The sequence below is a fragment of the Habropoda laboriosa genome, unplaced genomic scaffold (genome assembly GCF_001263275.1).
Source record: "Habropoda laboriosa isolate 0110345459 unplaced genomic scaffold, ASM126327v1 scaffold187, whole genome shotgun sequence".
Classification (NCBI taxonomy): domain Eukaryota; kingdom Metazoa; phylum Arthropoda; class Insecta; order Hymenoptera; family Apidae; genus Habropoda; species Habropoda laboriosa.
In genome coordinates this window covers 244,478-309,953 of record NW_017100299.1, presented here as the reverse complement: position 1 = coordinate 309,953, position 65,476 = coordinate 244,478, and the positions used below count along the sequence as shown (strand labels likewise).

General features: G+C 40.0%; 2 protein-coding genes across 2 annotated transcripts; both read left to right on the top strand.

Moving 5' to 3' along the window:
- Nucleotides 1–23,729: 23,729 nt before the first annotated feature.
- On the top strand, nucleotides 23,730–30,815 carry LOC108573940. The gene is made up of 6 exons (XM_017936431.1): nucleotides 23,730–23,868; nucleotides 24,328–25,277; nucleotides 25,482–26,357; nucleotides 26,436–26,539; nucleotides 30,418–30,533; nucleotides 30,694–30,815. The coding sequence occupies exons 1-6, from the start codon at nucleotides 23,730–23,732 to the stop codon at nucleotides 30,813–30,815; spliced, it is 2,307 nt and encodes a 768-aa protein (XP_017791920.1).
- Nucleotides 30,816–37,111: 6,296 nt separating this feature from the next.
- Nucleotides 37,112–38,204, top strand: LOC108573939. The gene is made up of 2 exons (XM_017936430.1): nucleotides 37,112–37,647; nucleotides 38,030–38,204. Exons 1-2 carry the CDS (start codon nucleotides 37,112–37,114, stop codon nucleotides 38,202–38,204), a joined length of 711 nt encoding a protein of 236 aa, XP_017791919.1.
- The last annotated feature ends 27,272 nt before the right edge of the window (nucleotides 38,205–65,476 follow it).

The window sequence follows — 65,476 nt, the reverse complement described above, 5'->3', positions numbered from 1 at the left end:
ATTAAGATAAATTTTCAATTTATATTTTAATATAAAATAAGAAATGCTATATACAAATTTACGAAAATAAGTTACAAATTTTTAAACATAGAGATTACTCTACTTCATTCATATCCAGTACATTAACAATAGAAAATGATTTTATTAAGTTAACATTGATTGTAATTAAATAAGTAGGAGAAAATGTTCATTTAAAATTCAAAGGCGGTTTGATCCAGTGTATCGTATGCCGAGAGTGGGCGCATGTGGCTTGAGGAAGGAGACAATACATTTATTTACGACTTTTGCTTTTAAAATAAGTTTCTCAACTAATTTTTTAACTGACAGAGATGAAGATTTTGTAATTATTCTAAATTTTACATGATTTCAAATTGGGTATTCGATTTTACCTCATCGGGTATTTCGAAATTTTCAAAAAATCTTATTTCCCTTGATAGACAAAAATTTTTTTTAATAAAATATCTCATTTTCTGATTGTGCAAGCTCCACTTAAGACTGGTGATGGTGTGTAGAATCTTTGTTGCCCTGTGATTTGTTGTTGGTAGAAAAAATATATTAGATACCTAGTTTTGTCCCACTTTCCCCTACAGGGAGGGCGAAAAGTAGTGTATAGATATACACGTTTATTTTGAATTAATTGTAAAATTAGATTTTAGAATTTTAAAGAATAACATGAAAATGAATGTTAATACATAAACATTAACTTTTTTTTGTGGTAACTTTCTTGAAGCATATATTACTTATATAATTAGAAGAAAGTTTCATTTTTAAACGGTTAACTGCCTTACACTTCGTTCACTTACTTCTTCTTCTTCTTACGCTTAATTTATGCTTCTGTTACTTTAATTTTTCCTCAATTTTCATTAACCGTTGTTCCAGGCCATTGCGTTCTGTCAATAATAGCTGGCTTAAAATTTTACAGCAGTATCAGCAGCATTTTTACTTAAATGAATAATAATATTATCACTATTTTCCATTTTGGGAACGGCATTTTTGTATAATTGTCCGGATAGATAAAAGCAATTTTGTAAAGAATGCCAACTGCAAATGTATTTTTATTAATTCTGTATTAGACACTTTCACCCAATCGTTTAATCATAATTAATCAGCCACTGGTATACATCAATCATTATCATTTACATAACATACCGATTAACTAATCCACACAGGAGATATTCACGTTTCTTTGAGGGGGTACTCAACTTTTGCGCTGATATTGTATTTTAATTAATGTTTACGCAGTTAAGGATCGCGAAATTTAATTGTATATATGATGTGTAGAAATGAAATCTTACCGACTTTTGGGTACAATCAATGTTTTATTTAAAAAGAGTGGAAACAGATCAATCATCGAAATAATTTTTATTATTGTTGATGACCTTTTGCCATTTTTCTGGCAGCTTGCGAATATCATCGCAATAGAAACTCGGTGGCTTTGAATCAATTATGTGAATCCAGTCGGAAAGAATTCATTTCTACACCTAACATTTACGTTATTTTGTTTCAAACTATAATAATAATACTGTTACACTTCATTATACTGCATTTCAGAACCTTTGCGAATAAACCGTTTAATGTTGAGCTCGAGAAGAGTTCGAGAAGAAACTGTCCGTTTTCAGACATTTCAACCCTAAGATGGCTGTGCCTGGGTCTACTTTGATTTACGTTTGTACCCCATTTCTTAAGTTACACATATGTATACTGTTTGGAAACACTTAAGTAAAAGATGTTTTTAACCCCTGTGCATTGTTCGGGTGAATTTCACCCAGAATCGAAGTTTGGCATTAAATAACTTATTGACAAGATACCCGATTTACATGAAATTTAGTAACTTTTATCAGTACTACTTGAAGAATGTGTCAGGCAAGGGAAAAATGCATTTGGTGCTACACATTTTATACGAATGTATCTATTACATATTTGTTACTCTGGTACTCTGGTTACTTTGGTCAAATTCAATCAAACAAATGTTTCGCTTGCTTTTTGAAAAAATAGACACCTATCTTTAGTTAGGTATATTACTCATTTCATTTCTCAGAAAAAAGAAATCTCATTTCTGAAGCGTAAAAAGACCATATTCGAAAATAAGTAGAAACTATGGTGGTGTCGCATCCGTGACAGACGTCGCTTGGGTTGTTCGGCCGTACCGACGAGCCGAACAATACATCGGTATTCCCGATAGACCAGCACGTCCAAAAAAAGCGACGTCTTAGCCGGCACGAAAAATACTTTACGACACCCAAAAACTCGACCCCTCTCACACCTGAACACCACATGACCTAAGATCATAAAGACATCCAACAAGCAATATAACAAATGTAAGAACAAATTCCCCACTTTCACACCACCACCAGACACACCCCAAACACACCGAAAAAACCAATCACCACACACTTCCACCACCTACGATAGTTTCACACCACCAATCACAACACACGCGTAGTTTATAAAATAGCGAACACCACACGACACGACACACAATTCTCCGATCAAGTAAGTTTAGGCATTTCGCGCTCTGTTTACGTTCACTCACAAATACATAGTTTTAATAGCAAACTGTTGTGTGTTAATAGTCTATCTTCCGAACACTACCTAAGTCCCCTATCCCGAGTATATTCCTTAAATGGTCTGACTCAAAAAGAGGGACAATTATCGGTTTCGCAACAAGCACATCGCGATTCGTAACAGTGGTATCGTTGACCGATTAGCGGAACACAAAACACAACACAAATATTATATACGATTTCGAAATCGTAGTGAAAAGGTACTCGTATCATTCGTGTACTTCGCTTGTGAGTGGCTAAAGTCGCTTAGCCTAAAAGAGAGCAATCCATGAAAATAAACAGTGTGCGTGACGGTCGTAAACGATACACTACTTCGCAAAGTTAAAGGATCACTAAATTTTGACTGAAAAATTGTTGATATTTGAACTGCTGTAACTTTGTGAAAAAAAATTGTACAAATCTACCTGGGCTCATTTTAAAGGGTGAAGCCTCTATGTTCATATCTCTGAACTGAATTTTTTCAAACACCCTTTCATATTATAAAACGGAGTGGAAAACTAAAGTTGCTTTTTTCTTTTTTAAATTTTAAAAATTCTCAACTCTTTATAACGATGTTACGGGTTACGCTTGTTGTGTCCTCACACGGAGCATAATATTGGTTTGGGTTTGTGGATCGGTCAAAACGTTCACCGTATGAGGGTGATACGTGGTTGACAACAAATCCGACAGGATTGGAACCTTCGGCGTATGTGGTTAATACGCCGTTCTCCGAAGGATGGAAAGGTTTGGTGGTTGTGAGGACAGTACGTATCGTAATATCGGATATACCTCGAGCGGTAAAGATATATCCTTTGTGAGTTTAACTGTTTCGTTACTAATGTTACAAGGAGATGGTTAATTGAATATAGGCTGAAGAATTCTATAGTAACTATATTCTAATAATATTCAAGGAGTTTACAATAAGTTTACAATGGTTTAAATATAAATTATAATGGTTGATTCTTGGCTGAGCAAGAATCTTCCTTTTCGACTTTACACGGCGAGTAGGCGGGGACGTCGTAGACAAGTATGTCTAGTTGACACTTACGAGTTTAATATTATACTTGGTTGTTTGAAAGGGAATTGAGCCCGATCTTGCTCGTGTAAAACGGCGACTATACAGATACTGCTCTACTTTAAAGTTCACTGTAACTCTGAACTGTGACTGCCCGACTGCCCCATAGCCTCGGAAATCATGCCATTATATACCAAAAAATCTGTAATTTTTGGGTAGTGGGGGCCCTAATTTTCTCATGAGAACGAAACGCGTTCGTTTATTTTATCTCAAGGGGGTGAGCTCTAGGCGGATGTCTCGGCGCCGCCGTGTCGGCTAGTCTGCGTACGTAACAACGACTTCTAAAAAGTTTATGTATGATTTTTTGTCACCGTTCTATTGTACTTTAAATGAAAAGTCTGCCGCTGGTATTGGATAAACTCATTCATTGACAATAATTTCATAAATGTAATTGTCACCATGAAAAACCAAAAATAAGATGTAAACGACAGCGTTGTTTTACATGCCCTCCCGACGCTGACAAGACAAACCAGTGTACTATGTATGTAAAAATCATACATGTAAAAAATATTCTATTATTGTTTGTAAAAGATATATAAATAAATCTTGATTCAGGTTAAGTTAACTATAAACTAATAATACTCATAATTTCCAACATAAAAGCAAAGTAAGCAAAACCATAATATAAAAGAATTATTTGTCCTTTATAGAGGGTGGGGCAATAACTATGTCCACCTTGAATATTGCCGTTATTTGCAATAATATAAAAAAGTGTTATATATAAAACTTGTACGGTATAGAGGGGGACATATTGTGATACAAACATTTTTTGCGTGGGTGGAGGTATAGAGGAGATTTCAAGGTTATCTCTATTTTTTTAAATAGAATGCCATGTTTTTTTTTATTGCGATGTGATAGCTGGTGTTGAGACGACTTCTGCAAGCTAGCATTGAAGGTCGTGCAAGATCAAATGTGGTAGTAAAATAAACTTTCTTACATTACGGGAGATGTTCCAAGTGGTGACCTTTTGCGTCAATGCAAACTTGCAATCTTATTCTGGCTTGTAGAATCACCCCTTACATTTTGTACCAACAGTTATCGTACACCCTGTATACAATTAAGATTTTGTCGAAGTTACTGGTGATATGGTGGTTAAGTAGCTAATTTCTACTTCTTTCCTCACTTTTGAAATTATTTTTTGTGTCGTTAAATTATATATGTTTATAAAAGCAAAATTATAGAACAAATACTAGTGAAAATATTTTAATTATATTTTATGATTTCTTTATGCAGTTTTGAAAATCTTTTATACAATACTTCATCTATTTATAAAAGTAAATATCAGATGATACACATAATGATACATCTAGGTAGAATTATTTTCAAAGCATATGTAAGTACTAGTGCTATTGCTACCTACGAAAATGTTGTTACGTACGCAGCCTACCCAAAACGAGCGGTGCCTGGTGTTTAAACTATCGCGCATCCCTTCGAAACATTGAGGTTGGAGCATCATGTGGACGTACTGTCCGACAAACCTAAAGTGAAGCCTCTGACGTCACAGCATAGCAAAATGGAGGCAAAATAGGCGGTTCAAGTCATCCCCACTATTCTTGGGTCTTACACTGCAGGCGCTTGAGGGGAAGTTGCGTTGTAGGTAAATGGTTTAGACCAGAGCTGCTTAACTTCTTGCTCACGAGCAAATTTCCCCTCTCGAGGTTCCCCCGCTATGCGACTGAAATGGTCTCGCTCGAGTTGTGGCGCGGCGGGAAAACGCGAGGACGCGAGGAGTCCTCCCACCACAACGGCCCGTTCAGTAACATCTTTATTATTTTTATTTGTATACCTACTTAAAATATTAACTGTAATACTTAAATCGGGCCTTGTACATATCATTATGTACATTAAACAACCAATCAAATTTCTACACGGTGCGTCGCACTTATCATCAGAATTTAATGCTACATAATCCAATTTACTTGGTAATGGTGTACTAACGGGGTTGCACTCATACATATTAAATTTTTCTAAGACTGTATTAGTATAGGCAGTCTGATCTAATGTTATTTTATCATTCTTACGATCAACTTTTATTCCTAAGAAAAATTTAATATTGTAACAACTAGCAACGAAGACGCCGAAAAATTCCATTTCGCGAGAGGAAGTGAGAGGGACGACTCTCTATCCTCGTCGTCAGCCGAATAATCGCGAAGCGATAGAAGCTTCTAGAAGAAACTAGCTTGCGATACACGATAGACTCGCGGTTTTACGCGGGAGTCTCGCGGTTTCGCGCGGAAAAATACTTAGCGACGCGTCTTCTTGATTAGCCGCGCTTCATTAGCAACGGTCAAATATAAATACCACGGCCGCGGGACGCGGCCCGCATCCCTGCTGTACTCTGCTGGGAGAGAACGAGGTATTACCATCGGTCGCCCTTCAGAATGGGAGAGTACGAAGCCTAGCTTTCGGACGCCCTTACAGCACAGGAGAGTACGGGTACTGACACCTGGGTCACTCTCTGGAGGAGAGAACGGCTGGACTATCCGCCGGTCGCCTCTTAGAGAGGAGAGTACAGGGAGGTTACCCGGACGCCTGAGGAAGCTTGGAGAGGATTGCTTAGTACTTCTGTTGATATGGAGAGAACGGCTGGACTATCCGCCAGTCGCCTTCCAAAGAGTAGAGTACAGGAGGCTCATCGGACGCCTTCCCACAATAATTGTTATGAATCGTTTTATCCGTTTCGTTAATATTGTAACGGGAGAGTACGGCTGCTTAAAGACGGACGCCCGAAAGCAAAAGCAACAGCTCGAACACTACGTTGACTTGTTCAAAATTATTTTGTACCAAACATTTAACATGTATCGACGAAAAGTAAATAAACTTTTGTGTGTTTTTCCCAGATACCAAAGAATATCCTACCATTCCATATATCCTACTACAATATCATTTAAATCTGTTATTTTAAATCTATTCATTAAATATCTTTTAAAGTTAGTCATTGTTTCCATATTTGCTTTCCCTTATCTAAAATATAAATACAACGGTCGACTAATGAACTTTGGAAACCCCTTTCTACAAGACTTTTCTGAAATATTTCAAACCAACACTTCGCTGCCTGTTTTAACCCGTATATGGCTTTATTCAATTTACAGACTTCATTTCTTTTACTCATAACTCCTTGAGGGACTTTCATATAAATCTCCTCTTTTAAATCACCATTTAAGAATGCGATCTTGACATCCATATGATGTATCAATAAATTAAATTGATTTGCAAAAGCATTTATAAATCTAAAACTCGCAATTCTTACAACTGGTGCAAATATTTCATTGTAGTCAGTTAAATATTCCTGACTAAAACTACGAGCGATAAGACGTACCTTGTATTTTGATGGGTTTCCGTGTTCATTATTTTTAATGGTAAATATCTATTTGCAGTTGACAATATGCCTATTTCTAGGCCTCTCTACCAAGGTTCATTTAAGGTTCCCATTTAAGTTTATCTTCTCTAATTTGAATTTCATCACATGAATTTGGAATTTTATTAATAAATGATTGTGCACACATGAGAAGATCCTATTGTGTGTCACTTTCATTATATGAAATGGGAGGACGTTGCTTAACCCTATCACTCCTTCTAGGTTCAAATTTCTCTTGTGTATTTTCACTATCATTTTGAGATAAAGACTTATTTTGCATATCTGTTTCTATTACAGATTTATTAGGTTCGTCACCTAATTTCTCATTACTATATACTTTTACACTCGACTTCAATACATCTGATTTATAATTATCAGATTTTTGAGACTTTTCATTTATTTCTACTGATTTTTACCGTATGTCAGATGCATCAGTTTCATTATTCGTGTCTCTTTCAACACTTTCGAGTCTCATTACTGGTCGAGTTTTCAAGTAATATGTTTTGTTGAGGACTGTGATTCCTCATGGTGCCAGCGAGGCATCGACGATGTCTCGCTCGTCAATTGTTTTCTGGCGCGTCGCGTGGCACAAAGAAGGTACGCGGTCGGAGAATGCGTCTCGGCCCTTCATGTTCGCCATACGTGTATCTTGTGTATCTTGTGTATTATCAAATAAAGATCTTCTACGGAAAATCTCAACAATTACATCTCTAACTACAACTAGTTTTCCATTTTTCACATCCCACACTTTATAACCATTCGGTTCATAGCCAAGTAAAATTCCTTTCCATGACTTTTCATCGAATTTAGTTTTTCTAATTTTGTTGCGTACATAAACGGTCGAACCGAAAATCTTTAAATACTTTAATTTGGGCTTTTTACTGTGCCACAATTCAAATGGTGTGTAAGTACCTTTAAAGCTTTAGTCGGGGTTAAATTAATTAAATATGTAGCAGTAAGTACTGCTTCTCCCCAAAATACTTTATCTAAACTAGCACCACTTATCATTGTGCGTGCTTTTTCTGTTATTGTTCTGACCATGCGTTCTGAAACACCATTCAATTGAGGGGTTCGTGGAACTGTTAAATGGAAACTAATACCTCTTTGCACGCAATAGTCTTTCATCTCGTTAGATAAATATTCTCTACCATTGTCACAATATAAATTCACGATTTTTAAATTAAAGCGAGCCTCACTTTTTGCAACAAAATCTTGGGAGACAGAAGAAACATCTGACTTATAAGTGATTAAATATGTGACGCAATAGTGAGTGAACTCATCTACGAATAATACATAATAATTTCTATCATTAATGGTAGATGGAGTGATAGGACCACAAATATCCGAATGAACAATAAACAATGGTCGTTTTATATGATTTTTATCTTTGGCTTTTTCAAATGGTAATCTTGCTTGTTTGCCATTTATACAAACTTCGCATAAATTATTTGTAGGTATAACTTCCTCAATATATTCTACATATGTCATCGATCATTTGTTTATCTTTCAATTCGAAGAATTTAGCTTTGCCAATGTGGCCTAGGCGTTTATGCCACAGTTCATAATTATTAATTATTGCGTTATGAATCTGAGAATTTCTGCTTTCTATTCTTTTCACATTAACTTTAAAATCAATAGTTATTAAATTGTCCAAGGGCTTACCATACATCACCGTTTTACCGTTTTTGCATATCTCGATCCCTTCCTCGTTGAAGGTGACGCACAAACCTGCCTGCTGCATTCTTCGTACGGACAATAAGTTGTACGGCACATCTGGGCAGTACAGGACGTCTTCTAGTACACCCTCAATTCCCGAATTGCTGGTGACATTGATGTTTCCTTTCTTCGTCGCCGTGATGAAAGTCCCAATTTTGGCAACTGGCAACAGGCAACTTATGATGATAAAATACCAACCTTTTCTAGTGGCAAGAGAAAGTGATCGTATGGTGAAGTGATCTGTGCGGGGAAGTGAGTTCACCGATGAGCGTTAATACAGAAACAAGAAACATCGACATCGACATTAATATATGACGTCTTCTGTTTTTTTCCCCACTTTCCCCGCGGGCCGCGGGGCGTTTGGCGGGGGCCGATCATATGAGTTCACCGACACGGTCGTAACATCAGATGTTTCGGATTGCCTGGATACGTCAGGATCGACACACTGACCCAGTTCCGTCGAAGCAGATTAATTCGTGGACGAGTGGGTAAGTTTTTCATAAGAAATAGAACACTTCATTCCTTTCGGATAACGAATAAAAGTACCGAACACAGTTATTAAACGACTTACTTGTTATTCATGAAAAAGAAAAAAAATACGTTTTGGAAATCGATGTCAATTATAAAATTTCATCGAAATATGTTGATGGAGAAACAAGCAACAGGCATCGAAAGATGTAAGAATCTGCAGATTTATTACAGTTTTACGCTGAAAGTCGTGATAGTGCGATTTTTATCATCTTTAACCGTTTGTAGCTCATAGAAACATTAACCAATTTCGATGAAATTATCAGCACGTGTATCATTGACATAGATCTACAAAACGTATTTTTTAGATTTTCATTTCGAGCTCAGATAAAAAAGTTGTAAAAACGACCTTCGCTATTTTCTTCGCGATTCAGACTAATTGCAGTTTTTTCAAAAATTTATACAAACGTCGGAATGACGGCCAAAAACCATTTCTCTAAGCCTTATAAAAACAGCAGTGCAAAGTCAAATTTTTTTGACAGCGATCGATAATCGAGAAGTCACGCGTACGCGTCGTTCACGATAGCGCGCGGGTGAATCTCTGTTCGCTCGTCCCTGAGCGTGGGCTCTACGCGCGCTGAGATTGGCCAGCCTTTTTCGTTAATAATTCGAAAAGGAAGCTTGAAACTACATTTTGGAAAAGGAAAAAGTTGTTCAGAGTCACCCCAGCAACCCCACATTTCCGGATGTTCGAAGAGTTACGGGACACCCTCTATAATTATATTTGGAATAGAAGAAGAAGAAGAAAATTCTGGATACACCATTGTAGAATGTTTGTAGGTGCAAAGAAATTAGCAGGAGAAGATTCTAAATTTCAATCATTCTGTAGAATGCGAAAGAAAACATATACCAATTTTGTAGCGGGATCAAGGATACAAAAACAAAATACAAATATGTGACAATGTGTAAGTGGTGAAGAAAGTATTTTAATAACATTTAGGTAAGTAAAGAAAATTAAGTTATTTATAAGTTAAAAATACACATGCAGTGCATTAAGGGCAAACAAACAAGTAAGATATCCTGTTATTTTTTAATAACATTATTTATTTAATGTACGTTTACACATTACTGTTAACCCGGCGCGAATGTGGTAGGGTATGACATTCCCACGCGTTACGCAAACGGTCATATTTCTTTGAATTATCGCTCAATTGTTTTGTCGCTCCGTATAGCTGGAGCTAAGGAGGTGCGGAAGGGGATAGTTGCGTGATCGCAGTGTCGCGTTAGCCGGCGCTCGAGATATATGCATGTAAACTTCTCTCGAGCACGTAATACCCCACCATATAGCTGGTGTGTGTATATTTTGCTAAAATTTGAAATGGCAGTTTTTATTTTCTTTGCTTATTTTGTATTTTCTTTTTAGTTTTTGGTTAAAAATGAGTTTCGTAAGGGAAGAAAGGCGTTTTACGTCTACGATAGAAGAAGTTCTACAAGAATCTTCTGATGAGTCAAGCTCTGAACATGAATCTGACCATTGTAGTGAACATAATCTTGGATCTGAAACAGAACAGGAGGTCGGTGATCCAGAACAGAAGGTTAGTGTTTCCAATGACGATATTCCTCTCTCAGAGAGACTTTTGAGAGAGTGACGTTAAAATTTTGTTTTTTATTTATTTTGGAGGGCTATTATGAAAGTACCTATTTTTTGTTACAAAAATTCAGTAATTGTTTTTTTTCTAAATAATAAAATTAGTCTAAAAATATTACATGGTTGTCATTTAAATTTGATTATTGTTTACCTAATTACAATAAAAAATTATTTTTGAACGTAATTTACTAATATTATAATATTTATAGCCAATGCAACTCATGGGTATGTCATACCCCACCACATACTCAAAGTAACATTTTTCACCACATTCGCGCCAGGTTAACTGTATGCGGAGTAGGATGAAATTCTGTAGAAGTTGATGGAGGAGTGGATGATCTGTGTAAAACTGAAGGTATGGGTAAAAAGGAATATGTATGAGGCAATGTGTAGAGGTTGATGAAGGAGTGGGTGACATGTGCGAAACTGAAGGTGTGGGTGAAAAAGGATATGTATGTGTAGAAGTGATGAAAGAGCGGGTGACATGTTCGAAACTAAAAGTGTGGGTGAAAAGGGATGTGTATGTAGCTTGTTGACGTGAATGTTTTAGAATTTCATCTATTAACATTAATGTCTTCATTTTTAATTCCCGCATATCGCTGTTTGATAATTTATGTAGATCGGGAAGCAAACTTAACAAAAACATTTTTCGGTGGTCCTCACTCGATTTTTGTCTTTTACTTCAAATAGTTCATAAACATTTTGTCCATCTCATTTGAAGAAGATTTTAATTTTTTTCCACATCTTGTGTCTTCTTTTTGGGTTTCTTCAACTGTATCCTCCGTTGTCTCTGTTGTTGTATCATCCCGTTCAGAAGAACAAAAGTTCCTTGCGTTTCTTCATTTGGTGGGGATGGAAGATTTCCACAATTTTTAGTATGCATCTACTGGTTTCACAAACGGAAGAACAAATTGCATATCATTATGCAAATAATACTGCCTCTTTTGTTTTGCGGAAGAACCATTTGCCGCTAGTTTTAAACTTCTTACAAATCCATGTTTCTCAATTTCTCTGTACAATCGGCAACTACAAAAAATAAAAGACGTTAATAGTATTGACTAATAAATGACATTTCATTTTCAGATATTTAACAACAGGTTGTTCTTTTGCATCATTAGTATTCGCAAGAGAAGGGTGTACTTTTAGTGTAGCTCGAGTTGTAACGGAAACTACGTAAGCAATATGGACTGCACTATGTGAAACTTACATGCCCGTTCCTAGTATAGAAAAGTAGAAAGAAATAGCAGAGAGATATTTTGAACTTTGGAATCTTCCAAATTGTTTGGGAGTCATTGACGGAAAACATGCGTATTCAGAAATTTTAAAATTCTAGGTCTGTAAACTTTACTTATAAAGGATATTATTCCGTCATTTTATTAGGTTGCAGTGATGCAAACGGTTATTTCATATCTATCGAATGTAGTTTCGCGGATGGAAACAGCGGCGGTGGTGTATAAGAAACCTTCGATAATTGTACGAATATCGGGATCCAAAGTTGGCAATTATCGAGCGGTAGAAACTAAAAAAAGGAAGTTTCTAAAAAACGGAAGTCTGGTGTGTCGAACGTAGAAAAGGATAACGCGAGTGAAAGAGAAAGAGGGACTAAGAGTCAAACCATTCGGCAACATTGTAGGTTCGCGATAAGTTGAGACCTTTAACTCAAAGTCAAACTTTCTTATTTTTAATTTGTGATGAATGAAATTTTTACCAACATATTTGTCATATTTTTCTGATTAAAATTATACCAAACACGATATAATTTGGAGCATATTTGCTTATTTAATAAATGATAGTAAATAATAATTAAATAAGTAAATATAATTTAAATTTTATCGTGCTTGATCTCATTTTTGTAAGGGAATTCTAAGGTGCCGTCAAGTCGGGCATTCGGGCGGCTGGCCCGAATGTTTACCGTAAAACGAGTAGGCGATATCGGGTCCGAGGAGTGCGACGCCACGTGCATCATAAATCAACCCTCGAGGCCCTTGGCGAGGCGCATTTGGCAACAACGAGGAAAAAGGGCTTTCCTCTTCGGAAAGGAAGTCACACCGTGGACACCTAACCAAGCTACCCACGCATTACGGAATTAAACACATTTATATTAAAGCACGCCTCAGTCTTTTAACTGACCTTACAAGTCACAAGCGGGATTGACCACGTGCGAGTGTAGTTGTGCGTTACAAGTGCCAACTGTTGTAACATGCGCAATTTTAAACGTTTCTACGCGATTGTGCGAGTGCGACGGTGTTGCAACACTTGTGTGGGATAAAATACGTGCCGTAACACTTCTACGATCGTGCCGTAGCTACAGCTACAACAGTGAACCATGGGCCGATCCACGAAAGTGAAGGGACAACGGCGATTGCGCGATTGTTCACGGGGACGCTCGCGCAAACGTGAACAACTGCGAGGTAGTGCGCACGAAGAATCGTGCGAGGAAGTGCACAACCGTTCGCGAGAATACTCGCGAGACCGTGCGAGGGATTACTCTCGCGATGGATCACGACGCGATGCAAGAGATTACTCCCGCGATAGATCGCGACGCGACGCGATTCGAGGAACCGCTCGCAAAGCCGTTTGACGAGGAGCTCGCGATACGAGCGCGCACGAGACGAGGGCAGGAGCCGCTCCCGCGACCGAGCGTCGAACCGCTTGCGAAGCTACACGCCGGGGTATTCGCGTCGACACGTCGGGAGCGCTCTCTCGACACACAGTGGTCTAAACTCGTAAAAACCCGGACTTAATTCATAAATTTCTTAATTATACATTATTACTTATAAATATGACAGTTTTAACCTATTAACCGGGTATGATGAAATTTTTCGTCATACCAGGAAGACAACTCCAATGGGCATGACGACTTTTTTCGTCATGGAAATTTTTAAACGTAATATGTGAACGCATTACGTTTTACGTCGTTCTTATCCATTAAATCCTAGCGTGGTCATATGCTAACACATTGTTGTCGGGTCACGTACTTTTACGTTTTTTGCAATCTGTCACTTGAACGATGAATAGCGATTCACGAAAAAACGGCCGCTGCACGCATTCGTCCGCGGCGCAATATACCCGCATACATTGTGATAACACTTCGAATTTGCACAATTTGGTTTCAGTTTAATGTGCATTTCAGTATTTTACATATTAGTAATAACTTGCCTGTTGTATATTTGAGTAATTGTTATTTTCTTCAAAATATGGCTAAAAGTTATCTTGAGGAAGAAAATATTTTTGAATTGCTCGAGAGTGACGATGAAATAGTGCCCGGGGGGTCAGGTAAACGACGTTGAATTATAATGTGGCGGCCCATGCAGCGCGCACGGCGCCACATTCTATACAGAACGTAGACGGCGAGACGCACGTAACGGACGTGTCATTTGTCGGCGTCGATGTCGTGGCGGACCGATAACGATGGCTGTCCTCCGAAAGCGGAGAGGCATTTGAGATCCGTTCCGAGGGCAGCCAGGGTTCCAACCGACGACGCAAAGGTCAGTCGAGAGTCTACCACCGAAAACCGAGCTGGGAAGCATCGGCCCGCGCCACGATACTCACGGTCTCGCCTTCGTTGAATAAAGAATCCAACACGAACAGGTCTCGATTCATTTTTCGTTCCCACAATAAGTAGCAGTAGCAGTTCAGAAGAAAGCGATAACGACTTTTTTACGGATGGACCGGATGATGTGGAATCAGAAGAAGATGATGATATTATAGACGCAAGTGTTCAATCGGCATCAGGTGAATGGAAGTGAGGGAATAATACGATCGCCTTTTCCATTTTTGTCCCAATCTGGACTTACATTTGAAGGACCTGAACAAAAAGATTGCCTTTTTTATATTGAGAAATTTATAGATGACAATTTTGTAGGACTATATTTGATTTATATGTATATTTTCTAAATACTAAATATCATAAAATATTTTGTTGAAATAAATATAATCAATAAGTGAAAAACGATTTTCTTTTATTACTTTAGGTGTGATAATATTATTTCTCACTGCGAAGAAAAAGGTCCCCATTGTGAAACGAGTTGAACAAAAATTAATTCCCCGGTTAACAGGTTAAGGGTTTTTGAGGTCGTAGATTACGATTACAGTATTATGTTTTTGTTAGGATAAGAAACTACCCTTATAAGGGATGTTTCATGATATAGAAAAGCTTTTCCGAACGAAGGTGTAAGAAATGCGAGATTTCGGCGGCGAAGTGGTGGCCTGGACTTTGTCACCCAGGAAGAGAAAGCGCGCGGGTACCTGAGGGTATCATAAACTAAGCCCTTTCCCCGGAAAGTCGAACGAGGGGGCTCCAACAGTTTTTCGGAGCAACGCAGGATAGGACGCGGAGAGGATTCTTAATATAGCCGTCGAGCGAGACGGACACCCAAGTACCTTAACAGCCGCTTACATTTATAAAATAATACGTTTCGGTTAATAGTCTATCGCGTGTTACGTTTACTTAAGTTGTGCTAACAAAGGTATCCACTGAACGTTAAAATTTTTATTTTTAGAATAATTCTAAGGCAAACCGTCGGAGAGATAAGACGTGTCGAATCTGTTTACGCGAGTGATTTGTATAGAGGTGAGCGTGAGTGTATAACGGGTCTCTCGGATCCCAATACAAGGTGCAACAGTAATAGACGATCATATCCCGTACAGGAAACTATCCCACTTCTCAATCATATACACCAACGCGGTGTATAAATACGGAATCCACCCGTAAAAGATACAAAAATATGGAAATCGAAGACAATTTTCTAACCACATTGAATGGCAACGACCTAGAAAATTTCAAAAATTGGCAACTACACAGAAGAAGCAAGGACAGAAGATTACCAGCACCAACAAATATGCTTCATTGGACACAGAAAATCAAATAGATAATGAAACCACAAACATTAATTCCGGATCAAAAACCCCACCAATCTTTGTGCAAAATGTAACAAATTATACACTAATGACAAATAATATAAAAACAGTAATAAGTCCTACCGTATTCTGGTGTAAAACTGCAGCTAATAATTCAATAAAAATAAACACCCGTAGCGTTGAAGCCTATAGGAAACTTATTCAATTCTTCAAGCAAAATAATATCGAATATCATACATACCAATTAAAGCAAGAAAGAGCTTATAGGGTCGTAATTAAAAACTTACACCCAACTATCTCAACCACCGAAATCAAAGAAGAACTAACTAGTAAAGGATTTGAAATTCGAAACATAAGCAACATCCGAAGTTGGAAAACTAAAGAGCCACTACCAATGTTCTTCGTAGATCAAGAACCAAAAGAAAACAATAAAAAAATATACGAGCTCACTAATCTACTAGGAACTAAAATAATAGTGGAACCTCCACGAAAGAAAAAAATAATACCACAATGTCTTCGATGCCACAGCTATAGCCATACGAGAAAATACTGCACTAAGGCTTACTTATGTGTTAAATGTGCGGGAGACCACCCATCGCACGAATGTAACAAAAGCAAAGACAATCCAGCTAAGTGCGTACTGTGTAACGGACCTCATCCTGCAAATTATAAAGGATGCTCTGTGTACAAGGACTTTCAAAAGACAAGGACAAACGATACCAACACTCATCGACCAGAAACAGGCATAACAACAAGAACATATCAGCACGCAAGAAATAATCTAAGCTACTCTCAAGTCGCCAAAGGTGAGATTTATAATTCATATAATATCTTTTAGTTTATTACCATAAATTCTAATAGAATACGTTTCTCAGAACATGTTTTTCTTTATTATTAAATTAGTATCCTTGCGTGTGTGTTTATTTTAAGTGTTTATCCTTGTGTGTGTGTGTGTCAATTTTAAGTGATTAAATTATAAACTATAAACCAAGTCTATATTACGTGATTAAACTGTACACAAGTGTATCTATTAAGTGAACCATCACGTGAAATTAAGTGTAATTCGTTAAGTGATTAACTATTTAGAGAAACATTATTACAAAAATGGAAAGCTCGAAAACGAGAAGGAACATTAAACCATTCGATGGTGACAGGTATAGTCTATGGAAGCTAAGGATTCGTGCATTGTTAAGTGAACTTGGTGTTATCAACGTTATTGACGACCCAACTCCTGAAATGAAGACTGACGTATAGGTGAGAGCAGAAAGAGTCGCTAAAGACATAATAGTGGAGTATTTAGCCGACTCCTTTCTCGGATTTACGAATCTGGATAAAAGTGCGTCCCGTAAAAAGTTTAGATAGCATATATGAGAGAAAGGGCCTTGCCACCCAATTGGCAATCAGAAAACAACTATTAGGATTGAAATTGCAAGGTGATACACCTTTAATTAAACATTTTTCGACGTTCGAAGATTTAATAACGGAGCTATTGGCAGCTGGTGCAAAATTAGAAGAAATGGACAAAGTGTCGCATCTATTACTATCTCTACCTGGGTGCTACGATGGTGTAATCACTGCCATTGAAACATTATCCGAAGATAACGTAACGTTAGCCTTTGTTAAAACAAGGTTATTGGACCACGAGGTCAAATTAAAAACAGAGAATTGCACAAGTGCAAAGGTGCTGCACATCCAACAGTTGAAACAATCGCAAACGCGATTGAATAATTTTGATTCTTCCAAACAATATAAAAAAAAACATTTCTACAATAAAAACAAACCATACCAAAGGCCAAATAAGGGTGCATCCACTATCAAGTTCCACCACTGCGGAAGGAGCGGCCATAAAATAAAGGATTGTTTTTATTACAAGAGGAGCCTCCAACACACGGAAAGGAAGAGAACCGTGCACACAGTCCAAGTGACTAATAATGAACAAAATGTGGCAGAGACAAGCGCATCTGGCTTTGCCTTCATGGCTGGTCATCACGACCAAAAGGAAAGCGGAAAACTGCCTTTTCTTTTGGATTCCGGAGCATCGGACCATCTAGTAAATCAAGATGTGTTCTTCACTAGTTTCGAGGAATTGCAGCCGCCTATAAAAATTTCCGTAGCTAAAAACGGCACCTACATCACAGCAACGAAAAGGGGGACCATTCAGGTGGTCAGCAACATGGGAGTAGAAGGAACCTTGGAGAACGTACTCTATTGTCATGACGTGCCATACAACTTGTTATCCGTACGAAGGATGCAAGAGGCCGGCATGGAAATAATTTTTGACCAAAAGGGAGTAACAATTAATAAAAATGATAAGATTGTAATAAAAGGTAAGAGCTTAAACAATTTAACAGCGATTCATTTTATAGTAAATATAAAAAGGGTAGTTTCTAATCGTTTTCAGATTCATAGTGTTATAAGTAATAACTATGAACTGTGGCATCAACGATTAGGTCACATGGGTAAATTTAAGTTTTTAGAATTGAAGAATAAACAAATGGTCGACGATATAAACCATATTGAAAGGGTAGTACCTAATGATAATTTATGTGAAGCTTGTGTGAAAGGTAAACAAGCACGGTTATCCTTTGAAAAGAAAAAGGATAAACAATATATAAAACGGCCATTGTTTATTATTCATTCAGACGTTTGTGGTCCTATTACTCCTTCAACAATTAATAATAAAAATTACTTCGTATTGTTTGTTGATGAGTATACACATTATTGTGTAACATACTTAGTAACCTATAAATCTGGTTTTCAAGGTATTTCAAGATTTTGTTGCTAAGAGTGAGGCTCATTTCAATTTAAAGGTTGTTAACTTGTATTGCGATAATGGCAAAGAATATCTGTCAAATGAGATGAAGGATTATTGTGTTGAAAAAGGCATAAGTTATCATTTAACTGTACCACGTACTCCTCAATTAAATGGTGTTTCCGAGAGAATAGTTAGAACAATAACCGAAAAAGGACGCACAATGATCAGTGGTGCTAGTTTAAATAAAGTGTTTTGGGGAGAAGCAGTTCTCACTGCAACCTATCTAATTAATTTAACCCCAACAAAAGCATTAAAACAAAATAAAACACCATTTGAATTGTGGCATGGTAAAAGGCCTCGAGTAAAGTATTTAAAAATTTTCGGTTCCACGGTTTATATACATAATAAAGTCAGAAAAACAAAATTTGATGAAAAATCGTGGAAAGGTATATTAGTGGGATACGAACCCAATGGATATAGAGTGTGGGCGAAGAAGCGTATAAAAACGGGAAAAAGGGCAGCGGCCCACACATTATCGTACCTAACCATCGACCAGCGAACCAACGTCATTTTAATATCCGTCGTTTTAAGCCCTTGTAATTCTTTACTCTTATATGTTAGTAGATCATAAATCTGAAAATAGTGAATCAGATGTTGCCGGGCCGAGTGTAAAGAAATTAGTTGTGGAAACTAATAAACCTGCAACTGAAAGAGGTATTAATAATGAATCTTCATCTCAAAATGACAAAAACAAAATGCAAGAAATACCTGAGCCTAGAAGGAGTGATAGGATTAGACAATTACACCCTGTATCTTATGATGAAGGTAACACAGATTGTGATTACCTTATGTGTGCTCAACCTTTCGTACATAAAGCTCCCAGTTTATTTGAAGAAATTGAAACCAGGCATGATAGAGTTCAATGGGAACAGGCTATTAACGATGAGATTGATTCTCTGTTAAAGAATAAAACCTGGACTTTAGTACAAAAGCCTGAAAACAAAAATATAGTAGATTGTAAATGGGTATTTACAATTAAAAATAATGAATTTGGAAATCCAGAAAGATACAAAGCCCGTCTTGTTGCTCGTGGTTTTAGCCAAGAATATTTAGTTGATTACAATGAAACTTTTGCGCCAGTCGCAAGAATTACAAGTTTCAGATTTATAATTGCTTTTGCGAACCAATTTAATTTATTAATACACCATACGGATGTTAAGACTGCATTTTTAAATGGTGAACTAAAAGAAGAAATTTATATGAAAGTTCCTCAAGGAATTAAAAGCAAGGTTGGTCAAGTTTGTAAATTAAACAAAGCCTTGTATGGTTTAAAACAAGCAGCAAGATGTTGGTTTGAAGTATTTGAAAAGAGCCTTATAGAAAGAGGTTTTCGAAATTCATCTGTCGATCGATGTATTTATATTCTGGATAGAGGAAATATATCGAAAAATATATATGTAGTTTTATATGTGGATGATCTTGTGATTGCTACTGCTGATAGTGAAACAATGAAAAATTTTAAAAGTTATTTAATGAATAGATTTCATATGACAGATTTGAAAGATATAAAGTTCTTTCTTGGAATCAATGTCAGAAAGAATGATGATAAAATAACTTTAGATCAAAGTGCTTACATAAAAACAGTTTTAGAGAAATTCAATATGCATGATTCTAAACCCGTAAGTACGCCCCTTCCAAGCAAATTAGATTACGTAGCTTTAAATTCGGATGAAAAATGTGAAGCACCATGTCGGAATTTAATCGGAAGTTTGATGTATATAATGGTGTGTACGCGGCCTGATTTGTGTACTGCAGTTAATATTCTAAGTAGATATACGAATAAAAATAACAAAGAACTCTGGCAAAATTTAAAACGCGTACTAAGATATCTAAAGGGTTCAAAAGATATTAAATTGACCTATGTAAGGAACAATTATAGTAATTTATTGAGTGGCTATGCTGATTCTGATTGGGGAGGCAACGATATAAATGATAGAAAGAGTACAACGGGATATTTGTTTAAATTATTCGAACGATGCACAATATGTTGGAATACAAAAAGACAAGCATCGGTTACAGCTTCATCTACGGAAGCAGAGTACATGGCTCTTTTTGAAGCGGTTAAAGAAGCACTTTGGTTGAAGTCACTAGCAGTTAGTATAAATATCAGGATTGAGCATCCAATTATTATTTATGAGGATAATAAAGGTTGTATAAGTATAGCTAACAATCCAAGCAGTCACAAAAGATCAAAGCATATAGACATAAAATATCATTTTTCAAGAGAACAAGTTGAAAATAAAGTAATACAACTTGAATTTGTTTCAACAGAGAACCAGCTAGCGGACGTGTTAACGAAGCCGTTGCCAGCCATAAAATTTCTGGAATTTAGGGCACGAATGGGCGTGCAATAATTGAAGAATTATATACTTTAATATATATTTGAATATTTTTGAAATAATTGAAATAGTCTGATTAGGTTTTTCTGGGTTTCCCTAATCCTTGCAACAAATGTTGGGCTATGTGTAATTTTCCCAGGGATACAGAGTACGAGGAAGGAATGTCTTTATTATGTTATATTTGTTCTAAATATCAGTTGCTGAAATGTTGTAATTATTAAATCTGTTTAAGTAAAGTTGATTTATTTTTGAGGAGGCGTGTTGGATTATAAAGAGAAATGAGTATGTGTCTGTGTAATAGTAACGGCAAAAATAATCAACATACTGAGACAGATTAATATAAATATATATATATATAGAAATAACATAGTAACCATCTGTTTAGTATGGGTGACGCTGATATGTTTTTTTTTCTCTCAGTGTCTTGTCTATGTTTGTTTGATCGCATAGCGACGTGCCTTCCTCGCGTATCAGAATAAAGATTTATAATTAAAACAATATCTTTTATTTATTACCATAATTCTAACAGGTAATCACACAAATCCCGAGGATGAAAATAAAACGGACTTTGCTGTATTTATGGGTAAGTTCGAAAAGATGTTTGAACAAATGATGAATCAAAATAGTATTGAGGTGGGTGAGGAACGCCGTTGCGCTGTGTTCCGCAGCGTACCCACGGTTCAGCTTTCCTTTTTTCTATTCTTTTTTTTTCTTGCCGTTTATACGGCTCTTCGGGTGGCTAGCAATTTGTACAAGGGACCATATCCGAAATGCAAATTGCTGGCACGTTTATGATACGCAAGTCGGTACAGCCGTTTTTGAGAGTTGGTTCCTTTCTAATCCTCTAAATGGTATCTTTCAGAGTTTTTTCGTCCTCAACGGCTAATTGGAGGGATCGTAAACATGAATTTCCAAAGGGCCCCGAGACCGGACCCAGTGGCCATTGACCAGGTCATGTCTCGGGACCCAAGCCTGGCGGAAATTCCACCACGTTGCCAAATTGTCAATTATAACGCCTTCCACCCCCACTGACACTGTCTAGTCCGCACGGACTGCGTTTCGAGCGCACGGAATAGGTAGATGTCAATGGATTCATCATTCGATTGGCTTAGCCAATTACCAATCAGGTGACTAGACTGATCCCCGATTTTCCCTGGTCCGGAAAATTAGCGACGACGGAAGTCTACGAAAATTAGAAAAGCAGTTAAGACCAGAACTTTCACTAAGACACACTCAACTAAACAGAACACTACTCACTACCAAATAGAATAAATATATTGTTTGTTAAAACGCATTCCTACAATTTAATCATCCTTCTCACGCGAAATCGTGGTAAGGAATTTCGAGTCAACGCGGTGTTGAATAATCGAGTCAAGGATTTACGACCCTTGTAGGCACGAACTGCTACGGTCCGTGCCTCATCGCGGTGTCTCGCAAATATTTCTGGTCCTTCGAGCCGGATATCAGTGATAGTGATTAGTGAAAACAACACTAAGTGCAACAGACATTGAGTGTGACAAACATTTAAAGACATTAACAACCACACGCAATCTTCTGCGTGAATCCAACGCAACAAGCAACGGATCATCATTCTGACACGACAGTGTCCATCATCAGAGGGTCAATCAAGGGTCAATCGACAGAACTGCCAAACGTAGCAACCAGGCTGTGCAGCAAAGGTAGGCTCAATTTTGTATCGCCAATTCCTCTTACCCTTCCCTAGCATCATTCACGATGCCAAACAAAACGCTAGATCAATCTTCGGTTCAATCTCAGTCCGCCTCGCACGGAATAAGTCTCAGCTCCCTACAGCGCAAACACGGCAACATTATCGGGCAAATCACAACCTTCATAAAATTCCTCGAGTCGCAGGAACAATCAGAACTACGAAACATACCGCTTTTGCAAACGCACCTGAACGGTTTGAACGATGCTTGGAAGCGTTTCGACGATATCCAATTCCAGATTGAAGAATTAAACGAATCAGAAGCTCCACGTCGTTACGAAATTCAAGAGCAATATTACGACGTCATAACTCGCGCCGCGATCAAGAGCAATAATCACGCGACGGACCACAGTCGAATCATCCGCGCCTACCGTCACGGCCCCTATGGCTATAAAACTGCCGGAAATGCGTCTGCCCACATTCGACGGCACAATCGAAAAATGGACGTCATATTTCGATATATTTTGCTCGATGATCGATCGCAATGACGATCTCACCCCTGTACAAAAATTACAATACTTACGATCAACAGTAGTGGGAAAGGCCGCTACATGCATACAATCCCTCAGCATCACAGACGCCAACTACGCAGACGCATTAGAATTGTTAAAAGAAAAATACGACTGCACGCGAAGGATTTTATTAAGTCACTGCGACGCAATTCGAGATATTCCCGTGAATCAGCATCTTCGGGCGTTAAAAAATCTCGGCGAAAACATCGCGTCATGGAACAGCATCCCCGTTTCAATAATTTTGTCCAAAGTAAGCTCGGACACAGCGTGGCACTGGGAACTAACAATAAAAGACAAGAAGATGCCAGCGTATACTAGCCTTCTTGAGTTTCTAGAGAAGCGAGCAAACTGCGCTCCAGCCGCGGTCTCAAAACCCCTGCCCGCACCATCAGGAAGACAACACGAAAATTATCGGAACACCAGATTCGCAGCGCCGCGAGGTCACGCCTTTGTTTCAGTGCAGACATCTCAATGCATGATTTGCAATAACAATCATGAAACGCGATATTGCGCAACTTTGAGAGCGCAACCGGTCCAAGAACGCATAAAAACCATCGAACTTGCCGATCTGTGTCCGAACTGCTTAGGAAAAAAACATCCCATTAGATTATGCCCATCAGGATCATGTCGTGTTTGCAATAAAAAGCACCATACGCTATTGCATAAAACATGGCCCACGCAACAGTCCGAAAACAATACGTCGCCGTCGCCGCGGTCAAACCCTCGAACAATAGAGAACCCACCGGCCAGCTATCAACCATCGACGTCGGATTGACTAGGACAGTCAGAGACCCCAACGGAATCGAAGGTTCAAAACACCTTTATCATTAATTCCGTAACGGTTACGGCAAAAATCAATATCTTGGACCATAAACAGCAGCCGATACAATGTCGAACGTTGATCGACACGTGTGCGACCACAAACTTTATCACAGAAGAGTTGGCAAATAAACTTCTGTAAATAAAATCAACCGATTGATCGCCGCGCAATTAACATCCCCAGAAACATCAAGCTAGCCGATCCAGAATTCCATCAACCAGCGCCAATCGATTTATTATTAGGTGCAGGGACAGCGCTTTCATTGCTGTGTGTGGGGCAAATTAATCTAACACCATCCGAGAGTTCAGCCTTGTATTTGCAAAAAAACAAGATTCGGATGGGTAATCGGGGGGAGCGTTCCAAACTCACCTCCAACTCAACCTACTGCCTACCACGCCAACGTCGCTGATCTCCAAAATGATCTCACCCGATTCTGGGAAATCGAAGAGGGTCCACAAGTTCAGCATCTGTCCGAATCGGAGAGGATCTGCGAAGAACATTTCAAAGCCAACGTCGCACGCAACGAAGAAGGAAGATACAGCGTCGCATTACCCTTCAGTGACAAGATCGATAAACTGGGAGAATCGAAACGGCAAGCAATGAAACGACTTGTTTCATTAGAACGAAAGTTACAACAGAATCAATCAATCAAACAACAATATCACGCGGTCATTCAGGAATATTTGGATCTTGGACACATGTCCGAAGTCATGGTTGATAATACCGATCACCACGGATATTATTTACCGCATCACGGAGTTATAAAAACCACAAGCCAGACAATAAAGCTGAGGGTCGTATTCGACGGCTCCGCTCAAAGTAGCACAGGTGTATCATTAAACAACGCCTTACATACAGGACCGAAAATTCAGGAGGATTTACTATATATTTTATTAAGATTTCGCATTCACCGATACGTTCTTACGGGTGATATTGAAAAAATGTATAGGCAATTTCTTGTCCGCCCAAAAGACAGGAAATATCAAAGGGTTCTGTGGCGCGATGCCAATGGACAGGTAAAAACATTCGAACTGAATACCATCACATTCGGATTATCATCGGCCCCATACCTAGCCATACGTTGCCTCAATAAACTGGCCGAAGATGAAGGACACCGTTATCCCAGCGCAGCAAAAATCATTCAGCGTGATTTTTACGTGAGCGACGCGTTGACAGGAGCCTCAACAAAGGAAGAAGCATTAAGGCTAAGAGAGGAATTAACCCTTCTCCTAAAAGGCGCCGGTCTAAATATTAGACAATGGGCCTCGAATGACAGAGATTTATTACACGGTCTGGCAGAAAAAGAACTCAATCGCAATCTTGAAATTGGAGAATCTTCAACCCTCAAAACACTCGGAATATTCTGGAATTCTACAAACGACTCCATTCACTACGCGGTAAGAACGACCACACCCATAGGACGCATCACAAAGCGGACAATAAGTTTGGAAATCGCAAAAATCTATGACCCACTGGGTCTTCTCGGTCCGGTCATCATTACTGCCAAGATACTACTTCAAAAACTCTAGACCATCAAAGTAGATTGGGACGAATCTCTACCATCAAACATACATAACGAATGGGAAAGATATTATTTACAGTTACCACTATTGAATAACGTCACTTTCCAATGGAAAGCCATCGTCGATTCAGCTGTAAAACTAGAGCTACATGGCTTTTGCGATGCGAGCGAAAAGGCTTACGGAGCCTGCGTGTATCTCCGCTCCATCGACGAACACGGCCGCATCCGAATTGAACTTTTGGTCGCAAAATCAAGGGTAGCTCCTCTAAAATCACACACAATTCCTCGATTGGAATTGTGCGGAGCATTGCTCCTCGTTTCGTTAGCTAAGACAGTCGAAAATGCTCTACATATCCCGATCAATCACAGCTTCTACTGGACCGATTCCACAATCGTCCTCCATTGGCTTAACACACCTCCGAACACCTTGAAAACTTTCGTCGCCAATAGAGTGGCAGAAATTCAGGGGAAAACTAGCATTTCCAATTGGCGCCACGTCAGAACAAAAGACAATCCTGCTGACATCATCTCGCGAGGACAAACAGCAGAAGAGTTTCTTCAGCTATCCATCTGGCACCATGGTCCACCTTGGCTTGCCAAAAATCAAACACATTGGCCAACGTGGGAAGCTCCGGTAGTAAATGACATACCCGAACAGAAGATGACCATCTGTTTGGCTACAAACGTCATCGACGCCAGCATCCTCGAAAGGTATTCATCGTGGGAGAAACTCGTGCGCGTTGTCGCCCGTTGTTTGCGGTGGAGACCGAAACAATCTGCAAAAGGAGTTCTCACCACATCAGAATTACAACACGCGCGAAATAGTTTAATCCAATTATTACAGCAACTTCATTTTTCCGACGAGCTTCAATGCCTCAATAAAGGAAGGCTTTCAGGTATAAAGGGGAAACTTCAGAAATTGAACCCGTTCATCGATAAGGAGGGGATCCTGCGGGTAGGAGGACGCTTAATACATTCAATGATGCCATTACTCAAAAACATCCAATAATACTACCAAAATCATCCGTCACAGCATTCATCATTGAAGGCGAGCATAGAATACAATTACATGCAGGAACACAAGCAACACTCTACGCTGTCAGGAAGCGCTACTGGCCCATCGATGGGCGGAGCCAGGTTTGGAACGTCATAAAGGATTGCGTACGCTGCTGCCGAGTTCGACCACCGCCGGTCGAATACATAATGGGTAATTTACCCGAAGCTTGAGTAACAGAATCTCGCCCGTTTACGAACGTCGGAGTGGATTATTGCGGGCCATTCTATATTAAAGAAAAACATCATCGAAACCGCAATCGAATTAAAGCATACTGTTAGGGATTGGGTTTATGGCACGGCCGTTCTTTCATACGATTTTGAATGCACACCTTTCCTTTTTTTTGCCTTCAGCCAACTAAATCTTTTAAACTGTCAGCGAGGCCCAGGAAGCATTTATGGCGGTAGCAGCATAAAGTTTCTGCGCGCCACATGTCTTCCTGGTGCCCACTCGTGACCATCCGATAACCAGTGCCGTACCATAAAACCTTCCCCGTCGCCCCGACCGCTCAAGTCCCATTACGAGCGAGCTACCCTTGGACCTCATGCCCCCGCCAACGCGACGTACCACCACCCTGCCAACTGGGACTTCCAGGATGGGCGGTATGCTAGCGGGTCCTGGAGGACTGTCCGAAGGGTAGTCACGCTCTAATTGGCGCACACCATCACCTCCCACACATCCACTTTTCATATAAATAGCGACACAACACCCTCAAACGGGATGATTATTAAGATTTGTATAAAGATCGACATTCACACGCACACTACACTAAGACATTGATTATATCACCAAGTAATTTATTCTGAAATATAATATTGAAATACGTGTGACACTATTTATCTTCACCAACATCACACCATCCATCAAACCAACATCATCAAACCAGCGACAGCATAGCGCCACCACTCTCGAACATATTGCTTGTTCGAAGTACAAGACGCAACACATACGTCGCCGTCTTCGTATGTTTCGCGGTGAAGGCAGTTCACCTAGAGCTAGTGAGCGATCTCACAAGCGAAGCTTTTATTGCAGCATTAAGACGATTTATAGCTCGACGAGGATTCTGTGCAAATCTCTACTCGGACAACGGTACCAATTTCGTCGGCGCTAACAATGAGCTACGAGATCTCCGCGTACTCTTGCAATCAGATAATCACAAACAAAAGGTGCAATCGTTTCTTGCTAACCGATCCATAGAATGGCATTTTATGCCACCCCACACACCTCACTTCAGAGGACTCTGGGAGGCCGTGGTCAAGGCCTTCAAATATCATCTAAAACGCGTCGTCGGGGCTGAGCTTTTTACATTTGAAGATTTTAACACTCTCATTATAGAAATAGAATCAATCCTTAACTCTCGTCCACTCACACCTGTCTCATCCGATCCTAACGATCTCCTTGTTCTTTCACCTGGCCATTTCCTCATTGGCGACGCATTAATGAGCTTACGGGAGCGGGATTACAGAGATATTCCTCCGAATCGCTTATCGCGTTGGAAACATATCCAACGAGTAAAACAACATTTCTGGACCCGTTGGCGCCGGGAATATCTCAATGAGATGACCAGCCGCAATAAATGGGTAAAAGGCGATCACCCAATCAAGGAAGGTACAATCGTACTTCTCAAAGAGGACAACGTACCCCCAAATCAGTGGCCCCTAGGCAGAGTAATTAAAATCCACCCTGGCTCCGACGGTATGGTTCGTGCAGTTACTATTAAAACGAGCACGAACGAATTTGATCGGAATGTCAAAAAACTAGTCCCTCTGCCTAACCAATCTCAGGATGACAAGCCACAGCATCCAGCCTCCAAGGGGGACGACACCATTCCAAGGGAGCAGACCACCACGAAAGAATGAGAATAATATCACTCATTAACATATTGTACATACACATATAATCACATTTGATACATCAGCACACTTGTACACACACAATTCAATTTTGATCGGTAGCCTCTCAACGGGGGGAGGATGTTCCGCAGCGTACCCACGGTTCAGCTTTCCTTTTTTCTTTTCTTTTTTTTTCTTGCCGTTTATACGGCTCTTCGGGTGGCTAGCAATTTGTACAAGGGATCATATCCGAAATGCAAATTGCTGGCACGTTTATGATACGCAAGTCGGTACAGCCGTTTTTGAGAGTTGGTTCCTTTCTAATCCTCTAAATGGTATCTTTCAGAGTTTTTTCGTCCTCAACGGCTAATTGCAGGTATCGTAAACATGAATTTCCAAAGGGCCCCGAGACCGGACCCAGTGGCCATTGACCAGGTCATGTCTCGGGACCCAAGCCTGGCGGAAATTCCACCACGTTGCCAAATTGTCAATTATAACGCCTTCCACCCCCACTGACACTGTCTAGTCCGCACGGACTGCGTTTCGAGCGCACGGAATAGGTAGATGTCAATGGATTCATCATTCGATTGGCTTAGCCAATTACCAATCAGGTGACTAGACTGACCCCCGATTTTCCCCGGTCCGGAAAATTAGCGACGACGGAAGTCTACGAGAATTAGAAAAGCAGTTAAGATCAGAACTTTCACCAAGACACACTCAACTAAACAGAACACTACTCACTACCAAATAGAATAAATATATTGTTTGTTAAAACGCATTCCTACAATTTAATCATCCTTCTCACGCCAAAACGTGGTAAGGAATTTCGAGTCAACGCGGTGTTGAATAATCGAGTCAAGGATTTACGACCCTTGTAGGCGCGAACTGCTACGGTCCGTGCCTCATCGCGGTGTCTCGCAAACACGCTGGTTTCACCTCAATTTATTAAGATTTAAGTGCGATGGTCGGCGTACAGTTCGCCCTGAAAATATAATTGTTTTGTTCGCTAATTGTCCCGGCGGCAGCGGTTCGGTGGGTACGTTGCGATGGCTAGTAAAGGAAAAACTGACCGGAGGTGTAGGCGTATTGGGTTTTTATATTGTTAGGACAGGGAGACAGGAGTAGAGATAGATAAAGATAGAAGTGGCGAAAGTGGTGGAAACGGAAAATTCGTAGAAAGCGGGGCCGTTCGTCCTCGTGCGAACCTGGATGCCACATGTGCGCTTCTTAGGCTACTCAAGGACGAAGGCAAGTCTTAACCCGGGGAGAGACAAAAGAACGGAAACCAAAATCTGAAGGAGTTGGAAAAGAGAAAGTTCGCGTGGAAGAATAGAACCAGGTTCGGTAAGGGCTTGTTGGCAGCGACGTACCCGCCACAGTATGATCACTAACCTGCTAATAACAGTCATTAAAAACACACAAATAGTAAAATGGATAGTTCACTAAAAATTGCTGTTTGGAACGCCAATGGTCTAGCCCAACGAAAACTAGAAATAGAAATGTTCCTTAACGTGCAAAAAATCGATATACAGTAAAGATTCTATAAGAGTTCGTTGGGATCTACACGATAACTGTTCATAGTCTATCCCCACCACAAGGGGGGACCACCCTTGAACCAGGCAAGCGAATAATGTGATACGGTCACGGCATCTCCTTATCTCATTCGGTGGCGGCATGTCCGTGAGACAATACTAACAAAACTACAAAACTTTGTTATTTTCAATTTTTCGTTAATACAAATTTTATCAAAATATTGGTGAGGTTTTCCTGATTAAAATGATATCAAACACGATATTGTTACAAAACTTGGTTGTGTCGATTGGGCTTGTGAATCTTCCTTTGCCCACTACGTTTTTCTACGTTCATTTCACTGTTTGCATCTACAGAATGTAACACCATTTTTGTAAGGGTCTCACAGCTGTGCCAAAAAGGAACCGTTATCCAGAACTAGAACTGAACCTATCTGGTTATTCTCAAATGGGCCACTCTTCTACAGAATAACGGTTCGTAAGCGGCATTGCCTTTGATCAGTTATGGAATAGGAAAAAACGAATTTTGACCTCTGACGAGTTTAAAGGACACATAAGAATACACATAGGAGTTGTTATACTAACGTTTACACTACTCAGGACTCTTCACAAGCAGTTCGCAAACAGCTTGCTCTGGGGATCAAGAATAATAAACCCTAAAGGTAGAGAATTACAAAAAGCATTAACGACAAACGGATATCGAGTTCTCAGTACAGGTAAGCCGACTTACTGGCCCACAGACAACAATAAACTACCTGATTTACTAGATATTTTCATAACAAAACGAATTGCTCCTCATCACACTGTCACACTGACATTAACATCCACAACACTAATCAAAGATAAAAAAACCATCCTTATACAACTCTCGCACAGACTGGGATAATTTTAAATTATATCTAGACGATCATATAAATTTAGCCATACCAATAAAAACAGAAACTGACACTGAACGTGCTGTACAAAAATTAACCGAAACTATTCAACATACAGCATAAATCAATACACCAAGCGAAGAATGGAAATCCATGGAATTAGCAAATTACCCGAAATATATTCTATAAAAGAAAAAATCTTGATAAAAGGGCTGCTAAGCGAAAATGGCAACTCAGTAGGCACCCGTATGACAAAAACATACCAAACAAACTAAGCAGACAGTTAAAAAAACTACTGTACAAATACAAAAATGACAACATTAAGTATTATATTCAAAAACTTTCACCATACTCAGACACAGATTGTTCGCTCTGGAAAGCGACAAAAAAAACTCAAAAGGCCCATACAGCATAATGCCCCAATTCGAGAAGAAGATGGATCATGGGCAAGAGAAGATAAGGACAAGGCAGAAAGTTTCGCAGAGTATCTAGCAGGCATATTTACACCACACGATATATCGTCAACTATAAAAGATCTGACAGATATAACAGTCTACCTGAACTTACCTCTGCAGCCCTGCCATCCGATTAAACATTTCTCGCCGACGGAAATTAAAGCAGAAATAAAATTATTAAACAACAAGAAGGCACCCGGATACGATCTGATAACAGCAAAAGTATTAAAAGAACTACCTAAAAAAGCCGTGGTAGCTATAACTCAAATCTTCGACGCAATTATTCGAATACAGCATTTTCCTATACAATGGAAATTCGCAGAAATAATACTAATTTTAAAACCAGGCGAACCACCCCATGACACTACATCATATACTACCCCTGGCAATAAGTTTGGAACCAAACGCAAAGATACGAAACTAACGAAAAATACTAACATTTTTTATATATAAAATGCAACGGTACACGTATGAAATGCACAGTAGTGTTAAATTGGTCTATTTTATAGTAAAAACACAAAAAATTATTAAGTATTTCGTTTATTATGCAATAAAAAATATAAATGAAACAAAATGTTGCATGGAAATAAGTATGGAACGAACCCAAGTTCTGGAAAAAAGTATGGAACATTATGAATTTGCAAAGAAATTAACAATAATTTATTTAATGTTTATGTCACCTAGTATTTTGTGACATTCCCACGTGCATGTATCATAGCTTGTACATGTTTTGGCATCGATGTTATTAAATTTTCACACTGTGATGGCGAAAATGGGGAAAATTTGTTTCCATGAAAATTTAATAGCTTCTAAAAGTTTATTCTTATTTTTTGGCTTTTTGTCGCGTATAAATTGTTTCCAGAGTGCCCATAAATTTTCAATTGGACTTAGGTCTGGGCTATTTGCTGGCCATTGTATAGTTCGAATGCGTTTTTGTTGTAAGTAATCTTGAACTTTTTTGCTGCGATGACAACTTGCATTGTCATGCTGGAAATAAAAATCGTCCGAATCTTCGTACCACTGTTCTACAAAAGTTGTCTAATATATACATATATATTTCGGAGTCCACATTTTTGTACAAAATGCACATTTGTCCAATTCCTTGAGCTGTCATACAGCTCTACACCATATATGACTGCGGATATTTCTTTTTAAAATTCAAATAATCTTCGTTAAATTTTTCAGCAGTTGTTCTCCACACGAAGTGTCCTGCATCATCTCCTCCTCCGATGCACACACACGATTCATCGTTAAAGATTACTTTACTCCAATCCTCTGTAGTCCAATGTGCATATTTCTTACACCATTCCAAATGTTTTTTTCTATGTTCTTTACGTAAAGAATACCCCATTTCATGTAATCTATTTCGTGCAGTTCGATCGGATACGTGTTGTGCCCACTTCTCATTAATTTCTTTAGATGTGGGTCTTCTCATTTCCTTTACGATGTGTCTTAATTTTCTGTCAGCTCTTGTTCACGTTGACCGCGGACGTCCGCATCTTTTACGAGTTTTTTTTTTAGAATAGTGGGATGAAAATCATGAAGTAACTAACTAATATTCTACGTCTACACTGGATTGGATATTTATGAGCAATGTGAAAAAAATGTATAGTATATGCATAAAAAACCTAAAAAATGATAAAGATGTGCTTCTTCAAGCTATGGAAAATTAACATGGGAAAACATTTCTACCACACAATCTGAAAATATTACAATATCGATGCCAAACCCTATGAAATTTGTGATACATGCATTTAAAAATGTCACAAAATAGTAGGTAATATAAATATTGAATAAATTAGTGTTAATTTCTTTGTAAATTTATAATGTTACATACTTTTTTCCAGAACTTCGGTCTGTTCCATACTTATTTCCAAGTAACATTTTGTTTCGTCTATATTTTTTATTATATAATAAACGAAACTCTTAATTATTTGTTTAGTACTTATTTTAAAATAGACCAATTTAACGTTACCATACATGTCATATACATATCGTTGCATTTTATATATAAAAAAATTTGGTATTCCTCTTTCGTTTCGTATCTTTGTGTTTGGTTCCAAACTTATTGCCAGGGGTAGTAGACAGACCGATATCACTATTGCCGATTTTATCTAAACTGCTGGAAAAACTAATCTAGAAAAGACTACAGGTCATTATAAATAACAGCAACATTACTTTAGGAAAAAGCACTCCACACAAGAGCAGATTCATAGAATAGTAAATACTAAAGAAAAAAGTCTTGAAGAATGTTCCGTCGCGCAGGCACGAACCACGAGGGGTCTTCGTTGGCCGGGTTTATGGCACCCTGGCACCAGAAGGTTATTTTTGAGAACAAAGACGCTTCGTAGCTCCGCGAAAAAATAAGTAATTTCTTACAAAACAATGCCTTTAGAATTTCGACTTTTCCGCGTCCTCAATAACCGAAGACGTGTCATAAACCAGATATTCCTGAAGGGTCAATCCACACGCGCGTATAACGGCACTCTTGGCCGAGGGTTGACCTGGCGGGGACAGCCAAGATTCCACGCACCCGCAGGTAGGGCCCCACTCCTTCCAAGGAAAAGCGCGCTAAGGGCGCAATGGAAGGGTGGGTGACACTCAAGGGGCACGTTGATTGGTAATTTGTGTGTACGTGAAAAACCAATCAGCGTGCCTTCTTACATTTGGCGAGGGAGTCACGGCGGACTCCAGAAAAATTCGAGGATCGGCAAAAACATTCGCAAAGATTCTCTCGAGCGAACAACAGATACTCTCCAGCCTTTCGAGGAGAAACATAACGTGTATTTCAAGTCACGATCGATCACTAGAGTCATTTCAAAACAACGTCGTCAATCGTTCGTAACGTACTCTACGTTTTGCTAACGTTCCGAGCAAAACAAAATTTGAATTAGTTACCTAAGATTGATTTGGCAGGTAACAGACGCGAACGCGAGTTTTGAACATTTACAAAAGAGCGCGACGCGACATTTTTTGGTCCTTCGAGCCGGATCCACGGCCTACGGACGAACAGAGCAACCGCTGGACTCCGTAATCACCGTACGGCGGAACAGCAGGGAACTCGCAGGAAGCTGCACATCAAGGAGACCAGACCAGAGGAACAGCTAACAATTGGAGCCAACAATCGAGCGGCAGGAAACTCCTGATGTACTGTCTTCAGTCAAGGTAGGCTCGTTCCGAATTGCCAATCAGTTTCCATAACACGCACATTCCAGTCCTTCTGTTTCCGTAATTTCATAATCGTGTAGCGTCGACTTCGTAAAAAAAAAAAAAAAAAAATGGCTAACACAAACGAACCAGAGCCAGAAGAATCGCCTGTAAACTTCCTTAAAACAAAACGCCGGACGTTCAAATCACAATTAACGATGTTCGGTAAATATGTTAACGCATATCGAGATCGTTGCGGATGGATGCGTAGACAGTTTGAAACGTTCAACGCAGTACAAGATGAATTGGCGCATTCCGACAATTTCGAAGAAGCAGAAGCGGAACGCGAGACGATTACCGAAATCTACGATCAAGCAGCCGCGACCGCAACAGTAATATTAGAACAACTAGAACGCTCAGAACAACAATCACCCGTCGGAAGGCGCGAGAAAATTCGACGGACGTTTGGAAAGGTAGATCACCTTCAAGGACGCATTCACAACGATGATACACGCGCAACGGGGCCTTAGTAATATACAAAATCTCCATTACCTCCGGTTATCACTAACAGATAAAGCAGAAAACAATACGGGCGTTTGCGATCAGCGACGACAATTATGAGGCCGCGTGGAAGTAATTAGTCGAAGTCTACGACAATAAACACGTTCTTGTCCTGCGTCACGCCTCATTGTTGCGCGACACGCCGCCGATGGCCGACGACTCGTCGGAGGCAATAGGAGATTTAGTCAACCACATGCAACTACACGTACGTTCCCTTCAGGCACTCGGCCGGTCCTGGGAGGACATCGCGAACGATCTGCTAATCACAATCGCGATCTCAAAGTGTCCATGGATACCCATAAGGCGTGGGAACGAACGCTGAAAGACACAGAAGTTCCCAAAATCGCGGACATTTTCAAACACCTGTGCATAGCATCACATCAGTTGAAAGATTCCGAATCGACACCGACTCCCCCTCGAGCTGAGAATTCGAATATGGGTGCGAAGCACGACTCGCGACGAACAGGGTCACCGTGAAACTCACCTCCGTCACCGCGAAATTCGCCCCCGTCACCGTGAACGCAAAGGAAAAAAACGTACGCCACGTCGGTAAAGGCAAAACCATCGTGCAAGATCTCCAGAGAAGGAACGCATGACATATATCTCTGCAAAAAATTCCGTGAGATGCCGGTCGAGGAACGCTACAAGGCTGCGCAAACGATCACAGCTTTGTTTGAATTGCCTGCGACCAGATCATGCAACCAAAGACTGCAAGTCCGGGGGGTGTCGCGTTTGCGATCGGCGATATAACACAAAATTACATAGCGACACCATAAATTACGAACGAGACTGACTAGAGACACACACGGAACCGTTGACATTAAAACGACGAGGCATTACACTAATATCCGACAATAAATTCAATGTCGAACACTGATGGACACATGTTCGAACGCAAATTTCATCACGGAAGACCTCGCCACGAAACTGCGTCTTCCGATGAAAAAGCAAGCAATCGCCATCGAAACACTGAACCACCAAAACACCAGCACGAACAAACTCATCACAGATAACATCAAATCACGGATCTCTAATTATCAACGAACGTTAACCTTTTTCGTAATACCACAAATTTCAGGGCCGCTGCCAGATATTCAAATCGGTCGTAAAATAATTAAAATTCCTCCGAATATTCAACTAGCCAACATTTCCACATTTCCATAGACCAGCACCAGTCGACATGTTGATAGGCACCGGCACGACACTATCATGTTTGAGCATAGGACAAATCGATCTTTCACAGTACAACGGTTCAGATCTAATTTTACAAAGATCCAAATTGGGATGGATCATCGGGGGGAGCGTACCATCGGTCGTGCCACGCGCGTCGCGTAAGGCATACAGTCTGTTCCACAAAAGCGTGGACGCGATATTTTCGAAACTTGAGGTCAAATGAGGGAGAGATTGTGTTAGCATAAAAATATGAAGTTCCCTCTTATACGCATTAGCTTTAAATCTTTTAGTATCGTTTTTGTTACTGAGAAATACGGACCTTTTCGAGATGAGTGCCGTGTACGCCAAAAGTTTCAAGGCAGTCTTCTTGTGTTATCACCCAAAAGGACGAAAAATGAGTGTTAAAAATGCAGAAAAATATATGCATTAATCTCGTAAATTCGTTAATAAGTAGACACAACGATATAAAGAAACTGAATGTGCCGATGACCTCCCAGATCGAGATTCAAAGCGCGGTACCACGAAAAGGGAAGACAAAGTGATCTTCCGGCTATTTTCAAGGAATCCAACATTTTGCTTGCGTAAAGGGCAAGCTTTTTTGGTAAAAAGGGCATAAATATAGGGATTTTGACATTAAAAGGTCGCTTGACAGAAAATAATGTTTGATGGAGCAGTACATTATCGAAACCGTTGCTTTCAAGGAAGCACGACGAAAGTCGGCTGGCGTGGGCACACGAAAAAGTTGATCGCGATTGGAGTGGTGTATTCAGTGATGAAGCATCTTTTTCGGCTTGAAGTATCAGATGTGCCTGGTCTGTTTATGAAAATCCAATTGTCCAAAGACGTGTTAAACATCCATTCGAGAAACATGGAGGTCTCTACCACTCTCATATACCACGAAATTGGTCGAAAGTATACCTAGACGTTGTCAAGCAATAATCGCTAATGGTGGAGATTGGACACGCTGTTAATTAAGTGCGTATTAGTTTATTAGACGTAGTTTCGATGTATATAAAATTTTTTACAGAAAGAATTAATTTTCACAGAGATATCGCGTCCACGCTCTTGTGGAACAGACTGTACATGACTACCACGGATTTTGACATCAAGAAATTCTGGGAAATGGAAGAGGGACCACACATTCAGCACCTCTCCTCCGAACAACGCGAATGCGAGGACCACTTCACCAGGTACACCAAACGTGATAAATCCGGACGCTATGTGGTTGCTTTACCATTTAATGATAAGAAAGATCAGATCGGGGAATCTTATTCGCGCGCTTTCAACCGATTCCTCTCGTTGGAGCGGAAATTAAATCGAGACGCAGAGTTAAAACATAATTACACCGCGGTTATCGAAGAGTACCGTGCGCTCGGTCATATGACGCAGGTAAGACCGTCCCACTCGCCGGGTTTCTACCTGCCTCATCACGCGGTCGAAAAACCGTCGAGCACGACAACAAAGGTTCGCTTAGTATTCGATGGCTCCGCGAAATCGAACAGTGGCCTTTCTCTAAACGACGCACTAATGACCGGCCCCACAATACAAAGCGACATCTTCTCGTTACTCCTACGTTTCCGGATGCATGCGTACGTGCTAACAGGAGACATAGAAAAGATGTACCGGCAGTTCTTCGTGCGTCCAGCCGACCGATCGTATCAGCGCATATTATGGAGAGATCAAACCAACCAGATAGCGACATACGAGCTTAACACTGTCACTTTCGGACTGACCGCGCTCCGTATCTCGCCATACGATGTCTGCACCAACTCGTAATCGACGAAGAAAGGAATTTTCCCCACGCTTCAGCAGTCGTGAAGCGCGATTTATACGTCGATGACTTACTGACCGGTGCCAATTCGATGGAAGAAGCAGAGCGATTATGAGCGCAAATCATCGCTCTCTTTCAAAGGGGAGGATTAAACATCCAGCAGTGGGTTTCAAACGAGCCACAACTTCTATTGGGATTGGATCAAACCCAACTTCATTCGAAAATTCTAGGCAACACGACAGTCATGAAGAGTCTCGGAATTTCATGGGATGCGCGGAACGATACACTACTGTACACGGTCGAACCTCCTACGACAACCGATATCACAAAACGAACAATATTATCAACGATAGCGAAGATATTCGATCCTTTGGGGTTGCTTGGACCGGTCACGAGAACAGCTAAGATTATTATACAACGTCTGTGGCAGCTAAATGTTGATTGGGATGAATCTCTCCCAGCCAGCATCCATACCGAATGGATCGCCTTTGTCGAACAGCTCCAACAACTCAACAACATCAATTTAACAGGAACGTCACTCAACAAGGGCTTCAAGGGATCGAAATACATGGGTTTTGCAATGCGAGTGAACAGGCTTACGGAGCTTCCATCTACATCCAAACAATTAACGAAGACGGTCGTATCGAAACCAATCTTCTCTGCGCCAAATCACGCGTCGTGTCGTTAAAAACCGTTACACTCGCGCGATTAGAATTATGCGGTGCCGTATTATTAGCCTCCTTGTATACTACCGTTCGGGAGGCCATCACACACAAAATCGACAACGTTTTCCTCTGGACCGATTCAACCATCGTCATCAATTGGATCAAGAAACAACCGTCCGCGCTGGAAACTTTCGTGGCCAACCGGGTAGCAGAAATCCAGGAAAAAACAGACAGTGTGACTTGGCGGCACATCAAGTCACAATGCAACCTAGCAGATTGTTTATCACGTGGACAAACCCCCGCGTAGTTTACCACCAATCTAGAATGGCGACACGGACTGGAGTGGCTCTCTAAGGAGGAACCAGATTGGCCAGAATCCAAATTAACGATCATTAACGAACTACCGGAACTCAAACGTTTAACATGTCTCGCAACAATGGTTCCTGTATCAACAAACTTCGTAGAATCGTCGCCTACGACCTACGGATGAGGAAATAAAATCGCATAACGGGTCCATTGAATACAGACGAGATTCGAGAAGCAAACGTAAGAATCATTCGGCTATTACAAGCAACCACGTTCGCTCAGGACATTCATGGTCTGAAAAATGAAGAAGGTCTGAACATTAAAAGCAAACTCATCCCTCTGAATCCGTTTCTCGATAATCAGGGAATTTTACGGGTTGGAGGCCGATTCCAACATTCAACTCTTCCATTTGCTCAGAAACACCCAATACTTCTACCAAGAGGCCATCACCTAACTACACTTATAATCCGAGACGCTCATCATCGAAACCACCACGCGGGCATCACGTCGACTCTTTACAACGTCCGACAAGAATATTGGCCCATCGACGGAAAGAATACGACGCGAAAAATCATCCGCCAATGTGTCAAATGTTTCCGGCACAACCCACCGACCACCTCATGGGAAATCTTCCAGCATCCCGTGTGACACAAAACCGGCCTTTTTATAACTGCGGCATAGATTACTGCGGTCCATTTTATATAAAAGAACGGCGCCATCGGAATTAAGCGCGAATTAAGATATATGTCACGGTTTTTATCTGCCTTGCGACCAAGGCCGTGCACTCAGAAGCGGTAAGCGATATGACGACCGAAGCCTTTGTCGCCGCTTTGAAACGGTTCGTCGGACGAAGAGGAGTCTGCAAAAATATCTATTCCGATAACGGTACGAACTTTGTAGACGCAAACAATGAATTATGGTAGCTTCACGAAGCTCTCCAAGGTGACGACAAGATGCGAAATTTCCTTATCGGAAAGTAAATCACATGGCACTTCATGCCTCCCTTGTTGCCTCATTTTGGTGGTGTTTGGGAAGCGGCGGTAAAATCCTTTAAACACCATCTAAAACGTGTAGTCGGTGAAGAACTGTTCATCTACGAGCAGTTCGAAACCTTCGTTATCGAAATCGAGGCTATACTTAATTCATGTCCTTTGACTCCTCTCTCATCCGATCCTAACGACCTAAGTAGTGTAAACGTTAGTATTTTAATACTTTTGCTGTTATCAGATCATATCCGGGTGCCTTCTTGTTGTTTAATAATTTTATTTCTGCTTTAATTTCCGTCGGCGAGAAATGTTTAATCGGATGGCAGGGCTGCAGAGGTAAGTTCAGGTAGACTGTTATATCTGTCAGATCTTTTATAGTTGACGATATATCGTGTGGTGTAAATATGCCTGCTAGATACTCTGCGAAACTTTCTGCCTTGTCTTTATCTTCTCTTGCCCATGATCCATCTTCTTCTCGAATTGGGGCATTATGCTGTATGGGCCTTTTGAGTTTTTTTTGTCGCTTTCCAGAGCGAACAATCTGTGTCTGAGTATGGTGAAAGTTTTTGAATATAATACTTAATGTTGTCATTTTTGTATTTGTACAGTAGTTTTTTTAACTGTCTGCTTAGTTTGTTTGGTATGTTTTTGTCATACGGGTGCCTACTGAGTTGCCATTTTCGCTTAGCAGCCCTTTTGTCAAGATTTTTTCTTTTATAGAATATATTTCGGGTAATTTGCTAATTCCATGGATTTCCATTCTTCGCTTGGTGTATTGACTTATGCTGTATGTTGAATAGTTTCGGTTAATTTTTGTACAGCACGTTCAGTGTCAGTTTCTGTTTTTATTGGTATGGCTAAATTTATATGATCGTCTAGATATAATTTAAAATTATCCCAGTCTGTGCGAGAGTTGTATAAGGATGGTTTTTTTATCTTTGATTAGTGTTGTGGATGTTAATGTCAGTGTGACAGTGTGATGAGGAGCAATTCGTTTTGTTATGAAAATATCTAGTAAATCAGGTAGTTTATTGTTGTCTGTGGGCCAGTAAGTCGGCTTACCTGTACTGAGAACTCGATATCCGTTTGTCGTTAATGCTTTTTGTAATTCTCTACCTTTAGGGTTTATTATTCTTGATCCCCAGAGCAAGCTGTTTGCGAACTGCTTGTGAAGAGTCCTGAGTAGTGTAAACGTTAGTATAACAACTCCTATGTGTATTCTTATGTGTCCTTTAAACTCGTCAGAGGTCAAAATTCGTTTTTTCCTATTCCATAACTGATCAAAGGCAATGCCGCTTTGAGACCAAACACGGTATAATTCGGTGTATATTTAGTTACTTAATAAGAAATTCACAAAGGAAAATTCACAAGCCCAATCGATACAACCAAGTTTTGTAACAATATCGTGTTTGGTATCATTTTAATCAGAAAAATCTCACCAATATTTTGATGAAATTTTTATTAACGAAAAATTGAAAATAATAAACTTTTGTAGTTTTGTTAGTATTGTCTCACGGACATGCCGTCATTAAGATGAGTTCAACAAGTACAATAAGTACCTACCAATATGTTCAATTTTAAATTATTGGAAACTTCCTTCTATGTGAACCCTCTCCACATGTCCTCCATTATTGTACTCGTTGAACTGGTCTTAACATACACTATCATATTATGTATAAAAAAATATAGCATTCCATTTAAGAAAATTAAACTGACTTTGAAATCTCCCCCACCATACCCGGTAAAAAAAAAATATTTATACCACATAATCCCCCCCGTACCAAACAACTTTTATTAAAACATTTTTTTCCTAACATCACTTCCTTAAAAGATATTTCGCTGTATTGAGATAAAACAGACACCCTGTATAAACTCAAGTCTTATCTACCACATGATTACTACAGACTCCTTCACATTGGCGACGGATGACGCGTATACGCGTCATTCAAGTTCTTTACTTGGGTACGGATGACGCGTAGATTAGCAATTTGAGCAATATGTTTTTACACACTATATAAATATTGACTTTCCTCTATAGAATAGCGTTTGAACGTTTTTATTTCATGCATTCATTTCGAAGTTATGATCATTTGAAGTCAGAAAGTTTCAATTCGAATTCCGAAGTACCGTCAACTTCATCTACACTTTTTATAACTTTCCCATCACATTTGAGATAAATAATTGTGCGTTTATGATGCCTTAGGACTTATAGAATGATGCCTCGTTAAAATTTTAGATGCCTGAACTGCTACAAATTTGGCACTTTCTTAACATCCTCCTTTTATTGTCCACGTCGAATCATCTTACGACACTGCGACGCGATCCGAGACATTCCAAAAATCACAAAAACCACGCCGAAAGCCTTAGGAAATTTGGTTGATGCAGTGAAACAACACCTACGCGCATTAGAAAATTTAGGAAAGCCAATAATATCGTGGAACTCCTTCTTAGTTTCCATCATTGTGTCCAAAATTGATTCGGACAGCACATAGCATTGGGAGCTCACGCTGAAGGACAAGAGCATGCCCTCCTACAACAGCCTCTTAGACTTTTTATGGGCAAATTGCGCATCGACCATGCTGCCAAGGGCAATATCGATACCCAATCGATTAGGGGAGCATCAAAGAACCATTAGATCATGGCCATCGCGAGGACATCTCCGCGAGAATCCCTTCGTGTTCTATTTGCAAGGATCCTCACCATATCAGGCAGTGCGAGATATTCATGGCAAAAACCGTGAAATATTGAATCACGGTTATCGCCAACACATCACTTTGTACAAACTGTCTCGGAAAAGGACACACCCCACAATACTGCCGAGCAGGTACCTGTCGGGTATGCAATCAACGGCACCATACCCCGCTACATAACAGAGGTGAACCGCAAAAATATCGAGACACCGCTACAACAATACTCCTTCACACCAACGACTCGTCAAAAAATCAATCGCGTAAGAATTCCGCAAAGCCAACCACGAGTAAATCGTCGATGTCCGAATGACAGCGGCATCCAGAGGCTCAAACGGAGAAACAAAACAATTTCTTTGCAGATTCGTTCAACGACACGTTGTTAGTCACAGCTCAGATCAATGTATTAAATAACAAACAAGTACCGATACGCTGCCAAGCATTATTAGACACAAGCGCGACTACAAACCTCATGACAGAAAAGCTCGCGAATCAACTAGGCATAACGCAAAGAAAATGTTTTGTTCCCATCGGAGTCCTCGACACAATGTCAACGGCATCAAAACGAGCAATCGTAGCCACCATTAAATCCAACGACATCAATTATCAGCGCACGTTAACGTTTTTGACAATTCCGAACATTTCGCCGCTGGTTCCGGAGCAGCCAATTGAGCGGTCAACATTAAACATACCAAAAAACATAAAACTAGCCGATTCGAATTTCGATCGTCCAGCATCCATCGACATGCTCCTAAGCGCTGAAACCTCGCTATCCCTACTAAGCATCGGGAAGATCAATCTTACGTCTCCTGGCGGTCCGGACTTGTATTTGCAAAAGACGCGACTCGGATGGGTCATCGGGGGAAGTACTCCAGCGTCATCATCAGCTCAGAGCATCACGTGCCATTCCACTACCAATCTACAAACGGATCTCACTCGATTCTGGGAGATAGAGGATGGACCACAAACACAGCATCTTTCGGAAGCTGATAAAGTGTGCGAAGCGTATTTTCAAGAAAACACCACACGCGACCACAACGGCAGATACATCGTGGCTCTACCTTTTAATGAAAAGGTCTCTCTATTGGGAGAATCAAGATCAAGGGCAATGAAACGATTCATCTTCCTCGAGCGAAGGCTGCAACGCGAAGCAGAATTAAAGAAAGATTATCGGACCATAATGTAAGAATGTCTGGACCTAGGGCACATGTCCGAGATCAAAATCGACCCGTCTGCGAAGGATGTTTATTACCTGCCACACCACAGGGTCATCAAGGTTACTAGCGAAACAACAAAATTAAGAGTCGTCTTTGACGGCTCCGCCGAAACTAGTTCAGGAATATCATTGAACAATGCTCTCCACACTAGACCAAAAATTCAGGACGATCTGTTCTATATTTTACTCCGCTTTAGAACTCACCAGTATTTACTCACCGGGGATATCGAGAAAATGTACCGGCAGTTTCTAGTACGTCCCGAGGATCGGAAATTCCAGTGAATTCTCTAGCGTGACGACGAAGGAAATATCAAAACCTACCAGATGAACACCGTTACTTTCGGACTGTCAGCCGGGCCATACTTAGCCATCCGCTGTCTCAATAAACTAGCCGAAGACGAAGAGCATCGATTCCCAAACGCGTCCAAGATTCTGCAACGCGATTTTTACGTGGACGACGCGCCCACCGAAGCATCAACAAAGAAGGAGGCGCTCTCCCTACGCGAAGACATAACCGAACTTCTTAAATTTGCAGGCCTGAACGTCCGAAAATGGACATCCAATGAAATAGAACTCTTGAAAGGGCTACCCGAACAGGACATTAAGACCGTTAGATTGGTCGATCAGGAAGTAACAAATGGCCGGCACGTTCCTCAGACCTGACACCTTTAGATTTTTACTTATGGGGAAAATTAAAGGAACAAGTGTACCTCGAAAAACCAACAAAGGAAGTTGACATGCAAGAAAACGTTGTTCGGTACCGAACGTGACAATGGACGCCTCCCCAATAAGCCTAAACCGTCATCCTTTCGGCTTTATGACACGTACGATCAGTCCAAGCTATTTTTGAGTGCCTCCCTTTTTTTCTCGAGGACGAGGCCCAGAAGGTGTTTATGGTTATTGAACCTTTACGTTTCGTCACCACACGCCCTTCTGGTGCCCATCCGTTTCCCTCAATAGCTAATGACTTGTCGTAAAGCCACAATCGCAAGACGAAAATTCAAAATCCCGTTAGGACCAATTGCCACGTGAGTCCGAGTCCCCGGTTGCGATCACACCCCACTTCATCATCTCGGAAATTCCGGAGTGGGCGGAATGCTCGTGGCTCGGGGAGGACGACCCTTAAAAATCGAACGTCAAGGATTGGTCCCACGACAACACACCCCAACCACTCTTTTCTGTATAAAGGCAACATTTTTGTTTACGCCACAGAGTCACACCATCGCAGTCAAACACTGACACATACCTCGACCACACTGAACCAGTTAATATTTGTTATTAAACATATTACTTGGTTAGAGGACGGATCGGTGTGTGAATGTTGTATGATACAACGTGAGACTTTTTGTGTGTGTAGACAGAGAAGAAACTTATAATTAGCTAGAGACTAGGTTAGTTAAGGGCGGTAGGAGTAGTAGGCAGCAGGAAAATAAAGACTACAGGAAATACGACGTGGTAAGCCGAAAACTTGCGAAAAAAATAAGAGTAGTGTTGAGGTTAGGAAACCGGGCAGCGTGGACGAAAGAGACAGGTCGGTAAGATAGATCGCAGAAGACATGAGTAAAGTAGGAGGACTATCAAAAGGAGAAGAGAAGATGGAAACAGAAGCGGTAAGTACACTTAGGGAACCGAAGGGGGGAGGGGAAGAGATATACTTGGCGGAAAATGGACAAGAAGAAGGTAAAATGGACGAGAAACTAGAAAAGTTAAGAGACAAAATCGAGGAGACGCCGAAAAAGGAGAAAAGAAAATCCAAAAACAAAAGGAGGCGCAGGCGGAGTCGGAGGACAAGGAAGTAAGCCAATCCGCAAAAAAGGTAGATCGGAGAAAAACGCCACAGAGAGAAGAAGCAAAAGAAGTGGAAAGGAAACTAGAGGAGGACGAAAAAATTCAAGGAATGCTAGAGATAATGGTGAAGAGTATGGAAAGCCAAAAGAAGGAGATTGTACAAGGAAGAGAGGGTCTGAAAAGAGAAATAAAGAAGGAAATAAAGGGATTATCAGACAGAATAGAAGGCATGGAGAGTCGATGGAAAAATAAGGAAAAAGAACTACGTACGAGGATGGAGGAAATGTTCAGAAAATTAGAGGAACGAGAGAGAGAGAGGAGAGGCTATGGAGGGAGAAAGAAAAAAAGGAACTTATGTCTGAAGTTCTACAGAGGGTAGAAGAGAAGATGAAGGAAGGAAGAAGAGAGGAAGAGACTAAAGAAAAAAAGGTGGACGAGGAGATATGGAGAGAAGTTACAAAAATGAAGAGAAAAATGGTAGACCAAGAGAGGAAAGTGAAGAAAAATAATATAGTCATCAGAGGTCTAGGGGTAAATAAGGAAAACATAAAAGAAGGAGTAGAACGCTTCTTAAAAGAGGAGTTTGATGTTGAGGGAGAAGTGAGGGCAGTGGAAGCTAAAGGAAGAGAGGAGATAAGTATAATAATAGTGGAGATGGAAAGCTGGGAGAGGAAACAGGAGGTAATGAGAAAGAAAGTGACACTGAGAAAAAAGAAGATATTCTTAGACCACGATATGACAGAGGAGGAAAGGAGAGAGCAGAGAATAGAAAGAAAAGATAGAGAATTTTGGAAATTTGTGGAGGGATTCGACTATGTAGGATTATTAGAGACTTGTGTGGATTAGAGAAAATGGGAGAGCTTAAGAAAAAGACTGCCAAAAGGATTTGTATGGAGTTGCCAAACAACAATAAGAGAGAAGAAGAAGGGAAGACCCCGGGATGGAATAATAACTGGAGTAAAGGAAAGCTGGGAAATATTGGAAAGGTGCGAACAGGTGGAAGGCTTGGTGGGAAGAAAAATCAGAGTCAAGGAGGAAATATGGAACATATGGGCAGTGTACAGTAACAGAGAGATAGACAGAATAGCAAGAGCGATAGAGCAAAAACTAGAACACGTAGGTGAAGAAGTAGCAATAATAGGGGGAGACTTTAATGCGAGGATAGGGGAAGAAGGAAGCTGGTACAGCGGAGGAGCGGAGAAAGAGCAGGAACGGAAATCTAAAGATAAGGTAAAAAACGGGCAGGGGGAAGAAATGATGAGAATGATAAAGGATAGGGGGTTACATATTCTGAATGGAAATAAAAGGGGAGACGAGGAGGGGGAGCTTACCTATGTAGACAAGAAAGGGTTATCGGTAATAGACTATGTATTGACCAATTCAAAAGGTTGGAATAGGACAGAAAAATTGCAGATAGGAGATAGAATGGACTCCGATCATCTACCATTAACTGTAGGGGTAATGGCGGAGGGAGCGGTAGACTCAGAGGAAGGGCAACTGAAAAAGGAGGTAATAAACTAGAATAAGGACGCGATAGAGAGATACAAAGAGAGGACAAGGGGAAGATTATACAAACAGGACGAAGAGGCGACAGAAGATTGGGAAAAGCTAAAAACAGAGATAAAAGAGATGATGGAATCAAGATCAATAAGGGAAAAAGGCGGATTTCAGGAAATTATGCAAGAGTAAGGAGAAAAGATGGAAACAAGAAGAGGAAGAGGAGATTAGAAGGGCAAAGGCAGAAAAGCAAATATGGTCCTATATTAATAAGGAAATGAAAAGAGGGACAAGTGCCGTAAACAAGATTACAATTGAAACATGGGGGGGGGGGGTCAGATGCGAAGTCAGTAGGGGCTAGGAGAGAACAGATCCCAGTAGAAGACGATAAAGAGGACCTGACAGACGAGGAAATAGAAAAGCAATTGAAAGAACTAAAGAAGAAGAAGTCGCCAGGATGAGACAACATCCCAACTGAGGCATGGGTATACTGCGAGGGCAATACAAGGGACAAATTGAAGGAGGTAATCAGGAACGTGTGGGCAGGAAAGGGCCTCCCAGAAAATTAGAAAAGAGCGGCGATAGCCACCATATTTAAAAAAGGAGACGAAAATGACCCAGGAATCTATAGAGGAATAAGCCTCCTATGTACAGCGTATAAAATATATGCGTCGCTACTGAACGAAAGGCTCAAGAAAGATGTAGAAAATAAAGGAATTCTGCCAGAGACGCAAGCAGGGTTCAGAAAACACAGAGGGGCAGTGGATAATGCATGCATATTGCAACACGTTGTGGAGAGGGAGACTAGAAAGCGAAAAGGAAAGATATACGAAATGTTCGTCGACCTAAAAGCCGCGTTCGACACTGTGAAGAGAACCAAATTATAGGAATCTATGGAGAAGTGCGGAGTGAGAAAAGGGTTAACAGAAAGAGTAAAGGAGATATGCGAGGAGACGAGAAATGTAGTCAGAACAAGAGAAGATGAGTCTGAGGAGTTCTGGACGGGGGAAGGACTGATTCAAGGATGCCCGCTCAGCTCGACCCTGTTCACAATATTTATCGCAGACATGGAGGAAGAATTCAGAAGAGGGCAAGCAGGGGGGATTAGAGTAGGAAGTGAGAAATTCTGGTCTCTAGCTTATGCAGATGACGTAGCGGTAGTAGCGACTAGAAAGGAAGAACTAAGGGAAATGATAAAAAGATTGGAAAAGTATTTAGATAAAAAAGAACTGTTACTAAACGTGGGAAAGACGAAAGCAATGATTTTCAGGGCTGGGGGAGGGAGAGCGAAAAGAGTAGATTGGGGATGGAAAAGCAAAACGGTGGAAGAAGTCAAGGAATTTAATTACTTGGGAGTAAGATTTCAGAGGAACGGTAACATGGTTGGACACATAAAGGAAAGGATAAAGAAGGCAAACGTGACATTGAACCAGGTATGGGGAATAGGAGAGAGGAAATTTAACACGGACTTTAGGATGAGAATGTACCTGTTCGACATGCTGGTACTTGGTGTACTGATGTATGGGGTAGAACTGTGGGGTTTTAAGGAGAGAGCCGAAATAGAAAAGATACAAGTAAGATACATAAAGTGGACGCTTGGCTTAGACATCCGCACACCAGGCTACTTGGTGCTAGAGGAATCAAAGAGAGAGAAATTAAGAGTAAAAGCAGGAATTAGAGCTTGGAAATTTGAGGAGGGAGTAAGGAAAGACGTAGGGAGAAAAATAGTCAAGGAATGTCTGAAGGAAAAGGAAGCAAATAAAGAACAAACTCTCTCGGAAAAGAGAGAGAGGAGTACTTAAAAAGAAACGGATTAAGTCAAGCGGGGGTGAATGAGTTGAGAAGAGAAGGAAGAGAGGTAACGGAGAGGATAAGGAGAAGAGACAAAGAAGTGCAACAACAGAGGCAATACACAAAAATAGAACAATCCAAATATAACATTAGGTACAAATACATCAGAACTATAGGACTACCAGAATACTTGAGCAAAGAAGGAAGAGGCCAGAAGTTAATAGCCCAAGCGAGATGCGGGAAGATAGAAAACTGGAACAAGTACTGGGAAGAGGAGGAAGGAAGGAGATGCGATTTGTGTGGTGATAGATTCGGAAATCTGGAACATTTAACAAGGGACTGCAAAGAAACCGAAAGGGATATCAGGATGGAAGACGTAGCGAGTGGGAGAGAGGACAGAAAGATTGTAGAATGGCTCGAGAAGCTGAAAAAGAAAAGAAAAGAAGAAAGAGAGAGTGGCTGAGAACACCAAAGAGAATATTAAAGTATAAGGGAGGGGTAACAATTAATGGGTAATAAGTAGGGCGATAAGTTAGTAGAGTACGAGGGAATGTGAATGGAAGCGAGAGAGAAAAAGAGAAAGAACGAATCGAATGAGTGAATAAGATAGTTTTATAAAACGTAGGTTATTGTAAACCAAGTCAAATTCATGGCTGTGAGGCTGAATAAATAAATATACCAATAGTGCATTGTCATTCAATTAAGAACCCCTTTGCCTCATTAGTTTGAGACAAAGTTCATTTCGTGATTTACAACCACGAAGAATTCTTTAGAATTGTAAGGGTTACACGAAACAAACGTATGAAAAGAGCTTGCTCTGTAATAGATACAAATGAAATTTGTCAGGCAGTATCATCAGTATTGCAACGTTTTAGACTATGTATCCATGTTCAAGGTCGCCAATTTGAACACTTGTACTAGCAGTGAGTACGTAAATAACATGTTGCATGTAAATCGTCGAAGTGTTCGAACAGTGCTTTGAGATAATCTGTTTTCTCTTGCAGTTGACTTGGAGTGACCTTGAATGACCTTCATAATAGGTCATTGTATTCGTCTTGAAACACTCTATCAGAATGTAAGCAAAAAACCATACCATTTCATTTAAAAAAACAGAGTTGACCTTCATATCTCCTTGACGCATCCACCTATCAAAATATTATATTAGTAACATCAGATTATGAGCCCCTCGATACCAAGTAAGTATAGTCTGATGCATTTTCTTCTATCTCCAAAAACAAGCGAGTTATTCAAGTCACCTGTTTTAAATGGGACACCCAGTATATTGGTTTCATTCTTATTTACAATATTCCTTGCTGTTTAAAGTGTTGTTAGAAAACAAAGTCATTTTGACCCGCACGGTACCAGTTATGCAACATAGCTTCACCGCAACAGTTACGGGATAACTAATATAACTTTATACTAGAATATTAAAAGTAACAAAAAGAACATAAACACTGCACAATACACACAAATAATTTTTAAACTTGTTCGTACAAGAAACATAGGAGATTTACTCGATATTCGCTCGTAGTAGACTATTTCACGGCTTACATAGAACTGTTAGGTTGCGTTCAACTAAGCTCTTAGAAGAAAATTTTTCATTTTATACGAATGAGGGGAGTTACAAAGAAACAGAACCAGCGACAGAGTCGAATATCATCTATACTATTGGGACCAAATGTCATTGGTAAATTGCGGATGTTTATGCAAATTGATACTTTTCTAAACGCAATTAAAAAAAATGCAGTTCAAATAGAGATTCGTTTCACCCTTCAAATGTTATCTCTTTTTAGTTTTGATATTTCACTCTATGCTTTTTTGAATAACCAAAATTCCCATAAATGCATAGACATCCGCAGTTTAGTCATTCGCAATATACAACATTATATACAACATAATATGATAACATTAATACCAATACTATCGATCTGCACTCCTCAAAATTGAGGGAAATGAAATGACCCTGCATTGCCACAGATGCATGTGTATATCACCATAATTTTCGTTTAGGCAAGTGTATGCAAACAAATGTTATGCATCTACATCAAGTAGGTACTAATAAATACTTTCATGCAAAATTTATTGTGACTTCGCGTGAATTCCGTTTTGTAAACATAATTAAAGCAAAGAGAACGGCATAAAATTGAGATTCACGAAAGGGTATCTTTAAGGGAGCTTTAACAATTTAATTTTTTTTACATGTACATATAGTTCAACGCTATGTTAATTAGATTTGAATTGACTTTTATCCTTAGTAAAATATCGCGTAGCGAAACAAATATGTCAACTTGAGAAAAAATATGATCATTCTAGAGCAGTTTTCCCAAATTTAAGGATGTTTCAACAAATTTTGGGTGACTTATAGCAAGATTTATACATACCACAACATAATATATACAATTAAGAATCTGAAACCAAAATTTCATACCTTTTCGAAGAAGTCGAAAATTTGAATTTAGACCGCGTTTTTACGATTTTAGACCACTGTGCGTCGGTGATTAGTTCGTTGAACGCGTCCGAAACCAACTATTGGGTGGCGTGGGATGTCTTGCAGAAACGATGCAATAAACCACGGCAGATAATTCAAGCACACCTTAAACTATTATTCGAGTTGCCAGAAATTAATCGCGATACACCTTCAAATTTGAGGCATTTAGCAGAGCAAGCACAAATGCACGTAAACGCGTTAACAGCATTAAGGCAACCCACACAGTTTTGGGATGCAATGTTAACTTACATTGTCTCAAAAAAGTTGGATAGAAATACGCGTTGCGTTTGGGAACGTACTCTTGAGAACGAAGAAATGCCCAAGTCCGACCAATTAATATTGTACATTAACAAGCAGGCTCGTGGTGATGAACTTGATACAGATAGCTCAAGTTCGATTAAAACAAATACTTTCGATAATCGGGTGTGAACAAGAATACAAGGAGAAGGTATCATGCACATTTTTGTTCATGTATTTCTGTTCACACTTAAAACAATTGTCGGTCCGTGAACGTTTAAACAAAATGAAACAAGTAAAACTATGTCTCAATTGCCTCCGTCCCATTCATTTGACAAATGTGTGCCGATTAGGAAATTGTAGAAATTATGATAAGAGACATCATACCTTATTACACTTTCCTATAAAAATTCCGATAGTCAGTGCAGAAATTCGTGAAAGGGTTCCTAGTCCATCGCAGGGTGAAATTATCAGGACCACACTAACAGCTGCATACAATTCAGACATATTACTTGGTACAGCCATAATTAAAATATTAGATCGGGACAATATCGAACATTACTGTTGCGTGCTTCTGGACAGCGGCTCTGAAGCCAATTTTATTACCCAACGTCTCACAGATAGGTTACAATTGAATAGATCGGCAATGGAGCTTATGCTTTCTGGTCTCCGCCAACTCAACACACCTTCAAAATATTCGATTACAACCACAATTAAGACTCGCGACAACCTTTTCTCAGAGCAAGCAACGTTTATTGCACTCCCTACGATTACCGGGCTTTTACTTGCTTAACAAACTGACCGTAGCGACTTCCCTATACCGGAAAATATTTCACTGGCAGATCCTAATTTTAACAAAACGGGAAAAATAGATGCACTTCTTGAAAATGTGCTATACTCTAACATTTTAGGCACTGGACAAATCAAGCTATGCAATAAAATGCTCGCATTGCAAAAAACTAGATTGGGATGGCTAGTCACTCGAAGGAGCAATGCTCACGTCCAGTCCCCCGTCACGAAATCAAATCCTAAATGCCATCTAGCCATGTCTCTAGAAAAACAGTTAACTTACAAGGAATGTTCGCGAACGGTCCGGCTTCGATTTTGATGAAACTTCGACTTACCGCTGTTCCAGTACGCCACAGCTTTCCTTTTATATTCGAATGGGATGTATTCCTTATTCGAATGACATACAACGTTTTCTTCGTACATGTTTGGAACATTCGGTGTCCTATTTTCCTCCTCTTCATCTAACCAGTTCAAATCAGCATCCTGAATTTCTTGTTCGATAGGCGTCCCGTCCATTTCAACACACGTTTCATGTTCAACCAGGAATGCTGTGTCTTCGACACTTCTTACAATTAAATCGAATAATACATCCCTTAAATATTCTTCTGCGATATTAATTGCTGTGGGTCCCTGATTCCACTCAACAAACGCAGCAGACAGTAAAGTTATTACATTAATAGGATTAATATTTACCATCTTTCCGAATACTCGCGTTTTGTGATCGTTAACAACTGAACTGTATGGATGACCAACAACGTTCTACAAGCTTATAAAGAGCTAATTGCAATATATATATCCAAGTTCTCCCACTTGTCTACTACCATAGTGGATGTGTGCGCAATATGTAAATCATCAAAATCTGCAAAACTGTAAGAGGCAATTTTAAAATGTTATATACTAATGGATTTGGAATAAAATGCTCGTCATTTTTTGTCATTATGAAAATTTCAATAAAATGAAAAATTAAGTTAATAAATTTTTTTTGTTATAAACAAACTGTATTTTGTTAAATTTTTTAACACCATGTTATTGTACATGGTGTTATTGTACATTAACCTCGCCCATTAACAATTTTTTCGTATGTCTTTCCGTTTTTGAGATAGCCGTTTCGAGTCAAAACTTCAAGGAGTGGTTTCACCCCTTAAACTCGAGTTACTGCAGCTAAAAAAAAATACGTGTCGATTATTTTTGGCTGCTTTATAAGTGTACAAAGTTTTATCAAAATCGAAGCCGGACCGTTCGCGAACATTCCTTGTTAGTTTTAGGGTAATAGAAGAAATATCTTGTAAAAAATTCCTCTCAGTAGAGAAGACGGCTTGCGAAAAAAATTTTTCGGGTTATATCGCGCGTGGTGAACACGGTCGCTACACGGTACGCACCTATCATTTCATGAAAAGGCAAAACTTCTCGGCGATTCCAGAAATACCGCTTTAAAATGATTCTACTCGCTAGAAGGTAAACTTCATCAAGATACAGACCTTTTAAAACAGTATTCGAACTTTTTGACAGAATAACTTTACGGCATATGACCGAGATTTCCCAGGATAGTATTCATATGGGTTATTACCTGTCGCACCACGCGGTCATAAAGGATTCGAGTTCAACCACAAAGATCAGAGAGGTTTTTGAAGCCTCGTCAAAAATCCACAACAGACCTATCACTTAATGATACCTATTAACGGGCCCAACCATCCAAGACACATTATTTACAATAATTCTTAAATTCCGTACACATGCATACGTAATAACAGCAGACATTGAGAAAATGTTTAGACAAGTTATACAGGGTGTCCCGTAACTCTTCGAACATCCGGAAATGGGGGGTTGCTGGGGTGACTCTGAACAACTTTTTCCTTTACCAAAATGTTGCTTGAAGCTTCGTTTTTGAATTATTAACGAAAAACAGGGACGGGCGAACAGATTCGTCCGCGCGCGATCGAACAAATGCGTGCGCGAGACTTCTCGGTTATCGATCGCTGTCAAAAAAATTTAACTTTGCACCGCTATTTTTATACGGCTTAGAGAAATGGTTTTTTGCCGTCATTCCGATGTTTGTATAACAATACATACAGTGGAGGACAAAAGTATTCATACACTCTATAAAATGGAATAACTCTTTTAAAATTGGGCCAAACGACTTGAGTTTTTTTGAGAAGTTAGAAAGATTAGTTTGCTAGATGACATGTCAAAAAATTTTTGAAAAAAAAATGCAATTAGTCGGAATCGCGAAGAAAATAGCGAAGGTCGTTTTTACAACTTTTTTATCTGAGCTCCTAATGAAAATTTAAAAAATACGTTTTGTAGGTCTATGTCAATTATACACACGCTGAAAATTTCATTGAAATCGGTTAATGTTGCTATGAACTACAAACGGTTAAAGATTGTGAAAATCGTACTATTTCACGACTTTCGGCCTAGAACTGTAATAAATCTGCAGATTCTTACATCTTTCGATGCCTGTCGCTTGTTTCTCCATCCACCGATTTCGATGAAATTTTCAGCGTGTGTATAATTGACATAGATTTACAAAACGTATTTTTTTTTTTTCATGAATAACAAGTATGTCGTTTAATAACTGTGTTCGATACTTTTATTCGTTATCCGAAAGGAATAAAGTGTTTTATTACTTATGAAAAACTTACCCATTCGTCCACAAATTAACCTGCTTCGACGGAAGTGGGTCATTGTGCCGATCTTGGCCTTTCAAGGCAACCCTCAACAGCTGATGTTACGGCCGGGAAAACTGACCGTGCAGTGAAGTGAGTTCACCGATCCGGCCTTAACATCAGCTGTTGCACGCTTCCCTCGATACCCACGCTGTGCCAATGCATTTGTTCACGACCATACGACCGAGCGCGGACGAGAACCAACGCTCCCATGGTTGAGCGCGCGCTCTGATTGGCCAGTGTTTTTCGTTAATAATTCAAAAATGAAGCTTCAACCAACATGTTGGTAAAGGAAAAAGTTGTTCAGAGTCACCCCAGCAACCCCCCATTTCCGGGTGTTACACTCTTTACGAAACACCCTGTATATTTATATTAACCTGTCTCAGTATGTTGATCATTTTTGCTATTACCACTACACACACGCATTCATTTCTCGAAATAATCCAATAATATCCAACTAGCATATCAATTCAGGTTTCGCATCCGCTGTATGTACTTAGACCGCGATGCTTCAAGCATTCCTTTAATTCGGTCACTGAAAAGTCTTTTGGATTTCACAAAGATATCGTCACAAATGTTGTATTTTCGCGTCACTTGTAATACTGAAAACACACAATACAGTATCACGCACTAGCACTGGACTATTAATGTCAAAGAGTGTTCGGATCGCGTAATGCTTGATACCTTTTTGCCGAATTGTTACGCGATATAATTCACACTTCATGATACTTCCTGTGAATGTTAGAGAACTAAATTAAGATACTTAATTCTGTGTAATACAACTATTTATTTGCGAACGAAGAGGGATGACGATACTTTAACTAGTTTGGGGATGACTATCGAACTATATTTCAAAGAATGCGCTGTTACTTGATGTTCTCGCTTTTATCAAGTATGCTAGTTATTGATTGGTGGATTTTGACGTGTGTGGGGTGAAATATGTTCGGTACCGAAATATTCAATTGATTAAAATTTCCCTTTCCGGTTTTTTCTACTCACTACACGATACCTCTCAAATCCTCAAATCTTACACTTGGACAGGTAACAAAATAAACACATCTGCAAAACTCCCGACATCTGTGGGCTACTTGGGTTGGTTGAGCGTCACGACCAAGCGAGGGAAGAACGTTCTCGTCGCCGTGACGTAGGAGAGTGACCGTTCTCTACGAGGCAACAAAGTAATGGGACCAAGTCATTCCTCGTTGAGGCCTCATAAGACAAGGGATGGTTGAAGAAACGTTTAGGAGAATATTATATACGTACCTCGCGATTCACATCGTTACAATAAATTCATATTTTTGTTTGTTAAGTTAACAAAAAGGTGTAGTGTCATTCCACCCCTAAGTCATCTCATCCAATAGACAAGCTTGCGTTTCTAAAGCAAGGCAAGTCACCGTCCAAGAGAATAATATCGCAACACGGTATTCCGGACGATACAAAATAGCTTGTTCCGATTTGTCGGTGTCAGTTGGGCGGGATGCCGGTCCTTCAAAGGGAAGGGGATTGTTATTAAAAAATAGCTATTTCCACCTTTTGGGGTTTGTTGTAGGTCTTGCAGGGTAATAAAACAATTTTTCTGGCGTGGCCGTGGACCTCTTCACGGGGTACCTCGGTCTGGCAGCCAAATGTGGCTGAACAATTTTATAACAGTAATCCGCCAGACCTAGAGTTCGTCGCGTTTTCTTGCGATGCAACAAAGAGTTTTGTACAATACAACGACAAACCACTATTTCCCATTCTTGTTTTTACTATCCTAACTCTAGTTACAATCCCGGACGAGCCCCCAAAATTACGAAGGTATTGTGACAGACCACACGAGAAGTTGTGATCTACACGTCTTTATTATATTTCGTCCTAACGGCACTGTCGTGTCCTCAACACGAACCACGCGACCGATCACCCCCACCGTTGACTTGTATCGCTTCTATCTACCTGCCAATAAGGGTTCGCGAAAGAGGCCTTTTTCTAGGAAAGGCGTTGATTGGCCCTTTTTCCGCATTAGCAGCTACAAAAAGATGTATAAAGGTAGCTTTCGCAAGCCCGAAAGCAGAACAGGTACGGAGAGAAGCAAAGCGTGTACGGTGTGTACATATTAAAAAAAACTGAACAACGTAGTTTAACCTAAAACTAAACAACCAATAGGGAAACATCCATCGTGATATCTTCCAACCGAGAAATAAGATCACGGTAACAAACAGGCACTCACACGCTCGTCCGTTTTCCAAAAAAGGGCCGCTTTGTACTCACACGCACACACCTTGCCTCTTGCCCTGTGCCGATAGCCGCCGGCAAATGTCGGCACTATCGGATGCCGCTACACAGGGCACTACACTACTTAGGTCACAAAAGATAACGTTCTTCCTGTATTTCTTAGACATTGTTATATAAAACTTCAAAAATATATACTACCTAATAAACAGAAACTATATATTATAAACAAACTACACTAATATAAATATAATAAATTTTATTGTAATATACCGGGTGATTTTTATAAAGTGACCGATTGAATTTTCTCCAAAATGGAAAGATGTAGGAAAATCGATATGTAAACGAAAATAAAAATGTTCTGTTCGAGGGGGAAAATCATTTGATGTATACGACGGCGTTGTAGGTGATCTCAAGGTGAACTCAATTTTTTTTTAATGGGACCCTATACTTTTCCCTATAGTCTGATAGTGTTCTGTGTGACGAGTTCATCCAAGGTCATGCTAGGTCAGATGGGGCCAAAAACTAACTACAGTATTGTGCGAATTAATATGAACACAGAGCAAAAATCAGTTTTCTGATAATGGCAACGCTATTGTGTCGATTCTGGCAATTGTCTTGATGCAAATCACATAACCTCATATTCATTATTATATTAGCGTCGAAAACACATGACTTGCGGTATATCGTACGTTGCTTTTTGGGAATTTATGTTATTCTGAACCAATACGCGATAACATTTTAGTCGGTCGTAATTGTCTGACATCATGGATATCACGCCGAGGAAACGGGAAAAGATCATTACGCTTAGTGAACATACACCAATGACACAGAGAAACATTGCAAAGGAATGTTGTGTCACTTTGGATGCTGTAAATAAAATAATAAAACGGAAAAGAGAAACAGGATCCGTCGAAGTGCAGCGAAAGGGAAAATGTGGAAGAAAACGGAAGACTAGTCCTCGAGATGAAGCTTTCCTTTTGCGAGACAGCAAATTGCATCCCAGAAAAACCAGCTACGACCTCCAACAAAATTTAGAAAAGGCTGGTGTAAAAATTCACAACTCTACGGTGCGCAAAAGACTCTTGGAAGGTGGGAGAAAAGCCATAAGACCGCAGAAAAAACAACTCCTGACTGTCCCTATGATGAAGAAGAGACTAAATTGGGCCGAAAAATATGCCCATTGGACAGTACAGGACTGGAAGAAGGTGTTGTTTTCAGACGAAACACACTTTTTAGTGCAGGGCCAGCGCTCAAAATTCGTTCGTAGGGGTGCGGATGAAAAACTCACTGCAGCTCATATTGTGCAGTCAGTGAAACATCCTATGAAGAAGATGTTCTGGGGCTGGGACCAGGCACCCTTGTTCCAGTAGAAGGCATGATGGACAGTGAGAAATATAAAGCAATGCTGGAAGAACATTTAGTTCGCGAGCTGGAGAAAGTCCAGGTCAACGACGACGCAATTTTTCAACAAGACTCAGCGCCATGCCGTGTTTCCAAGACTATGGTGAAATATTTCAAGGACAAGAAGATTACCATTCTGGACTGGCCTGGAAATTCACCAGATCTCAATCCAATTGAGAATCTGTGGGCCATTTGCAAGATCCGATTACAAAAAATGGACTGTACCACGACAATTAAAATGGTAGAAGCAGTAATTCAGGTGTGGTTTCGAGATGAGACAGTTAAGAATAATTGTAAGAATCTAATCGATTTCATGCCAAGAAGAGTGCAGGCAGTCATTAAAGCGAAGGGGGGGCATATATCATATTAACTAGTAGTAAGAAAACTATGTATATTCACCTAACACTAGTTTTATTTCAAATACATGATATTTACCAGAAAACTCTCTGTGTTCACATTAATTCGCACAATACTGTACTATGCTTCGGGAAAATAACGCGTTTATTAATGCATTACTACATCAAATGCTCAAAATTGTTGCCTTTCGCTTGTCTGCAAAGATTAATTCTATTTGAAAAATTGTCTACAACCCTCACAATAACTCTAGCTGGAATGGCACGCGTTGCTTCGGTAATTCCCAACATCGTGTCATTACGGGTTGTTGAAAATTTGATTGAGAAATCTCTGGTGGTCAACTAAAGCTTTTGGTTGAAGCAAACCCGCGTAAAACTCTTCGAGAACTTGTCATAGAATTGGGTGTAATGTTGGAATCCGGATGCGAAAGTAGGCGCCGAATATATTCTTACAATATAATATTTATTTGCAACGGTGATACTTTGTACACGCGGATTTTCCTTGCGAAAAGAAGAAAACATTGTATTTGCTGCGACGTGTGTTGGACTAACTGATTCTGTAAGGGATTTGGTAGGTATAGTTATAAGGATGGGATATTGGAGAGAAGGTGAACTTGGATCTGGTGACAAATTGCTGGAAAGGACTTCAAAGTCCCTTCAAAGGGACAATCAGCGAGTTGATGAGTAACTTCTTTTGCAAGGTTACTATCTCTATCATTACATTACTATTTCGTAGGTGACTCCTTGACTCACTATCAGTAAACGGTTGGTTATCCAACAGTAATCCAACATAACAATTACATGTTACTTACAATTTATCGTTAAAGGGAAAAAGCTGGAGTGTCCCCAACTTAACAAGTGGGTGCCTCCTCAATTTAATGAACGACAGAAACTTCAACGTTAAGAAATCTGCAATTCACTATTGATTCGCAATGATAGAGGTCCGTTTTTGTATCGCATTGTAACCTGCGATGAAAAATGGATACATTACGATAACAGGCGACGTTCTGCTCAGCTGATAGCAACTCTCAAGACGAATACAGATATCGTCACAAGCTCAATTGAAGTCATGGCAAGACGTTATGGATAACACTGTAATATTAGTACGTTTGTAGCGACCCTCCTACGCTTTGCCACCAAAGGGACGGACTAAACGCAACTTCTCACTAGTCCTCATAAAGGCTCCCAATTGTATATATTTATTAAGAATAGATTACACTTTGAATTTTTTTCTTTCCTACTGCGAGTTTCTCTGCTTAACGTAAGCCTAGGTCGGGCCATAAAAGCCATGGGTCCGCTGACCGTGGGGCGATGCCGAGTATATAACAAATGTTTTTCCGCATTTTAAGTAGTCGTGCGACAAACCCGAACTGAGTAACTGTTTTTCACCTCGGGTTTTCGCCTCCGTTTTTTTTTATTTCATTTCTATCAGTAAAAGTTTTTTTTCTGCAGTCGATTGAGTCAATCTTTATTCGCTAATTAAAGATCCTCAATAGGTTATGGGCCCAGCACGCTTCCACTGCGCTTGTTAAATAAAAAAAAAAGATTTGTTTATTGATAAGCCACACTGGCTAAGTGAATAAAAGTGTTCAAGTTTACTGTGTACCAATCTGTGTGATTTCTTCACGATGTCCGATAAAGAAGTTGGAATGGAAGTCGTAAAACTGGACGGCACAAACTACTCCACGTGGAAATTTGAAGTAGTAATTGCGCTAGAAGCAAAAGATTTGCTTGGTTTTGTGGATGGTACAGTAGTGAAACCTGGCGAAGACAAGACAACGGAACTCAAAGCTTATGGTCAAAAGTCAGCGCAAGTTAAGATGATAATTCTGAGTACAATTGCTCAAAATCTCCGCCGCAATTTGTACAACTGCTCTACTATAAAGGAAATGTGGGATAAACTGAAGGACCTGTACGGAGATGCAAGTGAGGACGCTGCACAAACTGCCTGGGAGCAGTTTTATAATTTCCGCATTAGTGAAGAAGAGCCCGTAACTAATCAGTTGGAGATACTTGAAAGCATCTGTAGACGCCTGCAGGATGTGGGTGAGAAATCGTCGGACAAAGCCGTCATGACAAAACTGCTACGCAGTCTACCCGCGATGGGAGTGCACCCCTGTTGCGGAAAAGATGAAATCGAACTTGATCAGCAGACTGATCAAGGAAGACAAGTGGTTTGCTGAGGACGAAGTGTCGACGCTCGCACTTCATGTCCAGAAAACATCGTTAAACGACGCGAAGAAGAAGAAACACTCCAAGAAAGATATCGAGGAGCTGAAGAAACGAACGCGTTGTGGGGTGTGCAAAGAAAAAGGCCACCGGGCACGTGAGTGTCCTAAGAAGCAAAAAGACCACGATGAAAAATCATCAGGCAGTTCAGCGAAAAACTCGTCAGCGTTAGTGTGTGATATTGTCGCTACATATAAGTGCACTAGTGAAATTGACAGTGATGTGTGGATTGCGGATTCGGGTGCTGGAATGCACATGACCTTCCGCAAAGATTATTTTTCGGTATTGCAGCCGAACTCAAATGGTCATATGGTGAAAGTAGCAGATGATCGCATCATCTTAGCGGCTGGCATTGGAATGATTAAAATCCAAGAAGTGCTTGAGGGAGTGCTGTACGAACGCGAGTTACAAAACGTGCTCTACGTTCCTGAATTGAAGTGCAGTTTATTGTCCATAGGATCAGTGAATAAGAAACGGTATTCTTTTCACTTGTTTGAAGACAGATGTGAAGTTCGCGATAATAAAGGAAAACTCGCCGTACGAGGAATCCCACACGGAACGCTGTTCAAAATATGTTTTAAAGTAAAAGTGCCCATTGACTGTAAAGCGATAAAATTAGCAGATGGCCAGGAAAAATTGAAACCTTGGCATGTGCGAATGTGGCACCTAAATGTGCGTGCTGTAAAACACACTTGCGAACACCTCGGCATCGGTGGAGTTGAAAATGAAAATGTCCTAAACAAGTTTTTCTGTGAAGGATGCGTTATGGGAAAGCAGTCCCGAAGGCCGCATCCAAGCATCGGGGTAGAAAGCAACTACGGACCAGGAGAGAAAATTCATACAGATGTCTGCAGCCCTGTAAACATAAGCTTGCCAAGCAACACACGGTTTTTCTTACTGTTCAAGGATGAGAACACAAGCTATAGGAAAGTGTATTTCTTGCGTCATAAATCCGAAGTGTTCAGCAAATTCAAGGAGTTCGAAGCATTTGTGTCGACACAAACAGGTAGGAAAATTAAAGTCCTGCTCTCGGACAATGGAACTGAGTATACCTGCAGCCAACTCCAGGCATTCTTCAAGGAAAAAGGTATTATCCACGAATGTTCGTCACCCTATATTTATGAGCAGAATGAGCGCGCTGAACGCGAAATTCGTACGCTCGTTGAAAGTGCATGTTCTATGATTCATACAAAGAACGTTGACAAAAAGTTATGGACGGAAGCGGTAAACACCGCGTGCTACACTCTGAACCGTACCATCCTAAAGCCAGGGGAGACAATCACTCCGTTCGAGAAGTGGTTTAAACGTAAACCCGCAAGAAAACACTTAAAGGTGTTTGGGTCCGCAGCCTACCTGAATGTGCCGAAGGAAAGGCGGCAAAAGTTCGATCCCAAAGGCAAGCAGGTCATATTCGTCGGTTATGATAGACTTTGGGACAATGACCTGAAAAAAATTTCGATAAGCAGCGATGTAACTTTCAATGAAAGCGCTCTGCCAAGTGCCCAAACCAATGCAGAGACTGATACAGTCTCTATCAAGTTCAGAATTGAAAATGAAGCAGAGATGATTCCTGCTCCAGAAGACACAGCCGAACACCAAGCTCCAGTTATTGAAAATGATGCCGAAATACGAGGACTGGAAAATGATGAAAACCAAGAAAAATGGTTTGACGCAGCTGTCCCAGAAACTGAGCAGGTAGCCGCCAATGAAAATGCTCGAAAATGCAGACAATTGCGCGATAGAAAGAATATACAAGCACCTGACCGATACGGTGTTCCTATCGCATTTTTAGCCGATACAGTGCCTGTGACCTACACTGAGTCAATATCAAATGATGATACCAACAAATGGAAGAGAGCCATGGACGAAGAGATGCTAGCTTTTGAAGAAAATCACACATGGACCTTATGCGCACTACCGCAAGGAAAGCGTGCAATTGGATGCAAGTGGGTTTTCTCGATAAAAAATGATGCAGCTGGAAATCTGAAAAGATATAAGGCGAGACTTGTAGCGAAAGGATTTCGACAACGAGCAGGAATCGATTATTTTGATACATTCGCACCTGTCGTGCGCTACGAGTCCATCAGGATTCTTCTTGCAATAGCTGCGAAAAAAAAAACTATGAAATAATGAAGTTCAACGTCAAAACCGCATTTTTGTATGGCAATCTTCAGGAAGAAATTTATCTAGAACAGCCTCCAGGATACACGAACGAAAGCCAACCGGACGCAGTCTTCAAGCTACATCGGAGCCTATATGGACTTAAGCAGTCACCCAAATGCTGGAACGAGAAGTTCACGAGATTCCTGAATGAATTTAATCTCGTGAATGTCGCAAGTGACAAGTGCGTGTTCGTTGGTGTAGTGAAAAGATCAAAAGTGTACTTGTTTTTGTATGTGGATGATGGTTTAATTATGAGTGAAAGCGAGAGTGCGATTAAGAATGTGTTAGATTATCTAGAAAGTAATCTTAAAATCACCGTAGATCGTGCTGATGAATTTCTCGGTTTTGAAATTAAACGCAATCGCGAATGTCGACTATTGAAAATTTGTCAATCGGGTTATATCAAAAAGGTATTAGAGAAATTTAATATGCTTGAAGCGAACCCGTCTAGTGTACCTGCGGAACCAGGTATGTTTTTGCAAAAACAAATATCTGTATTTGACCGTAAAATACCATATCGTGAAGCAATAGGCTCATTATTGTTCGCTGCGCGAGTTTGTCGCCCTGATATCGAATTTGCGGTCAATTACGCAAGTCAGTTTTTGAGTTGTTACGATGACACTCAATGGCAAGCTGTGAAGAAAATAATGCGTTATTTAAATAGAACGCGTGATTACGGAATAGTTTACGGAAACAGTGGGAGTTCGCTTGATATCTCGGGATTCACAGATGCAGATCTGGGAGTGGGTTTGTTTTCATTTTGAATGGTGGACCAATATCGTGGTCCAGTCAATTGCGAAAGGTTGTTGCCTTTCGACCGCTGAATCGGAATACATCGCATTAGCTCACGGCGTGAAAGATGCTGTTTGGTTACGTCGTATGTTAAATGAATTGGATGTTCTGTGCAATATCGTCCCTGTTTTTGTTGATAACCAAGCAGCCATAAAAATTGCTAGTAATTCTGAAAATCAAAAGCGTTCGAAACATATCGATGTGAAGTACCATTTTACTCGTGATGTTGTTAATCGCGGCGAAATAGAAATTAGGTATGTTCAATCGAAAGAACAATTAGCTGATATATTATACTTACTAAGCCTTTACAAAGGCAGCAGTTTTGTTACTTGAGAGAAAAACTAAATGTCAACGGACATTCAAAATAAGTGGGAGTATTGAGAATAGATTATATTTTGAATTTTTTCCTTTCCTACTGCGAGTTTCTCTGCTTAACGTAGGCCCAGGCCGGGCCATAAAAGCTATGGGTCCGCTGACCGTGGGGCGATGCCGAGTATATAACAAATGTTTTTCCGCATTTTAAGTAGTCGTGCGACAACCCCGAACTGAGTAATTGTTTTTCACACGGGTTTTCGCCTCCGTTTTTTTGTATTTCATTTCTATCAATAAACGTTTTTTTTCTGCAGTCGATTAAGTCAATCTTTATTCGCTAATTAAAGATCCTCAATAATATTTATATAACTTCTGACCTGAATCTTCAAGTCCCTCCCGCGTCTATGACACGGGCCTCCTAGAAAGCTTTACTGACAAGTCCACTAGGAGGCCCAGGATGAAACGCCCTCTACCTTTCCTTGTCTGCCTATCCTCTTTATCTCTTTCCTTCATCCCTTCACGTTACAATGATGTATTGTATTGATGTATTCCTATTCGTGATATATTTCTTCGAAGAGCAATCCGATATGATTATCATTTACATGGTAGAAAGCCAAAAATATATTCAGTTAAAGCTAAAATGTTGTATGCTGAACGATATCCAAACCGTTGTCTACCATCGCGTTAAACATTTAAGAATGTTTATTATAAATGGAGACAAACTGACACCCTTGCTTTTCATAACAACGAACACCGAAAACGAGTAATTACTGAAAAAAACTGAATTTAATGTATAAGGGTTGTGCTGGGTTAAAATAATACTTGTCAGAATTTATTAAACAGGTGTTGAAACTATATTTATTTGTCCGTCCGTCGTTGACGCCTCGTTCCTTTCTTGTCCGTCTTTATCAACTATGCATTTCCTAATATTCTTTCTAATACAGTCTGTTCCACAAGAGCGTGAACGCGATATCTCTGTGAAAATTAATTCTTTCTGTAAAAAATTTTATATATGTACATCGAAACTACGTCTAATAAACTAATACGCACTTAATTAACAGTGTGTCCAATCTCCACCATTAGCGATTATTGCTTGACAA

What these genes read in the sequence shown, in the direction of transcription:
- LOC108573940 (XM_017936431.1), top strand. Translation starts at nt 23,730, where the DNA reads ATGGCCCACGCAACAGTCCGAAAACAATACGTCGCCGTCGCCGCGGTC. An exon ending in CCATCGATGGGCGGAGCCAG is followed by an intron (nt 26,540 to 30,417) that starts GTTTGGAACGTC and finishes TACACTACTCAG; the next exon opens with GACTCTTCACAAGCAGTTCG. An exon ending in ATATCGAGTTCTCAGTACAG is followed by an intron (nt 30,534 to 30,693) that starts GTAAGCCGACTT and finishes ACTCTCGCACAG; the next exon opens with ACTGGGATAATTTTAAATTA.
- LOC108573939 (XM_017936430.1), top strand. Translation starts at nt 37,112, where the DNA reads ATGACTACCACGGATTTTGACATCAAGAAATTCTGGGAAATGGAAGAG. An exon ending in ACAGGAGACATAGAAAAGAT is followed by an intron (nt 37,648 to 38,029) that starts GTACCGGCAGTT and finishes CGAAAATTCTAG; the next exon opens with GCAACACGACAGTCATGAAG.